Below are 72,089 nucleotides of genomic sequence, written 5' to 3' on the forward strand. Positions count from 1 at the left end.
GTGGACTCTCGTTAGCCTTCGTGGCCGGCTTTTTAATATTTAAGTGGACATTTTCGTTAATATTATGCATGCTTGGTGCACACCGACAAAAAAGGGTCGAGCCAGTGTTGGGCACATGCGCCGACCCAAACGTCGAAGCGGACGTTCGTGTTCGCCTGGCCGACCCAAACGAACAAAAGGCAGACAAAATCGTCGTCCGTTTGGGTCAGCCCGTTGGAGTTGCCCTCACGCTTAAATTTAGATCGGATTTGTGTCCTTGCGAATATGAATCGGACGCGCCCTGCGTCCGCCTTGGATCCACTTGTCAACCGCACAACCACCACTCGCGGTCATATTAAACGCGACCACCAACCTCGGGCCCACCTCGCAGTAGGTGGAAACTACAGGTCGTCGTCCTTTTTAATCCAACCGTGTGACGGGGTCGGTCTCATCGACTTCTCCTTCCCATCCCCATCTGGTCATACTTGCTTCCCCTTCGGTGACCACAAACCCTAACCCTAGCCACCCAGCACCACTGCCATGGGATTTTTCAACAAGGGCAAGGGCAAACTCACCTCGAGAGCTAGCCCGTCCCGGACGCCGGCGCCACTTCCCCGTGGTGCGCCATTGCGGGAGCGGGAGCTCCTGTACATCACAATCCACCACGCTCTGTGGCACTCGCAGTACAACACGCCCTCCCCTACCCCAGATATCAACCTCCCGCGTGGTTGGCATCTAGACACCCACCGCATCCCGTGCCAACGGTGCCTCGGTCTACGCGCAAACGCGGAGGAGGTGCACCGGCGGCGCGAGATGCTCACCCCCCGAGTTGCGGCGGCATCTAGCGTATGCGACCGACTCCCTAAACTGAAAGGATTGGTTCGCCATGGAGCATGAGCACGAGCGTCTCTACGGCGTACAAATTGATCTGGCCATCTCACTGCCGCCCCGTGAGGTGAAGCAAGAGGAGGAGGACGTTGCTTACCAACCCGCCCTCGAGGAGCCAATGGCCTATGCCATCGAGGAGAGCAGGTGTGATGAAGACGTGCTCTGGAAGGGCCTCGAGGAAGCCCTCGTGTTGTCCGCGACGGGCAACGGCGTCCTGCCTCCTACTCCGTCGGCGCCTCCGACGCTTCCCGAGCCTAAGGTCGAGGTGGAGGAGCGCCAGTCGGAGCTCTATCAGTGGAAAGGTTAGCTCCAGGAGTGGGTGTCCACGCCTCCCATCATGCTTGGCACCAGTGAGAGTTTGTGCACGCGAAAAGAGATTAAATCGATAGATCTAGTGATTGCCAATACGATCCCATATGTGATCATCCAAGACATCTTGCAGTTGCATATGAGTGTTCCAATCACGCATGTCATGATGAAATTGGACGAACTGTTCAAAGGTTGTAGGAGGCGGGTGCTCGGGCTCAACATTCTCACTCTCGAAATCAAACCCTTAGTCGTAGCTACTGTCATCACGCTCATCCTAAATGATCATGTTGTGCATGATCACAGAAGCAGTCATCACCTCCCAAAGCTTCTGAGTGCTCTTTGTCAATGCAAAATTTTGAATGATACTCGAGCGACAGTGAAGCACACCAAAAGCACGCTCCACACCTAACACTCTCCAGCGTTTGGGCAAACCTCTATCTCTTCTCTCCTTGCGGATTGGGTATGGTATTCACAAGAGTGGACCAATGGGGATAGATACCATCACCTAGGTAATATCCCTTGTTGTAATGGTGGCCATTGATCTCAAAGTTGACCTTCGAGGAGTGGCCTCTTGCAACACTTGCAAACACTGGAGAATGCTGAAGAACACTAACATCATTGTGAGAACTAGTTGCGCCGAAGAAATAATCTCATATCCACAGATCTTGTCAATCCACGGCTACAAGTATGATAGTGTCACCTTTCGGCATGTAGTGAACGTGCCACACAAATGGACAGTTCTTCCACTTGGAATGCATACAATCGATAGTACCAAGCATGCGCCCGAAAGCCACTCTGTGCATTTATTGTCAACAACCTCTTTGTATCAGCAGCATTTGGCTCTGTGAGGTATTCACGTCAAACACAACCACCACGGTATTGCAGAAACTGTACATTGATTGGAGACGTGTGGAGTCACTCATACGAACATACTCGTCCATAAGATCACTAGGAATTCCATATGCAAGCATGTGAATAGCCACGATGCATTTCTGGTAAGAAGAGAAACCAAGTTTGCCAAGGGCATCCTCTTTGCACTTAAAGCATGGGACATATGCTAATACTCCCTCCCTAATAGGATTGAACACATGTCTCCTCATTCACAAGCGGCAACGAAATTGATGCGATTTGTAGAGAGCCGTATTCTCAAAGTAATCGGAATAGAGGAAGGTGTGCCCTTTCTCCCTATTGTGGTTCAAGCTCGGAGCATGGCCGGGGATTGATCCCCTAAACTGAGGCTGCATCCTACTAATGTAGTCATGGACAACCAATGTTGCCAACACTGTGTCCTCATCATCCGATGAACAAATGAAGTTGTGAAAGGAATACTCATCCCCCTATCCATGGTACCTTACGAGCAAAGCGTCGAACACCTTGCGGCCGTGGTGGAGACGCGGCCGGAAAGGGAAAGTCGAGCCCCTTCGCATGCAGCAAAGCAAGGTGGACGACCACGGGCGGTGGGCGGAGCGAGGACATGGGGCGGAAGAAAAGGGGTTGTGCCACCGACAAGCAAAGAAAGGTGGACGACGTGGGTGGCGTCGACGATGGTGAAGGGCGGAAGACGGAGCGAGGACATGGGATGAAGAAAAGGGGTTGTGCCATCGATGGGCGGGCCGCGGGAGGACAAGCGCATGCGACACGACCGCCCGCGCGTGTCCATTTTGCCGCAAACGCGACCCAAACTTGGGTCGGGAATGGGTCAAAAGCAGACCGAAAATGAACATTTGTCCATTTTGCTCACGCGTGTTGAGGCGTGGTTTGTGTCCTTTTACTCCCAAACGGACGCGGACGGACGATTTGGAGTCGTGCGTTGGACTTGCCATCTAAGGGAAACTCCAAGGCATGACCCCAAATGGACGTCTGTTTTGGTTGAACTTTTTCCTTTTGGGGTGGCAATGGGGCCGTGTTTGTCCGGATTTGTGTTTGCGCCACCCGAGCGCCCAATGCGCGGCCGCATCATCGGCCCCGTCTCCCAAAGGCCAAGTACAACAAAATCAAGCAGAGTAAAAATAGTTCAAATAAAACATAGCAAATAGTTTCATGTCCGAAATAAACTTTTATTACAATTCAATCAAAATTTAAAATAATATAAAATAGTCTTACAAATCCACTCAAAGTTTGTGTGCACGAAAAGAGATTAAATCGATAGATCTACTAATTGCCAATGTGATCCCACATGTTCTCAACTAAGTCATCTTGCAACTACATATGAGTGCTCCGATTGAGCATCTCCCGATGAATTTGGACGAACTTTTGAAAGTTTGAAGGAGGTGGGTGCTCACGGTCAATATTGTCACCGTGAAAATCAAACCCTTGGTCGATGTTGTCATTATGCTCATCCTCAATGCTCATGTTGTGCATGCTCACACAAGCAGTCATCACCTTCCAAAGCTTTTTAGTGCTTCATGTCAATGCATGGTTTCAGACGATACCTCATCGGGATCGAAGCACACCAAATGCACGCTCCACATCTTTCCTAATACTCTCCTGCATTTGAGCAAACCTCTGTCTCTTCTCTCCTTGCGGATTGGGTATGGTCTTCACAAGAGTGGACCACTAGGGATCGATACCATCAACTAGGTAATATCCCTTGTTGTAATGATGGCCATTGATCTCAAAGTTGACCTCCGAGAAGTGGCCTTCAGCAAGCCTTGCAGAATGCTGAAGAATGCTAATATCATTATAAGAACCAGTCATGCCAAAGAAAGAATGTCATATCCATAGATCTTTTGAAACCACAACTTCAAGTATGACAGTGACACCTTTCACATGCCCCTTGTACTGTGCCTGTCAAGCAAATGGACGGTTCTTCCACTTCCAATGCATACAATCGATACTACCAAGCATTTCCGGAAAGCCCCTCTCGACATTGATCGCCAACAACTTGTATGTATTAGTGGCATTTGGCTCCCTGAGGTATCCGGGGCCAAACACAACAACCACGGCCTTGTAGAAACGGTACAATGATTGGAGACACGTGGACTCACTCATACGAATATAATCATTCACAAGATCACTAAGAATTCCATATGCAATCATGCGAATAGCCGTAGTGCATTTTTGGTAAGAAGAGAAGCCAAGCTTGCCAAGGGCATCCTCTTTACACTCAAAGTATGGGTCATATGCAACCACTTCCTGTCGAATACGATTGAACACATGCCTCCTCATTCGAAATCGGCGACGAATTTGATGCAGTTTGTAGAGTGCGGTTCTCTGAAAGTAATTAGAATAGAGGAGGTCGTGCCCTTTCTTCCTATCGCGGTTCAAGGCCGGAGCATGGCCAGGGATTGATCCCGTGAACCGAGGCTGCATCCTAGTGATGTGGTCATGGACGACCAATACCATCATCACTATGTCCTTACTGTCCGAGGACGAATTATCTGATGAACAAATGAATTTGTGAAAGAAATATTCACCCCCGCTATCCATGCTACCTCGCAAGCAAAGCGTCGAACACCTTCCGGTTATGGTGGAGACGTGGACGAAAAAAGACACGTCAAGCCCTTCGCATGCAGCAAGGTGGACGACCGCGGACAGAGGGCGAAGCGATGACACGGGAGGAAAAAAGGTTGTTCCATCGACCGGCAAAGCAAGATGGATGACGTGCGTGGCAGCGACGAGGGCGAGGGCCGAAGGACACAGCGAGGAAAGGAGAGAAAGAAAAAGGGTTGCGTCCCTGACAGGTGGACCAGGGCATGTTTCCCACCCGTCCGCGGGCTGTCTTTTTGACCGCAAACACGATCTAAACTTAAATCAGAAATGGATCAAAAACGAACTGTGTTTGTTCCCGCATACTGGATTGTGGTTTATGTCCGTTTATCTGTAAACAGAAGCGGACGGACAATTCTGGGTGGTGCGTTGTAGTTGCCCTAGGCTGCAGCAGGAAAAGTTGTAGGGTGGCCGGCCGCTATGCCCGTGCGGCGCCTGCTCAGGCCGTGCGGTACGGTAGGTTAGTTTACACGGCAACCACTGCCTTTTCTTTTCAGGAGATGCGTGAAGGACGGGCAGGGAGTCGTAAGCCGATGTCATTCAGAGCCATCGATACCCCTGTGGCTGTGAGGTCCTGTCAAGCCTTTAACTGGTCACAGTCACAGGAGCTTTTGCCGCCGATAAACGCTGGCCGGTGGCCGGCGCCTGCCTCGTAGCATCCTACGGCCGATCTCAACGCCGGTAGGTGCGCAAGTTGCCACCACAACCAAATAAAAAGTACTCTACTACTCCTCCAGTTTCCAGTAGTTGGCGTGAAAAAAAGCTACTGTATGATTTCATACGAGACGGTGGTGGTGCACCTGCATCCACTGCGGCCGGGGATGCAGACGCAGTGACGGAGACGGTCCATACGTCCGGTGTACTACTACGCACGGACCCCCGCGCGCGGAAAACCAAGCTCGGCAACGGCAAGGCATTGGCGGTCAAAAAGGCCAGATTTTCCCGATCCACGTGCACGCCGGCCGGCCCGTCCTTGCCCCCGCCACGGCGACACCACGCCTCGACCTGACCTCCCACGTGCGGCCCCATCGCCTCCCCGATGGATCGACCGTCTCGCTCCCGCCGACGGGCCCCGTCTCCAACAGCCTCCACCTCTGCCTACTCGACACGTCACACGTGTTGGCCGTGCCTGGCTTTGGCTACGCCGCTAGCCCTCGGGCCCCAACTGATGGTGCAGATTCGCCGCTGATGCATGCTAGAGCGATGGAGCCTTTTCTGATCACTGTGTTTTTGGCGTGCGTGGTAGAGGCCTGCCTTTCCCTGTGCCCGTCGATGGCCTCATCCCTGCACGGCGTCTGCGGCAGGCTAGGCGCCGATCGGCGCCGAATACGGCGCAGCTGCATCTTCAAGGCCAAGGCCAAGAAGGAGCAAGTCGTGGGCAGGCAATGCGGTAAATGACATCAGGCGGTGGCAGCAGGCTCACGTGAGGCAGCGGCGGGCGGGCGACCGATCGAGCCGGGGCGGGGCCACGACACCGCGCGCACGGGCCCTGCCTGCCTGCGCTGCGTTTTTCCCTCTCTCGCCATCGCCAGCGGCAGCGCCAGCGGCAGCGTCAGACGGCGGCAGCGGAGCGCCATACGGCATCGCCGAATTATTGCGCCGGCCGGACGGAATCGGGCCGCGCAGCGCAGGCGCCCCCTCTCGTACGTACGTACGTACGTGTGGTGCTCGTCACCGGACAAGACTGGTCAGGGGTCCGTCTTTGGTACAGTACGTACCTAGGTACGCGGCCACGGATGGAAGGAGCGTGGTAGAGTCTCCAAAGTTTTAAGGCTTTTCTGCCGTGGCGTGTGATGATGCCACCAAGCCCAGGCCAGCAGCTGGGCCGGCGTTTTATTCGAATCTCGTGAGATACCCCGTAGAACCATTTGACAGTGCAGTTCATGGTTTCGTCGTGCATGCTGGTAGGAGCGCCAGTAATATTATCCCGCAAAAGAAAAAGGAGCGCCAGCAATATTAGCAGGGAGAACCTTGCTCGACGTGCCGGTACTGTTAACGACATGCCGTACAGTGTCTACTACTAATCAGTGGACTTTCGCTCCTTAGATGCCGCATGTCAAATACGGCGGGACGGAGGCGATGGACGCACGCACGATTGAACGGGGCCACTGTTAGCAGTATGGTACTGGCACGTCGTAGGGCATCCCAGGTGAGGCAAAATCAGAAATGATTATTCCAAGTGAGCGGTGCTGCGAGATTGAAAACCTCGCATCACTCGTCGAATCAGCAATTCATGCGAGCTGCTGGACGGCTCACATCCAATCAGTAGTTACTATGGAGCGTACCGCCACCAGCACGCCTAGAAACGCAGGACCTCCTCCAGCGAGCAGCACCGCGAGGAGTAGTAGGACTACGTCGCTGCGGGCGCCGGTGCCAGCAGTGAAGAAAATTAAACTCTCTCGGCCCATGGCGCGCGCTGGTAATGCTATTCCGGAAATATTTGTATCGGCAGGGAAAAACCCCATCCGCTGCGTGCGTGCGTGCATCAACAGTGCACTGAACGTGTAGCGAGTTGAATGTACGCCTCTTCCCAACGCAGCGCGACAGGGGCAGCGGCAGCGGCCAGAAGGAAAAAAAAAAGGGATGGCCCTCTCGCGCGTTCCCGATGCCTCCTCCATCTCAGTCCTCCCCTGCTGCTGCCGCAGCAGCAGCAGCAGCAGGTCGCCATGCCCGTCCCGAAAACGACTCGCCAAAATGAGCACTGTGGTGGTAGTACCCCACGCCACGGCCGGCCCGAGCCTGCTGCGCAAGCACGAGAAACGAATCAGGCAACGACGTCCGCCCACGCCAACGCCTTGTGCGGCTCGAGCCCAGAACCCTTTTACGGCGCGGCGCCGCGACCCGGGCCCCGCCACCACCACCTGCTGGGCGCCGCACGCATGGACGGGGCCTCCGACCCCCACCATGCAACCGTGTGCTGCCGCCCCGGGGACCAACGACACCACCACGCGGCCGAACCGTGAGATTTTTTTCACTGTTTTAATCCGAGGGAGTAACTCGAACTCGTTTGAAAATAATTTCACGTTTTAAATTTTTTTTAAACGTCATAAACCGTGACGTTGCAGCTCTATAAAGAAACGTCACTCTATTATGGCGTTGCAGCCCTTCTATGAAACGCTTGTGTAATGTGGCGTTTTTGGCCTGAGGTGAAACGTCAGGTACCATGGCGTTTCTTGGCTTTATATTCTGCCACCCCGACCCCTCGTCCACCAACCACCATTTCTCCTCTTCTCTTGTTCTTCCTTTGACGAAAAAGCTCTCCCTTGTCCTCAAGATCCCCCCTTCGATCTCCCTCCTCCTCAACCTTTTAGTTGGTTCTTTGGGGCAAATCAAAGAGGCCGGTAAGCTCCTCCAATCCCTCCAATTAGTTTTTTGCAATGACTTTGTATTTGTGTAGCTTTTCTTTGCACTAGGTCTTCCATTTATGTTGCATTGTATTGGTTGGTTTATTATTATTGATAAGATTTAGTGTTATGGTTAGGGTTATGCCTAATTTGGTTGGACAAGGGTTAGGGTTAGTGCTAGGTTTTGTGTTATGCCTAATTTGGATGGACAAGGGTTAGGGTTAGGGTTTGTGTTAATGCCTAATTTGGATGGACAATGGTTAGGGTAATGTTTTGTTAGTTGTTTTGTTATAATTAGAATTGGTAATTTTATTCCTTTTTTAGATGGACAAGATTGTGAATATGCATTATGTTGACAAAGAGGCATTCATGAATGTTGATATTGTTGACAAATATGAGGAAGTGTTGACATTTTTTGATAGTCCTACTTATGAAGAGGTTGTGGCAAAAATTCGGATAAGATTGAAGTGGGTTGATCCAAGTGACCAAGTAGAATTATTAGGAAGATATGATGTTGGGTCGACACACAAGTGTCCAATGAAGACAATGCCTATCAAGTCCAATTTGCATTGGGTTGCATACAAGGAGGTTGTTGCATCCTTGATAGACAAGTCACTCGAAGTGTTTGCTAGTACGGTGGTCAATGCTCCTCTTTATGTTGACATGAACCAACCCTTAGTAGATGATTTGAGCCCGTATAATGGTGTGGCACCTATTGTTGAGCATAAAGTAGAAGTGCAAGTCAATGAGTATCCCCAAATATGAGTTTGGAGGTAGTGTACCAATCAAAGATGATGGTCATGACTCCGACGAAGAATATGAGAGGCAACACAACATTGTTGGTGACGTACAGGCTCAAGTAAGGCATGATGACATGGATCCTGACGTTGTTTATCAGCGTGCTTGTGTGGATGAGTCGGATGATGATGTGTCACATCCCTAACCTTTAAGCAAGATAGCATTGTGCTCATGTCTTCTTTGCATTTACATCTAAGAAGTTTCAACTAAAACAACAAAGTGGCAAAGGAGAAACCCCAAACCTTAGCCACCATTTCAATTAAAGGAAATCTCAAACTAGTTCAAAATCAATGAACCCAAAATGGCCTCAAGAAATGTTCAAACTTTCTGATAAATCATGAAAGTAAATGAGCATTGGAGAAAACTATTTTCTTGACACTTTAAGCATTTTAAATAAATGCAAAAGCCACTGGTTTCAAATTTAAAAATTGAAATCAGAAACTATAATTTTCCAAAAATGTTGAAAACCTTGGAAATGATTGGGGATATTATAACAAATATTTCAGGAGGTCTAAAATAGTTTTTACTTTTTGTTTGGAGCTGAATTAATTAGCAATACAATAATTAGCAAAACAGAAAAACAAAAACAGAGAAAATGGAAAAAAGCTTACCTGTCGCCCAAGCCTGGCCCGGCCCATCTCCCCGCTCGTCCCCTCCCTCGCGCCAGTAGGCAGCAGGAGGTGGCCGCCGCCTCTTCCGGCGCGGCCACGCACCTGTGCGCCTGCCTGGCCGCCGCCTCGCGCTGGCGACGACGAGGATAAGCTCCCCAGAGCCTCCCCTGTCCATTCCCCGCCTCGGTTCTCCTCCTCCTCCCGGATCCCCTCCTTCTCCTTGCTGCCGCCATTAGAGCCGAGCTCGAGCTCGAGCTGCCCATGCCCCTGGCCATAGGATTCCCTCCCAGAGCACGCCATTAGCTCCGCCTCGTCGCCCTGATCGTCTCTGCAGAAGCCGAAGCTTCCTCGAGCCCTGCAACGCCCGCAACGCTGTCGTCTTCCACCTCCGGCCGCTGGACCTCTTCCGTCGATTCGTCGCCCCCAGGCCTTCCCCGAGCCGTCTAAGCTCTGCTCTGCACTCACCGTGAGCATGCGGTCGTTTCCCCTAAGTTTCCCCCGTCGATCCCCTCCTCTAGCTCTAGTTTCACCGGAGCCCGACGAGGACCGCCGCTGCCGCTCGTCGCCGGTAGCCCTCCGATGATCAGCTCGTCCTTCCGAGGGCACCAGCAGCTCCAGGACGACGCGTAGATGCCGTAGCAGCTAAGAACCGAGCGTAGATCCCCCTGATTCCAAGACCCCGATGACGCCCGAGCTTCGGCCGCCGCTCCGGCTCGTCGCCGACGCCTCTTCCAGCGACCCTAGCCTCCCCAGATGGTCCTGCCAGATCGGCCACTTAGCGAGCATGCTGTAGCTGCAAACCGCGTGCATTTTGGTGCTGTGCAGCGCCGTCTAGGTCGCCTCCGGCGAGCCCTCCACCGCGGGTCTGGTCGCCGGCGACCACCCTCCGGTGGCCGTCGACGTGGCCGACCATTAGGGCGTAATCGCCCTCCCCTCAGTCGCTGCCACAGGGCCCCACGCCTGGTCAAACCCCAATTAGGGGCTGGTCAGCGCGGGATTAGCCCCAGAGAGGCTGACCAGTGGGGCCCCCTGTTAGGTTTGACCTGAACAGGTCGGCTGACCTGCTGACGTCAGCCTGAGGCAGTAAATAGAATTTCCAGTATAAAATTAATTCAGGAAATTGCTAAAATTTGTAAAAATCATAGAAATTAATCTGTAACTCCAATGAAAATAATTTATATATGAAAAAGTATCAGAAAAATTCAAGGATTCTGATTATGCTATTTTCAACTATGTATGAAAAAGTTACAGAACCTTAAATTGTGGAATAAGGAATAATTCAATTCTTTTAATCACTTTATAAATGGAATTTGCAAAAATATTCAAATTTCATTATATATATATAATGATCACACACTGCCCTAATTACAAATCAGTACCATAACATGACATTTCATGCATGTTAACATCAAGTTGATTTGAGCATCAGGTCGAATCAATTAAACCGGTATCCGAGAATACCCCGTTTGAATTGCTATTCGAATGTGGTTCAAATCAACTCTAAACCTATTACATGTTGAAAATAATAATTTATCACCTTGCATTCTCATGCCATGCTCATGCATAATTTTGAGTGCATATGATTGATATTGAATTTAGCCATTCATTTCGGTAGGCTCCGCACCCCCGGATTCCACCGAATATCCGTCTGACGGATATCGTTCCTCCTCTGAGCAACAAGGCAAGCAACCCTTTTGATCATCCCGATAACTCCTATGTTCTTGCTCCTGCACCTATTTATTGCATCAGGATCAAATGCTTCAACTGCTTTTGCCACGATAGTTGTACCCACTTCCTTTGCATGGCTTAACCTTGTCACAGTAAATAGCCGAACCTTGCAACCTAGCATACCTGGTAGTTGCTTGAGCTATGATGTGCCTTATCCTACTATGCATGCTATGCTTAGAGTTGTGTATGGTCTGTCATCTGGGAGATGAACAGAAATGTGGAATGTGTTCGGTAAGCAAAGGTTGTGTGTTGAACTTGATTTGGTAAAGGTACCGGTGAAAGGCTGTGTAGGAGTACATGGCGGGTTGTTTCATTGGAACCGTCCTTAGGAACTGAGTTCCGTGTATGTAATCCAAGACTAGATACTACCACATGCTGGGCCCTGAAATATGACCCCGCTCGGCCTATTAATCGCGTAGTACTCGGTCCAGGAGTTGCAAGTAGTTTCTGGTGTTTATAGTAATGCTGGAGGCCGTGCATGGTGCTGACCTGAGAGGTGGACCGTGATGCGGTAGGCAGTGGCACGGTGTACCGAGTGGCACCCGGATGGTGGGCTTGGGAACCCTGCGCACATCGTTTGAGGCCGTGGCGGAAACCTCGGCCGGACTTCCGTACGGGTTACTCTCAGATAGGCGATAAACCTGGACTAGGTACTAGTGTGGTTAACGGTCGTGGCCGACTCCCTCGCTGGGCTTTCGCTTGAAGGTTGCCGAGGTGCATGACGTGCACATGGCGATAAGTGGCGAGAGCGTGTGTGACGAAGTACACCCCTGCAGGGTTATGATCTATTCGAATAGCCGCGTCCGCGGATATGGACTACTTGGAGACATATGTTGTTCATAGATAACTTCAATGGCTACTCCTAAAATTGTCAAGATAAGCGTGAGTGTCGTGGACTGCATTTCCGTATGGAGACGGAATGATTCCACGATAGTGTATTGTTGTGGTGTTAGTGGACTCGTGTGCGAGAAATCAAGTTGTCAAAACTAATTTAAAAATGCAAGTTGTCTAGCCACGAGTCAAATGCTGGCTTTCCGCATGAAACCCCACAATACTCTTTGATACCTTGCATGAGTAGTTAGATCTCCTAAAGTCTTGCTGAGTACCTTCGTACTCATGTTTGCTTAATAAATGTTGCAGAGGTTGCTAATGACCCTAATGGAGGGTTCTTCGTAGACATCGACGACGACGAGTAGCTGGTGTCCCAGCTACGATCTGGCCCTACGTCGGCTCTGTAGTATAGTCAGGCCATGTGCCTTCTAGTTGCCCTGTCTGTACCCAGACAGTTTATAACTCTTCCGCTGGCTTGTATTTGTATGACTGCTATTACGGGTCATGAGACCCTTGATGTATAATATTATGTGTGTGGCTCTTCCGAGCCTCTTAAATAAAGGTTATATGTTTATGGTTATGTTGTGATGCCATCGATGTATCTATACATATCGGTATGCCATGCGTACGTGTGTCGTATTTGATATGTATGGGGTTCGATCACCTAGTCGTGAACTTTAGTAGCACACCTTACAAGGAAATGCCCCTTTGAGATCCGACGAGCCTTGGTAGTTCGCTACTGCTCCGGACCCATTGGTTGACCGGCATGTGTCCTTCTTAGCTGTTGTGTCTGTCCCCTTTGGGGAAATGTCACGCGATGTAATGGAGTCCTTGTAGCTTGCTACGACTCGTCTACATTCGCTGATGACCGACACCTGCTTTGTTGGGTCATGTATGCCTGTCCTTGTGCGGTACTGCCACTTTGGTTTATGACTAGACATGTCGATCCGGGTTCTTTGACATTGGATTGCTAGCGACACTATCGCATACGTGAGTCAAAAGACGCAAACGGTCCCGGCTAAGGTAAGGCTGCAGCCGTGGAGTTAACCGTGCGTGAGACCACAAAGGGATGCGATGTGCTACAGGCTGGAATCCTATGACTTAGGATCGGGTCCCGACATGAAGGCCCAGTGAATGAGTTGGATGAGAATGGCTTCACTGAGAAAGAAGCAGAGTGGTATACAAAAATCACCGATAGGGATCACAAAGTTCCCTTGTTTTGTGATGTTAGCCTTGCAGATAAGGCTTTAGTCGACGGTGGCATGAGCAAGACAATTGAGGCTAGAATGTTCCCAAGTAGCACACCCAACGCGATTTATACGTCTTACCTAAAGAAATGTTTGATGTTCGAGGACATTCTAGAATTGAAGATGTGGTTGTGTGAGTATGCCGTCAAACACTACAGGCCTTTCAGAGTTGTGCACTCGGACTGCCACAAGCGATACACCGTGAAATGCGAGGTAGAAAAATGCAAATGGAAAGTCAATGCAAGACTCATGAAAGATGGTTTGTGAGTCCATGCTCATCTGCTCCCTCTCAAGAAAAAATCAAAACAAATACTAAATAAATTTTAAAAAAAATCAAATTTCTTTTATGTGCTAGATATTTTTGATGTGTGAGGTTCGCTTCAAATTGTTAGTTGTTTGGACATCTGAGCAACTCTCGGCAAAAAAGATAAGTCGGATCAAAAAAAATCGTGAACAGTACACCTTTTTCACATACCCTAATTTGTTTTTTTTGCCGAGAGATGCTCAGATGTCCAAACAACTAAAAAATTAAACCGGACCTCACGCATTAAAATATCTACCACACAAAAAACAATTCAATTTTTTGAATTTGTTTTATATTTATTTTGAATTTTTTTCGTCGTCGCGGATGCAGATGCACCCGCGAGCCGAAACGCCGCTCTCATATATTACCCTAATCCTCGTCGGATATGTCGACTGTACTCTTGCCCTACTTCGGATACATGGCGGCTAGCTCCTGTGGCTCCTTCGCCCCGGCCTTCGCGTCAAGTTCGATGAAAAATACGTTGGTCGTCGTAGGTTCCTGCTCGTTGGCCTCGAGATAGACATCATTCTAGATGGACTCCAAGATGACATGTTGCTCCGTCATCTTTGGCGCATGGACGACCATGAACTATGAATGGTGTCCTTCATGTCGAAACCCGCAGCGGCACTAAACGAGATGTTGCCCCTCTTTCTCCTCCTTCGACTCGGGCGAGTCCGAAGACAGGTCATTTGCGATGCGGGCGACGCGTCTTGTCTAGATCTACTCCTCAATCTGAAAGCAAAGCTTCGGCTTTAGCATAGCATAGTTGTGTTAAACGTGAGTTTTGTGGTTGTGGCGTACCTCAATGGATGGGCCTTACACATCTATCTATATCCATGAAGGGATAGAATACATATCGATGTCAAGGGATCATATCAACATATCTACGATAGATACAGAGAGGTCACAGTCTTAACTACTTAAACATGATGTACAAGGAATAATACATATTGGTTGTTTAACACGCCCCCTCAACCACAACCGAATATATTGAGATTGTGTCCGAAGAACCGAAGTTGCCGTACACCGACTGATTTTGTTAGGCTATCTCCTAGGTGGTCTTGCATAGGAATGAACCGTATCTCCAAGGCCTTACTTGCCACATGCTCTCATACAAAATTAAAGTCAATCTCAATATGATTAGTCGGTGCATGGAATACTTGATTAGCAGAAAGATACGTGGCTTCAAGATTGCCACACCAAAGAACATGCACACATGCTTGGTAGACTCCAAGTTCGCCGGGCAAAGACTGTAGCGAGATGATCTTTGTCGTAGCATTAGCTAATGCTTGTACTCTGCTTCTGTGATGGATCTTGTCACCGTGGCTTGTTTGTGTGGTCTCCATGAGATGGGATTACTTCCATAGAACACTGCAAAACCACTAGTGCATCGTCTGTGAGAGGAGGAGCCACCCAGTCATGATCTTAGAATCCACTGACTAGGGAGGATGTGGACTTGCGAATACGAAGATCAGTATGCATGGTGTGTTGCACATACCGAAGAATCATATTAACTGTCATACAGTGATCATATGTGGGCTCAAGCGAAAACTGACACGCCTTGTTTACCACAAAAAATAGATGTCACGGCGAGTCAACGTGAGATACTGCAATGCTCCAACCATGCTGTGATACCTGGTGGTATCATCAGCACACAAAGCAACACCACCCTCATGTGAGAGTTTATCTGTAACTGTCATGTGTGAGGTGATTGGACTACACTCGCTCATACTTGCTTTGCCAAGCAAATCAACTACATATGTTCTTTGACTCATGACAAGATCCTCCCCTGATTGATGCACTTCAGTGCCCAGGAAGAAGTGAAGATCACCAAGGTCCTTGAGAGGAAACTCAGTGTCAAGATCTGTGGTTAAACGAGTGACAATTGAAGCACATGAGCTAATATCAATGATATCATCCACATAGACCAGTGCTACTTGTAAACTGCATTGGGTTTCCCACCAAGAGTAGAGGAGATGCCGCACAATAGAGATAAGTATTCCCATCAGTGAGAACCAAGGTTATCGAACCAATAGGAGAATCACGCAAACTCTCGTCATCAGTACCTACACAAAAAAGAGCAAACACTTGCACCCAACGCGGGCAAGAGAGTTGTCAAGCTCCTTGAACTCGTTACTTTCAAGGATTAAATACTAATACATAGATAATATAAATATAAAATGAAATAGAAAAAGATAAATTGCAGCAATATTTTTAGGGTTTTGGTAATATATTTTATGTAGACTCGGGGGCCATGGTTTCTGCTAGTGGCATCTCTCTCGAAGATAACATAGAGTGGACAAATTACTGTTGGGCAATTGACACACTAGCGCATAGTTATGCTATATTTGTTCACAACAATGATCATGTATATAGACATCACGTCTAAAAGCAAGTAGACCGACTCTTGCCTACATCTACTACTATTACTCTACTCATCGACTTCTATCCAACATGCGTCTAGAGTATTAAGTATAAAACGGGTAATGCTTGGAGGAAGGTGACATGATGTAGATAAAGTAAAATCAACTAATATGAATCAACCCCGTCGTTTTACCCTTAATGGCAATGATAAAAATACGTGTCATGCCCCCTTCTATCACTCGGATTGAGCACCACAAAATTGAACCCACCACAACACACCTCTCACACCGAAGATAGATCAGAGAGAAATACGAAGCTATAACAATGATGCATATAAGAATCCAGTAAATACTCAATATATTTTCATGAATAATCTGATCATAAACCCATAATTCATCGGATCCCAACAAACACACCGCAAAGAAGATTGCATCGAATAGATCACTACAAGAATCACGAAGAACTTTATATATATATATATATATATATATATATATATATATAGAGAGAGAGAGAGAGAGAGAGAGAGAGAGAGACATCTAGGTACTAACTATGGACCCGTAGGTCTGTGGTAGACTACTCACACAACATCATGGGAGCAGCAAGGTTGATGTAGAGCCCCTCCGTGATTGGTAACCCCTCCGGTAGGGCACCAGAATAGGGCTCCAGATGGGATCATGGCGGAACAGAGACTTGCGGTGGCAAATAAGGTATTTCGGGTGACTCTCTTGTCTTTTCCCGAATTTAGAGAGTATATTGAGGGGGGGGGGGGTATAACACCGAAGATGCGGTTTTATCCTCATCCTGGCTCGACGGCCTTGATAAGGATAGAAGCGCATATTGTCGTTTCGCAAGAATAGACATCCTTACAAGTACATGTAAAGAGGAGATGATTATATGGAATTAGCTTACGCTCGCGACAAGCTAAACCATGAACACCTCAAATACAACCATCCACAACAAACATCATACATAAAAACAGGGTCCGACAACACACGAAATCAAACGATAATAATGACATCCGTCTTGCTATCCCAGACTGACGTCCTCGAACCCATCCTACGATCGTTGAAGAAGATTAAGAACTCCAAATCAAACAAGCATCGCATACCCGAGCTCATCAATCTCATTTCGAATGGTATCAAGACTAGCAAATCTTACTGGATGAGGTATGGTTAAGCGGTCAGACTGCAACAAGTACTAAGCATTTGATATCTCACTAACTTACGAGTACAAGAATCATAAGAGTGATCTACACAAAAACACACGTGAACTAGTAATGATCAAGAAGTGACCCTGAACACCTACTTGCGAGTCAATCGTAACCCCACCGTGTTCTCTTCTTGGTTCAAACCCCACAAGAAGAGACAGTCACGGTTATGCACATGGTTGGTGTATCGTAATTGATTTTACTTCAAGTTTGATATAAGCGGATGTTAAACAATTTCCAAGTTGCCACATAACCCCGGGCACGACTATAAAAAAGATTCGACCCTACAAGGGTGCTCCAACTCATCCATCACAAACTAGCTGCAAGCTACGTGCAAAACCTCAACCGCGGGATAGCACGTAGTATCCTCGGAGTCCCAGTGCACAAGACGTTCGAGAATGGTAAAACAAATCCAGCAAGACCGCCCGGCGGGTCAGATCTTGATAGGAGATGCGGGTATCTTGTTCTCAGGGCACTACTAGATGGGCTGGACGGGTTGGATGAGAAGAGAGGTAGGTTTGGGGCCCGTCAATGTTTTTGTAAAACCGAAAACATCCGCGATTTAAACTGACTATAGTGTTGTTATATGTTTATCGGTTCGAGTATCAACCGACTCTGAATGCGATGAAATTTAGAAGGTGGTTGATACTTGTATCTGCGTTGGGTTTTCCATGAAGAAGAATAGGCGATGCAACATAGGATAGATAAGTATTTCCCTCACTGAGAACCAAGGTTATCAAACCAATATGAGTAACATGCAACCCCCGTCTACAACAACTACACACAAAGAAACAAACACTTGCACCCAACGCGTGCAAGAGGGTTGTCAATCCCCTTGGACTCGTTATTTGCAAGCAAGTAAAGTGTGTAGATGATAGTTGACAATTGTAGAATAACTAAAAAGTAAATGAAGGCAGCAAGGTAATTGTAGCTTTTGTAAATATATTATCGAATAGACCTCGGGGCCATAGTTTTCCCTAGTGGCATCTCTCATAAAGTAAGCATACAGTGGGTAAACAAATTACGGTTGGGAAATTGATAGAAAAACACATATTTATGTGATATTCATGTCAATGATCATATTTATATAGGCATCACGTCCATAAGCAAATAGGCCAACTCCTTCCTGCACCTATTACTATTATTCCACCCATCGACCACTATCCAGCACGCGTCTAGAGTATTAAGTAAAACAGAGTAATGCTTGGAGAACAATGACATGATGTAGACAAATAGAACTCAATGAATATGAATTAACCCATTGTTTTATCCTGAGCAGCAACAATACAAAGACGTGTCTTGTCCCCTACTATGTCACTAAGATAGAGAGCACCGCTAGATTGAACCCACTACAACACACACCTCCCACTGAAGAAAAAGATCAATTTAATTGGCCAAACTAAAACAATAGTTCACAGAAATTTAGGAAGATATAATAATCATGCAAATAAGAATCAAATATATAATTCAGAGAAGACTCAAATCTTTCATCATAAATAATTTTAACACAAACCCACAATTCATCAGATCCCAATAAACGCACCGCACAAAAGAATTACATCAGATAGATCAAAGCGAAGATGCTATGATCATTGTATTGAAGATCGAGAGAGAGAGAGAGAGAGAGAGAGAGAGAGAGAGATCTAGCCATCTAGGTACTAACTAGCGACCCGTAAGTCGGTGTTGAACTACGCATACATCACCTTGGGAATAACAAGGATGATGTAGAGGCCCTGCATGATCGATCTCCCACACCACAAGGCACTGGAGAGGAGCTCCATATGGGCACACAACAGAAAAGAGACTTGCGATGGGGGGGAAAGTGTTTCGGGATGCTCCTTAGGGTTTTGGGGAGTTATTAGAATTCGTAGGAAAAAGAGGGACTCAAAGGATGTGGATGTCGCCTAGAGGGGGGGTGAATAGGCGCTTTAAAATAATTACGGTTTAGGCTTGAACAAATGCGGAATAAAACTAACGTTTAATTTGTCAAGCACAAAACCTACAACAACTAGGCTCACCTATGTGCACCAACAACTTATGCTAAGCAAGATAAACAACTAAGTGATAGCAAGATATATGATAATAAACAATATGGCTATCACAAAGTAAAGTGCATAAGTAAAGGGTTCGGGTAAGAGATAACCGAGGCACGCGGAAACGATGATGTATCCCGAAGTTCACACCCTTGCGGATGCTAATCTCCGTTGGAGCGGTGTGGAGGCACAATGCTCCCCAAGATGCCACTAAGGCCACCATAATCTCCTCACGCTCTCGCACAATGCAAGATGCCGTGATTCCACTAACGGACCCTTGCGGGCGGTCACCGAACCCGTACAAATGGCAAACCTTGGGGGCGGTCACCGATACCCTTACAAATTGCTCGGGGCAATCTCCACAACCTAATTGGAGACCCCGACGCTTACCCGGATCTTTACACCACAATGATTGAGCTCCAAGACACCACCAAGCTTCTAGGGCGCCAAAGCATCCACGAAGAACAATCTCTAGGGTACTAAGTACCAAAAGGTAATAGGGCTTCTCAAACTTCACTTCCACGAATCACCGTGGAGAACTCAAACCGATGCAACTCATGCAATGGCAAGAACACACAAAGTGGTCAAGTCCCTCACACTCAAATCCCTCCACAACAACAAAAGCTATGGAGAGATATGAGAGGAAGAACAAGGAGCTCACAAAGAACTCCAAGGTCTAGATAAAAGGGGTTCTCCTCACATAGAGGAGAAAGTGATTGGTGGAGATGTGGATCTAGATCTCCTCTCTCTTTTCCCTCAAGAACAAGCAAGAATCATTGGAGGGATTGAGAGTTAGCAAGCTCTAAGAATGTCAACAATGGAGGTAGAAAAAGAGCTCAATGGATGGATCAGTCCAAGGGGGAAGAAGACCCCCTTTATATAGTGGGGGAAGGAATCAGACCGTTACCCCCACTTACAGCCCGAGCCCAACGGTACTACCACTCGCTCCAGCAGTACTACCGCTGGCTGCAGCGGTACTACCGTTGACCCTCGAGCGTACTACCGATGGCTGCAACGGTACTACCGCTGAGCCCATGGTAGCGCAAAGATACTACCGGGCCAACCACCGCCAAGAAAGTCTTCGCAAAAAGTCCGACGCAGTACAACCGCAAAGATGACGGTACTAAAGTCCTCGAGCGGTACTACCGCTGACCAGAGGCGGTACTACCGCTGGGCCAGCGTTACTACCGCCAGCTCTAACGGTACTACCGCTAGGGCCAGCGGTACTACCGACAGCTCTAACGGTACTACCGGTAGGGCCAGCGGTACTACCGCTAGGTCCAGCGGTACTACCGCTCGCCACTGAAACAACCATAACTTTCGCATACGAGCTCCGAATCGAGCAAACCCAAGCTTGTTGGATTCAGGACGACAAGAGCAATCTTAAGACCATGCTGATATGAAAATGCCAATGATCTAGAGATGTGAGACCTCTATGAATTAAGAACCGGCAAAAACTCCAACATCGAAAACATCATAGTAGTTGCATATGGACTCCGTTTTCGATGAACTCGAGCTTGTCATGAAGATGACCATAAGCTCTAAAACTCACAAAGAGAAACACAAAATAAGAACCAAGAAGTATGATGCAAGGATGCAAATGGTTTGAGCTCTCAACGAACGATACGGTCAAGCTAATCACTTGAGAGCCCCCCTTGACAGTACAACATTCTATCCTAAACACAAAACCTATCAAGGGCAAACCTATACCTTGCACCTCGACCTCTTGAGCTAGATGATGATGATCTTGGCTTCCTCAAGATGGACCACCTTTCTTGATTGCGTCGTCTTGATGAAGACTAGTTGATTGTTGCCCCATACTCACTATGGGTGAGCCACTCTTCAACATACCTTCACAAGTCCATTGTCACCACAATGGACGGCAAGCTTCAAGCACGATATATTCGTGTTGATCCTCTTGAACTTGCACACCGCAATCTTGATGACGATCGCCACTTGACATCATCCTTCATGGGTTGTATGAGATCTTCCTTTTGACGCAAGCCCATGGAAACACACCTAACCCACACATAGAACTCTCACGAAGACCATGGGTTAGTACACAAACACGTAATGGACAATGCTTACCATACCATGGGATCACTTGATCCCTCTCGGTACATCTTGTACGCTTTGTGTGTTGATCATCTTGATTTACTCTTTGTCTAAGATCTTGGTCAACCTTGTGTCTCTATGACCATTCTTTGGATAATACCTTGAATACCATCTTGGTCATCATATAAACTCCTTGAACCCAACAGATGGACCTCAAGAAGTGCCTATGGACAAATCCTATAAATATAACTTAAGGCAACCATTAGTCCATAGGAATTATCATCAATTACCAAAACCACATATGGAGATATATGCTCTAACAGGGACATCAATAGGCCCCAGGGGGCCCACCAAACATTAGGGCATGACCCCCACCCTGGACGCGCTTTGGTATGTGGTGGCTCCCCCGTGTGGCCTTCAGTCTCCTCGTTAAGCTTCCAGGTATTCTTTTGGTCCAAAAAAACATCAATAAGTTTTGGGGCAATTAGACTTTGTTTGGTACTGTAACCTGAAAAGCCAAAATTATGTAGAAAACAACAAGTGGCACTGGGCACTTGGTTAATAGGTTAGTGCTCAAAAATAATATTAATCACTAAATAAATACCCAAAAAGTATCCTAGAATGATAATATTATAGCATGGAACAAATAGAAAATTGTAGATATGTTGGAGACGTATCAGCATCCCCTAGCTTAATTCGTGCTCCTCCTCGAATAGTTAAATGATAAAAGCAGAATTTTTGATGTGACATGCTATGGAGCATGTAATCAAATATAGGTATTGTCATTGAGAAATGATGAATCAATAAACATGAGCATAATAATATTCATGAATATAAGCAACATAATCATCAAGTTTCAAAATATACGATTCTTAAATAATGTTCGCCCCCTATTCATTTTATAATATTAACATGGCATGGCTCCGTTTTCATCACATAAATACAAATGTTAAGCACGAGAGTGTCAACTCACACAATTGGATCATACTTTTCAACATGCTTCAACTTTTTATTACTCACGCAATATATGAGCGTTTTGGCTCCACGAGTACTCAAATTCGAGCTATCGACGAGCCGCATCTGAATAGTTGATCAAGCTAGTTCATAATTGTTAACTCCAAATCGGCTTCTAAATAGGACTTTTTGCCCTCCGAACGTCAGGAACAGAGTTTGTCAATATTTTTCAAGTCAGTTCCCGAATTTTTTGAGTCCTCATACGATCTCGGAATCGAGTGATTCTTTTTGCATTCGAAAGCTTGAGTCAGTAGCATTCTTGAGAAAAAAATACCAGAAATTTCACATAATATTTTCAGGAGGGAAGTTCTAGAGATAGTTTTGGTTTATCCTGCTTGGGGTCATTTATCATCACTATCTTTACTGCCATTGTGATCTTCACTTATATCTTCCTATCCAGAGCTACTTCATATCATTCATTGCTACTATTTGTGCTTTGACGTGACTCCATTAGTGTTCTTGGCTCGCGTCTCTAGTACGGTCTAGCCTAAGACCAGCACAGTACCATCATTGAGTGTTTACTCAGCATTGCATATCTGAGTTGATTATTGGTAATCTTTTGCTACCATACATACGTTTACCTTACTAGGTCCACATACTTCTACACCGTGTATAAATACGTTTACGTTGTAATCGCTTTACTCAATCTTCGGAGATATTGACACCGTCGGTTGCCGGTCACCGCCTGCTGCATGGTAAGAATTTGTAAGACATTGATATTTGCTTTACTGTGAGCGTTTTACCACCACATCCTCATAGTTCATAGGAACAATATTCTTGGATTTTTGCTTCTTGTTTCTACTAGTCATGACAGGATCCATAGTTGTTAGTTCATGGGCTTCTTCGATCGTGGGAGACGTGCCACCACAACAACAGTTACGAGAGGTGCAGAGAGATACAAATGCACATAATGAGGTTAATGTTTCTATACCACCATTTAATAGCCGTTTTAGACCTTCTTTATACATTGAATAGGAATTTGAAATAAATGATACATTTGCTTCCCATAATTTTGCTGAACATAAGATTGTTAAGGTCGCGATTGGTTCTTTCACCGGTTATGCTTCAGTTTGGTGGAGCGAATATTGTCGGTTACACCCTGATTATAGACCTACTACTTGGTATGATTTGAAACTTGCCATGAGACACGCATTCGTTCCTACTTATTATACTTGTTGCATGATTAAAAAAGCTACAACATTTAAAACAAGGTAGTGACACCGTAACAAAATATTATGATGATTTACAAACAACCTTGTTGCATTCCTCATTAGAAGAAAGTGAAGAAGATTTTATGGATAGATTTTGGGAGGGTTAAACCATGATATTCAGAAGATACTAATTCATGAAAAGTGTTATCCTATGGATCGTTTGTTTTGTCTTGCTTGCAAAGTTGAACAGGAAATAAAATGACGTATTTCCCACAAGGAGAACGAGCGCAAGGTGCTTATTCCAAGAGTTGATATGGTTGTTCCTTGAACTACTGGGCGTACTATGACAATCACATCAATTGTTGTGAGGGATACATCACCTTCACCATGTGACATGTTACCATCGAGAGTGCCTACATCATCTGAGCTGATCATAAGAGGTAATGAAAAAGGTACCTATCTTCCACCTCCACATGAGTATGATGAATGCCTTGTCAATTGCAATGTACCCTGTGATGAGCCACCTATGCTTTGATCACACCACCTATTTTAGAGAACTACGTTGATGATTTGACTTTGTCGTGTGCTCAAACAACTACAATATCAACAATTTTGAGTGCAACCATTGAATTAACTATTGTTGAGAAAGAACCATGTGAAAAAGGCAATAAATCACATTTGGATCAAATATGTTTGAAAATAATTGTTCCAATGTTTAATCATTTTGATATGACCTCCAATCTTGGTAATAATTCTATGTCAAATGGCATGTTGCATGTTTGCTTAGTTCAACCTGTTGTAGCATGTACATTTGAAACAATTCAATTTTCTTCACCAATGTTGGGATGGTATAGTGATGAGCATTGTCAACCTTTTGAATAAATAAGACCTTCACTTATATGTGCAAACTGACTTGCAATATTTTCATGCTTTCTACTACTTGTGATAATATTTTGGCTTTATATTTCATAACATATGAAAGTTACTCATGTATACATGTGTCATATGTGCAAAAACCAAGGGAAGTAAAAATGTATGACATATACATATACAACATGTACAACTTGTCTCTTTTGTTAGCCAAATTTCAGATTAAGCAGCGCCGAGGACAACTTTATTTTCAAAAAGGAGAGGATGATGAGGAGATGACTACCTTTGATATTATCACAATCATTGCATATGCATATTTATTTGAGGTGATTTCTGATAAAACTCATGCAATAATTTATTTATGTTATCCAGAACAAAAATACTTCACCTGTTTTTATTTTATGCCTAAATGCAGAATGGCCGAACACTTGTATGAATCACGTGTCATGACAAGGTAAGAGGAAATTGTTTGGATGTTATTCAAGAGGTCCTCTCATGTCAAAGGAAATAATTAGTTGTTGTTCAAGAAGTTCTCTCACGTCACTTTTAGTCCAAGAGAAGATAGAGTTCAAGTCTTTCACGTTCTGGACTCAGATTCAGACTGCACAGACATACGTGTATCAAAACGCCTTCAACTTTTTCATCCGTACTCCGAATTGCGTGATTCTTTTTGGGCTGCACAGTAGATTTTCCTGGTTTTCAGGCCCAATTGAAATCATTTTCAAATTCGTACGGAGCATGCAGATATCGACCAAACAAAATGACGTTAAACCAGAATCCGAGTCAAACAACAAGTCCAAAGGTGTTGCACCATGTCCACTTGGGCCCATAGGCCTTGTACGACCTAGGGTTAGTTTTATGCTGCCTTGGGATGTCCTCCCACCTCCTTGGCCGCCACCTCTTGTTCCTATATAAGTAGATCAAGCTAGTAGATTTTTGGTTGGGATTTGTATAGTTAAAAGTTAGCCATTGCAACTTCGTGTACTTCGTTTGTGTCCAACAACCAGACTAAGACCGCTTTCGGATCCCCACCCTTATCAATATTTCATATATATTCCCAATATTCAGATTGCAATATCATATTCTTGCTTGTTCTTCGATTGCTTGTAGGAATAGACCTTCGTGGTCAGATTGATCGTGCTCCGGCGTGGTCAATAACCTCTTAGAGATTGGTTTAGCGATTGCTAAGGTGCGACGTTGTGCATGTTTGTAGTCGGATCGTCAAACTCATCTCCACCAAATTGATAGTTATCATCTCACCGAAAGATCGGGACACCCTCGCCTCTATCAAGTGATATATCATCCTCCTCCTCCTTCTTCTTCTAGTTTTATTCTCCAAAATGACATACTTAGCTAATTATCCTCCAGTATTACATAATTAGCTTATGTAGTTCATTTATGACATAATTACCTTAGTTAGGTCAAAAATAGCACAAGAACTTTGGTTAGCTCATAACTTAGCATATCTTCCTCCAAAATGACATAATAAGCTCAAAACAAGATAAGTAATCATCTTCACCTTCTTCTTCTCCTCCTTCTTATAGTCTCCTCCTCCTCCTCCTTATTATTCTTTGAGTTTTATTATCCAAAATGACATACGTAGCTAATTATCCTCAAAAATGACATGATTAGCTTATTTAGATCACTTATGATATAATTAGCTTAGTTAGGTCAAAATTAGGAGAAGAACCTTGGTTAGCTCATAATTTAGCGTATCTTCCTCCAAAATGAGATAATATGCTCACAACAAGATAAGTAATCATCTTCACCATCTTTTTCTCCTCCTTCTTCTTCTTGTCCTCCTTCTTCTAGTCTTCTCCCTCTCCTTCTTCTTCTTCTAGTTTTATTCTCCAAAATGACATACTTAGATAATTATCCTTCAAAATGACATAATTAGCTTATTTAGCTCACTTATGACATAATTAACTTAGTTAGGTCAAAAATAGCACAAGAACACTGGTTAGCTCATAACTTAGAGTATCTTCCTCCAAAATGACATAATAAGCTCAAAACAAGATAAGTAATCATCTTCACCTTCTTCTCCTCCTCCTCCTCCTTCTTCTTCTTCTCCTCCTTCTTCTAGTCTTATCCTCCTCCTTCTCCTTCTTCTTCTAGTTTTATTCTCCAAAATGACATACTTAGCTAATTATCCTTTAAAATGACATAATTAGCTTATTTAGCTCACTTATGACATAATTAGCTTAGTTAGGTCAAAAATAGCACAAGAACCTTGGTTAGCTCATAACTTAGCGTATCTTCCTCCAAAATGACATAACGAGCTCAAAAAAAGATAAGTAATCATCTTCACCTTCTCATTCTCCTTGTTCTTCTCCTCCTCCTCCTTCTAGTGTTCTCCTCCTCCTCCTCCTTCTAGTTTTATTCTCCAAAATGACATAGCTAATTTTTCTCCAAAACGACATAATTAGCTTATTTAGCTCACTTATGACATAATTAGCTTAGTTATGTAAAAAATAGCACAAGAACCTTGGTTAGCTCATAACTTAGCGTAGCTTCCTCCGAAATGACATAATAAGCTCAAAATAAGATAAGTAATCATCTTCACCTTCTGCTTCTTCTTCATCTTCTTCTTGTTGTTTTGTTCTTCTTCTAACTTTCTTATTTTCATTTTGCAGATTTGATTCACTTCATGGAAGATGACATTCATGGAAGCTAGCATTGATGGAATGCTACTATTTACTTTATGTTTCGAGAAGATAAACAGTGTGAAACTATGTCTATGTATGAAGATAAGTATGTGTATATATGATGATTGAAACTTTGTATGTATTGGAAGCTAGCCTATTTGTTGTTTTGCTCTTATATGATGTTTGATACATGGCCTATTTGCTGCTTATATGATATGTGTATTTTGAAGCTTATGTGGGTGTTAGAAATTATATATATCATATGTGTATTTTTAAAATGCAGGAAAATATCTAAAAGCAAACAAAACAGTGGCAATGTTGGTGTTTTGCCGTCTGCCAGCGGACGACAAAGGTCTTTGTCATCAGCCGGGAGATGGCAAAGGTGTCGCGTGTCACCCACATGTGCAACCTGGGCAACCGGCTGGACCATATGGTAACTTTGCCGTCCGCGGCATACGGCAAAGGGCTAACCAGGCGGATGGCAAAGGAGGCCACCCGGCAGACGGCAAAGGCTGCCACGCCGGCCGGCGGACGACAATGATGGCCACGCTAGCAGACGACAAAGGTTGCCAAGCCGGCAGACGCAAAGGTGCCCAAGCGGGCGAACGACAACGGCGACAGACGGCAAAGATGCCCAAGCCGGCAGACAGCAAATATGGCCATGTCGGCCGACGACAGCCATGGGAGACGGCAAAGTTTTCCATGCCGGCAGACGACAAAGATGGCCATAAAAAGCAGATGATAAACACTCTGTTAGCCACCTAACGGAGTAGGTGCATGTGGCTGTCGTCTAACCTCTTTTGTCGTCTCCTTGCCATCGATGACTCATGGCAAAAGCCTTTGCCGTCCACTGCGTGGAGGCAAACGGCAAAGAAGGCCCTTTATCGATGCAAGCAACCGTAGAAGTTTTGCCGACTACCGGCGAACGGCAAAGGCCTTTGCTATCCGTGGAGTAACCCTTTGCCGTCTGCCACGGATGATGGCAAAGAAGCATATTCTTGTAGTGTTAGTTGGATTTGTTAAGAAAACATACACGTGAAACATTCTTTGGCACAGGAAAGCGTGCTAAACTCTTCTAGTAGATGTGGAACTACCAGAAATACCGGGACATGACAAATGTCGATGAAACATTGCAGAAAAAAAATGCACATAAAAGATTATTACAAATAAGCTCACTCAAATCCCTACAAACAACCAAATCTCAAGCCGTCGTCGATCGTGAGCGTCGTCGAGACGCACACCAAGGGAAGAGGTTGAGAACCAACAAACAAAATCCACGCTAGCGTTGTAGCCTTGTAGGCGTTGTGAGCCAAAGGCCAGCCCTCCGGAACACGCGCTTGACGATGTGGCGTGTCAGCCGAAGATGTTCCCCGCGGATCCAGATCTGACGCATTCCACCGCTGTTGTCGGGGAACAACACCAAATCCACCGCCGTCGGGCCACCAACCTTGTACCCGCACCAATTTGTCCCACTTGCTGGTGCCGCCAAGAGAGGCGGCAACCACGAGACACATGAAACATAGGGCCTATCGATCCTGACGAACGGCAAGCAAACTACAACTGTTCGTCGGAAACTTATATAGATTTTTTCTACCTATTGATGTGCAATTTCACTGTACGTTATTTATTGTTCTTTGTACATGTTACAATTTAGTATTTATGATATATATAAATCTTTTCATATAAAAATAAAATAATTATCAATATGCGACCATTATTCTATTTTTCATTATTGTGTAGTTTGAGGAGGTAAACATGAACTTTTCAAACTATTATGTTGATTTAAACAGTTCAATGTATAGTATCAAATATTGTTAACTTTTTGTATCTTGTTTCACGACCACAAGTACATACAATTATTGTTTATCTTTTTTTGTATTTTTAGAATACATAATTATTGAAAAATCTACAACATTGTATTTTCAAAACTGTTCAGTATGTATTAAAGTCGTTGTGTAATAAAAAAAATCTATCAATGTGCCAAGAATGTTTAAAGTGTTTTTATAGAAAAAATACGTGTTGATTTTTTTTAAATAGATGTTGTCAATATTTTCAATGCATCACGAACACTTTCAAAAACACGTTTTCAGAAACCTGAGGATTTTCCAAAAATATGTTGAACATTTGTTTTGAATGAACTAACACTTTCTTTGAGTTTATGGCAGTTGTAATATTTTCTTACATTTCTTTTTCAAAGAAAAAAACACATGAAAATAATAATAAAATAACTTGTACATGCCCATAAAAGCATTATATATTCAAATAAATAATAAGAGAAATGCTTGAAGAGGTAAAAATAGCAACACGGCATATACAGTTCTACTCAAATATGTTTACTTAGCAGAGCCTCATGTGGTGGTCAGTTTGAGCATGCCATAGAACCCTTGTTCGCGAGGTCCGAGGTTGGAACTCCTCCCCGCAACTTTATGTTTCTCTGCCATGCCAAGCATTAGTTTTGTGTATTTTATAACTTTATAAGCGTCAATGTGATCATGATAGATTAATTAAGACACCCGTAGTGTATTTAACTCTTTTTAAAACATTAAAATGTATTTTGTGAATAATGGTAGCGCTAGCACCTGATATTCTGCTTCGTTTTTGCAAAATAAAAAAAAACTGATATTCTGCCGGGGCGAACGACCGTGCCCGTGCCCAAGCAGGGCCACACGGATAAAAAGGTCTGGTGGCACGTACGTACATTGCCACTGGGCGGCACTCGTACGACGGGACGTAGGTGACACAACGCAACGTGCAGGCCAGGCTCAGGTCTCTTTGCCCGGTCGCGCACGGCAGCGCACAGATGCGGCAGAGGGTCAATGAGCGCGGCTACTACTACTACCGTCAAGAACCTAGTACTACAACCTAGGCCGGCCATAGCCGCGGGCGCAGTACGGCGGGATGGGGCGGACGGGACGGCACGGGGTTGGATGCATGAAGGATGGTGTAGGGCTTGCGTCACGGCCGTGGCAGTGCGCAGGGCGGCAGGGCCCCGCGCAGCGTCAAATCGCGCGGCGGCTGCTGGGGCGGAGGCACCGCACGAGGCGCGGTCAGCGACAGCCCTCCCTCAAACCCCCCGACGCCTACCCCGCGGAGCCCCTATGCCACTCCTGCCACTGTGCCTCCCCACTTCACGAGGCGCGCCATAGCCATAGTAGCCATAGGTTCGGCAGCAAGGGTGGATCCGTGTGGGAGAGCCAGAGCCAGTGGCCAAGCTCAAGCTGCGAGCCAGCCCATCCCGGCCTCCTCTCGCTCCGTATAAGAGCCACCACCGGGCCGTCTGTGTTCTTGACACTCGCACTTGCCAGTAGTAGAAGCAACCAGCTCCGTGAAGCGAGCGAGGCACCATGCAAATGCCGCCGGAGATGAGGGGGCGGCGCGGCAGCAGCTGCGGAGGCGGGGGCGTGGTGCAGAGAGGCGGTGCCGGGGAGGCGGTGGGGCGGTCGCAGGCGCAGGGGCACTACCGCGGGGTCCGGAAGCGGCCGTGGGGCCGGTACGCGGCGGAGATCCGCGACCCGTGGAAGAAGACGCGGGTGTGGCTCGGCACCTACGACACCGCCGTCGACGCCGCGCTCGCCTACGACCGCGCCGCCGTCGCGCTGCGCGGGTCCAAGGCCCGGACCAACTTCGGCAGCGGCCACCTCCCCCCGCACCACCACCACCACCACCAGCACCAGCAGCAGCAGCAGCCGTGCCTGCTTCCGCGGCCGCCGGCACGGCCCTTCGGCGGGCGCCTCGACGTCGCAAACCCGTCCCCCTGGCACTTCGTCTACTTCCCGTCCAGGCTGCAGGAGTTCCTCGCGCAGCCGCTCCCGGCCCACGCCGCGCCGTCGCTGCCGTCCACGGTGCTGGAGCTCCGGACGGGGCCCAGCAGCTGCCCCCAGTTCGACCTCAACGAGCCGCCGTCGCTGCTGTTTGGGTCCTGATCTCTTTCGCCGCGCAAGGGTGTAGAGCTCCAGCTTCCAGGCGTAGGATCATGGTAGGTAGTAGAGTACTACGTACGTAGTGAGTACTGAGTAGAGTAGAGGTAATTTAGTGGGGTGGTGGAGAAGACTCGTCCGTGTCTTGTGTACATATACTGCTGCCCATTTCAGCAAAATTTCACATTGTGTCGCTGTCGCCTTGGCTGGTGTTCGTTTTTGCTCATCTCTTGCACTTCTGGCCTCCTTGCTAGTATCTCTTTGCAACACACTTTAACCCGAGATTTCGTGAAATGATGTAAAAATTGATTTTTTTTTTTTTTTGCCGCTTCTAAACTTAGTTTGTGTTCGTGCGGTCTCCATGGACATGCTTCCCTGAGTTGCATGTGGCCCAGGTGCTCACCCGTGAGCCCAAGCGTACGTGCGGTGGGTGCACGAATGCGTCAGTTTTGGCTGTGCAAAGTTTGTTAACCACTGCGTGGTTGTGTGGTCATTCCGTCAATGTGTTTGTAAATTTTTCCTGGCGCAATGATGTTCCAACAGAATACACGGCGTAAACAGATTATACTCCCTCCGTCTTAAAAATAAGTGTTTTAATTTTATACTAGTTTTATTATAAGTTGTACTATGGCTGAGACATTTATTTTAGAACTGAGGGAGTGTCTCAACTTTATTGTAGCCATAGTACAAATTTATATTGAATTTGAAACATTATGTTGAGACGAAGGAAGTACTCCCTTTGTAAACTTTTATAAGAGCGTTTAGGAATTGCAGTTCAAATTTCGTAACGCTACGAAAATCTTGTTGTTTCCCATTTTGCCCCTCCGTCACCTCACTCGCTCACTCGCGATTCCCCTCACTCCAAAATCCCTAGCTCGCCGGCGCCGCTCTCCCTCTGGCCCGCGCCGCTCTCCTGCGCCGCTTTCCGTCGCTCGCGCGGCTCCCCCTGGCCCGCGCCGCTTCTCCCTCTCGCTCACGCCGCTCCCCCTCACCCGCGCCGCTTCTCCCTTTCGCTCCCTTCTCCTGCTTGAGGTAAAGCTGGGTTTTTTACCGAGGTCGAGGAGGAGCGAGACGAGCGCGAGCAAGACAGCCTTGTCCTGCTCGACCGACGGCGAGGAACGCTGGTGCTTCGCGTCTTCCTCGTCATGCAAGGAGGAGCGCCGATATTGGAGATGTAGTTGTTGTTGTGGAGGAGCGGAGGAGGTCCTGCATATGGGTCTGCATGACGAGGAGCGGAGGAGGTCCTGCAGATGTGGAGTTGGAGATGCTCTGCCGGACGAGGGGGAGTTCAAGCTGCCGGGCGACTTCATCTTCATGTGCAGATCAGGTCAGACTTCATCTTCATGTGCAGATCAGGTCAGACTTCATCTTCGTTCCCTTGTGTGCAGATTGTGTGTTCTGCTTCTGAGATGCTAAGAAAAAACTTGTTTATGCTCTGCTTGTGTGCTCTGCTTCAGACTGTGTGCTCTGCTTGTGTGCTCTGCTTCACACTGTGTGCTCTTATGATTATTTCATTCTGTTGCTGATGATATCACTGTTCAATGATGATCAAGACAGACTTGGGATAGGATCTTCATGCATTGTAGATCACTGCTGATGATGTCACTGCAGATTTTGTGTTTTGCTGCTGCTGATGTATACACAAGGTGAAACTTTAGGAATATGGAGGGAGTAGTAGATGTATACACAAGGTAAAACTTTAGGAATATGGAGGGAGTATACACATTGTTCAAACTTAAGGAATAAAATCCTGCATACAAGAGCAGAGAGACATCATTTTTGTCTTGCAAGCATACACAAGGTTTCATTGTTCAAACTTTAGGAATATGGAGGGAGTATACACATTGTTCAAACTTCAGGAATAAAATCTTGCATACAAGAGGAGAGAGCCATCATTTTTGTCTTGCAAGCATACACAAGGTTTCATTGTTCAAACTTTAGGAATAAAATCCTGCATACAAGATCCTGAGTCATTTTTTGCAAAATACTCCAGCTTCAACAGAGATTCAAAATACTCCAGCAAGCTTCACTAGTTACTCCTACTGGTGGTTCACTATTCAAAAAATCAGGAACTTTCATGTAAAATTCAGAAACTTCCATAAAGTTTAGAAACTTGCATATAATTTCAGACAACACATATGGAATAATCCATTTCATACTTATAAATAATACATATCCACAAACAATACAAGTCTCAATAATGCATTTCCACAAACAAGTTCCATCAGAGCACTACAAGTCTCAACATACTCCACTACTCCATGACATCTTGTTCTAACAACTCCATGGCATTTTCATACACTTCACGAGGAAAATGGATTCTAGGTGGTAGGATTCCTTGCCTTTCCAATCTCTCCTTCCGCAAATGTGGAATTTTATATGAATTTTCTCCTCCATGGTTCATCACTTCGACCATGATGGTCTGAAGTGTTACAAATATTCTATTGAGTTTCCCGACATCATACTCATCAAATTCTTCATGAACACCTTGAATCAATCCTTTGATAGTCGTCGGAGCTCTACAGTCGGTCAAAGACTCAAGGGATCTGAAATATCCAAGATCAAGTGCGTTTAGATCAGGAGAATTTGGAGGCTGGTTTATTATTTTAATGTCCAGACCAGTAGTAGCCACAGCTTCTGCAAACTCTGTATACCAGGAAGAATGTGGGTTTTTGCGTTATCTTGCTGGATCAATATTGCATTAATATCATCTACGGGCCACACTTCCTTTATTCCTGGAACCACTTTTTCTATCATATACCTCCTCATTACCTGCCGGTTCACGTTGACAGACTTGATTTCCATGGTCCCTCGTGCTCTATATTCACTTCTTCTAGCAGCGGGGATCTCTTGCACAAAGGGCCAGACACCAATTTTACCAGAGAATGTGACATTGCCTTCAGTGTCAAATCTGGGTCGAGCAACAGCGGTCAGAAACATCACTTTCCCAATACAGTTCTTGTTTCGAACAGTTCTGACTGGGTCATCTTCCTGGGGGAGGAGGTAGTAGTTTCTATTCATTTTTGTCATATAGAACCACTTTTCGTCAATATGCACAATGTTGTGCATACCGATGAATTTAGGTCTTGGAACTGCTAAGGTTGTCTCGTCAAGCATTGACAAACAAAACTTGATCCTTTCTCTTCTATTCTTTTCTTTCAAGAATGGCTTCAAACGATTGGAGTGCCTCCTAATCTTGCGAAGCTTGAGTTTCTTGTACAGTGTAGTGTGACTGACAGCTAATTGGCAAGCAAGTGACCTAAGAGTTGACCTTCTATTCAATGGAACCGTGGGGATTTTGTTTAGAGCATCATCCTTTCCCTTTCTTCCACATCTTCCTTTCCTTCTGTTGGATACATCCACCTCCTGGCCAAGCGATATTTGTCTTTCTGCTGTCATCCAGATTTTTCGAATGTGTTGGACACCAACTTGAAAAATTTGAGCGACATCCTTCTTGTCATTTCTTTTGAACTTGCCACCCCTGGCCAGATTCAAGGTACGTAGTGCCATGTAGACAGCGTATCTTTGCTCATCTGTCATTGACTTTCTTTGCCTATGTATTTGAACTGTACTTGTTGCTTCTTCTTGGAGCATATTGTCATCTTCTTGGAGCATATTCTCATCTTCTTCTTGGATCATATTGTCATCATCATGTGCTTCTTCTCCTGCAGGTGGTGTGCAATTCAAGTCTGGGAGCACCATGCTGTGCTGCTCCTACTGATTCTCCTATTGCTTCTCCTCTTACTGAAATTTTCCGCAACAAGTTTAATACACATTTAAGTTATATACAGACATGTCATTGTAATATTGAAATGCAGAGTATGATCATTCAACTAATCCATTTGTAAAGTCTGCTACGTGGTCAATCTGTCGAATCTATGCATTTTAATACAGATAAAAGTACTCAATTCTTCTGTAAATTATTGTCAATGATGCAGTAATGGTTTAGACAAGGTGTACTGTGTTGTAGGAGTACAATGGTCTGTATTTTGACAGACAAGTGCAGCATGTGATAGTGAATTTTTCTGTAACTTCTGTAAATAATGAACACATCTCATGTGTGACTGTGCATTTAACTAAATCTATGCTGAATCTAACTTTCAGTCTATTTGAAGAATTTACAGTAAAATTACAGGGAGCAAGATCACATTACTGGTGGAGTAATTTATGTTTGAGCAAGATTTTACTGTAACTACAGCATAAGAACATGGAGTAAATTCTTCTGTAAACTGATGAAGTAATTTATGTTGTTCTGTAAACTGATGAAGACTGTGTGCTCTGTAAACTGATGAAGTAATTTATGTTGTTGTGCAATGGGCCAGGTGAGGAGAACCTGCCTGGAGACCACGTTCTGCGTGCGGCAGCGACGAGCCAGATGGGCTAGGCACGGCGAGGACCAAGCTCACGCACGAGCTCCTGCACGAGGGGGGCAGCACGGGCCGGCACAAAGGGGGCGACACGAGCTCCTGGAGAAGCGGGCGGCATGAGCTCCTGGAGAAGAGGGGCGGCACGAGCTTCTGCAGGAAGGGGGCGACGCGAGTTCCTAGAGGAGTGGGCGGCGCGAGCTTCTGCAGCAGGGGCCGGCGCGAGTTCCTGGGGGAGGTGAGCAGCGCGAGTTCCTGGGGGAGGTGGGCGGCGCGAGCTTCTGCAGGAGGAGCCGGCGCGAGTTCCTGGAGGAAGACGGCGGCGTGAGATCCTGGAGGAAGACGGCGGCGCGAGCTCCTGGAGGATGGGGACGACGTGAGCTCCTGGAGGAGGAAGACGACAGGAGCTCCTGGAGGATGGGGACCGCGTGAGCTCCTGGAGGAGGAAGACGATCCGAAATTTAAATTGAGGGTAGAATGGTCTAATTCACCATTTGTCGGCTGTGTCTTAAAATCCTAAACGCTCTTATAAAAGTTTACAAAGGGAGTATAAGTGAAACTTGCAAGCATTTCAACTTACTATCTTTTGCGCTATGTTTCAACTTTATGTTTTGATATTGTTATTTTTGTTATCGTTTCCGAGCAGTTATAGAAAACTATGATCCCTGCATTCCAATTTCTCTTCAATTTCAATGCACTACGACAGAATTATTACTATAATAAAGAATATAATTCCGACTGCAGATATGCCATTAATGATACGTACAAAGAATTGTCACCTTCAGTTTCAAAAAACAACTTTTCGCCTTCAAGGCTAAAAAAAACGATGCAACTGATTCACCCATAATCAGTTACGAATCTGATATTCAAGCAAGCACAAAACCAAAAGTTTAACATTTCCCAGACACTGAACAGTAGGTTCTGTACATAAACGCTCATCTGACCATACCTCAAACCATTCTGACAGAACATACTCCCTCCGTCACATTTAGAAGGCACAATTAGACTTGCGTGCGTTTTTAAAATAAACAAAGGTTAAGGCACGTTGCATTTACTCCTAGCAGCTAATTAATACTCCGTTGTACTATTTTTATATACATACGTAGTATGAATGCTATTTTTTAACTCATTTTACAGCAAATCAATAACCACCTAGGTCATAGAAAATTTGCATGCAAGCCTTCTAAACCGTGACGGAGGGAGTAATGTTTGTTCTGAAAGACACATAAGGGCATACTGGGAGTGCAGTTTCTTCGTTGAACAATAGGTTCGATTGGGAACTAAGAAAATATTAGTGATTCCCATTCAGTTAGGCCTACATACATCAAGTACCTTAGGTGACCAAATGTTCTAGCCTCGTCATTCTCATTCTTACATGACAAAAAACCATCTTAGCAGTACAATCAAGCTCGATGCCAAAGGAACCTCGGTTCCATGATGGCACAAAAAAAGATCACATTGAGATGGATGAAATTCCACCGTGCAGACCAGGTCACCTTCATGCTCTCGGCGAAGCTTCGAGGAGTTGTTGGTTTCAGCTCTCGGCAAAGCTTCCGGGGTCGATGGTTATACTCTTTGTGCAATTATCAGTCTTGTAGATGCCAACCAGCCTATCAGCTAATTCAAACATGTTGTTTCTCAGACTGCAGAAAGGATGACAGACATAAGTTAATATATACTATATAGGATTGGAGGCCTCACAATCAATTGAGGTTTTCAATTGAAATTGATAATCCAATTTTGACCCAGTCAATAATTTCTCAAACCCTCTCATTTAATTTTTATACAATACACTATGCTTCCTAATTTAAAAAATTTTACAATAGGTTGAGACTTCAATTTAGACTTTGGTCACCCAATTTTCACCGGGTCAACAATTTCTCAAGGAGCCTTCCTATTTAATTATTTAAATTCCCTATGCTCCCTAATTTTAAAGCTTTTTCATTCGATCAAGGTATTCAATTTTGATCGGGCCAACAATGTTTCAAATCAATCAGCAGCAACTGGCCTATAAAAACATATCAACCCCTCGCAGATTCCTATCACCCATAAAAAAGTGTCACCATGTGATACTATAGCACGAATATAGTACATACAACCAACGATGAAACAATATCCCCACATAAATATGGATTTGATTAGTGGATAACATAAAATACACCGTGAAAGACCGAACAAATAATTGCATTATAAATAAACGTAAAACACATTTCATCGTCTCCCTCACCGGATAAACTAAATACTCCATCAATTTTGAAATATAAGGGTTATTAGTCTTTTTGAAAGTCAAATTTCTTTAATTTTGACCAAGTTCAGAACCAAAAATATCAACATCCAGAATATTAAACAAAAAATATGAAAATTCATTTCATGATGAATCAAATAACACCGATTTGATATTATGAATTTTGATACATTTCTCTATAAATTTGATCAAACTTAATGAGGATTAACTTTTCAAAAAAGTAGTACACCATATATTTTTAAATAGAGTGGGTAAAAAAATTAAGAATCCCATCAAATTCAACGGTGCGGCAAAGCATGTACAACCCTTCTAGTAATCTATCAAACGTGAAAGGGACAGCCCAATAACAAAGCATTTACAACCCCTACCAGGATTTTCCAGGTTGAATAAAAGATATATAATCAAAGAGAAAAGGTAAATTTGAAAGAAGTGGGCTGAAATAAGCATACCTAATAATTATGAACTGAGCATCCTTGGTACGATCTTTCACATAATGTCCAACAATGGATACATTTTTAAAATCTGCAAACAGGAGTTTCATTTAGCCCATTTGAAGTGTAAGATTATTAGTTCCAGAAGAAAGTCACAAGACTTACCCAATGCTGCATCTATCTCGTCCATAACATACAATGGAGTTGGTTTATAATGGTGAAGAGCAAACACTAGAGCCAGGGAGCTGAGCGTCTGTACGACAACAAATGTTTCAATAGGTATATATATCCAAAAGAGTAATACTCCCTCCGATCCATATTACTAGTCTTAGATTTGTCTAGATACGGATGTATCAATATGTGACAAGTAATATGGATCGGAGGGAGTATTATCATGAGAAATGTTTGCAGTCAGTGTAACATGTTGATTGCACAACAAAAGAGTACATGTAAGGGATTTATACATTTTATACAATATCAAACACAACTAATCAAGTTGCAAATTTCATGCAATCTGCAAAATATGCAATAGTGGTATCGCTGTGTAACACGAGGCAAATCATAAATGTTAGGAAGTATTAGTATTAGTCTAGGAGTCCTTATTAGTATATATTTACTTTCCTTGCACCTCAATTCATGTGTAATATATATATGCCCCTTGGGCCTTCAATACAGATAAGTTGTTTTCCTAACATGGTATTAGAGCCTAGGTTTAGGTCTCAGGGCGCCGCCCGTCCGCCTCGATCTGCTCCAGCCGCCGTTCCTGTCACTGGATCTCGTCTCTGCCCCCCGTTGGATCCCGTTCCCGTCGCTGGATCTCGTCTCTGCCCCCCGTTGGATCCCGTTCCCGTCGCTGGATCTCGTCTCTGCCCCCCGTTGGATCCAGTTCCCGTCGTTGGATCTCGTCTTTGCCCCCCGCCGGATCCCGTCTCAGCCCCCCGCTGGATCCCGTCTCGCCCTGCTGAATCCATCGCCTCGATTGGATCCCGTCTTCCTGCTCCAGATCGCGGCAGGCTCCTTCCCTGCTGTCGCAACTCCAGATCGAGGCAGGCTCCTTCGGCGTGGACAGTCGTTCCTGCTGCTACGTGGTGGGGCCGACGGTACTGGCGGTGGAGAAGGCCGATTTCTTCCCGGAGCCCTCGTTCCAGAGCTCCGAGGCCTACGCCGCCGCGGGCTTCCCCGCTCTGCTCTCGTCCTTCTGCTACGCGGAGCTTGCCACCGAGATCCCATCTGCCGAGGGCTCCTTCTCATACCTGCGGGTCGAGCTCGGCGACATGGCGGCGTTCCTCGCCGCCGGGAACATACTGCTTGAGGCCGTCGTGGGGGCGGCCGGCCTGGGGCGCTCCTGGACGTCCTACCTCGCCGCGCTCTTTGGACTCGATACGGACGCACTCCGCATCCACTTCCCGGTGCTCGCTGAAGGTTTCAATCTGCTCGATCCCATCGCCGTCGTCGTCCTCATCTGCACCTCCACGCTGGCCATGTCCGACGCGCGCCTCACCTCCACAATCAACTCGCTGGCGTCCGTGATCGGCATCATCACTACAACGCATGGTTACATGCAGCAACTAGCTGCTTACTGCTGCTACGTGGTGCTACTCCTGCTACTACGTGGTGCTCCTCTTGGCCGCCGCTGCCTCTGCTATGTTGGCTGCTGCTGCATGCTTGTCTGCGTGCTGCTCTTTTGCTGTTTGGGCTGCCGCTCATCCGTGCAACTCTCCTGTTGCTATCATGTGTTGCTTGCCTACATGCTTGCTGCTTCGTGTGTTATCTCTTTCTCGTAGCTACTTCCGCTACCATCATCCCTAGTCTAGTTTTTATTTGGGTTTTCCGCTGCGTCCACCAAATCCATTGATATTTTGTGTTTTCTCATGTCATGCGAGTCCACCATACCTTAGTCCGTCAGCCTTTCTCCGGTCCTGATCCTTTCCATGCAACTTTTGTGGCTTATTTGCCATTGTTGTTTTCTATAGGATTTTCTGGACTTCTTTTGCATTGTCAATCTACGTCCATCGTGCCTTATCCGCCGAGCTTCTTTCGCCGACGGTTGTCGTGGACTATGATTTTCTGCACAATGTTTTATTCTCTTGATGTGCCATCTTCTTTTGACAACCCATCTTCTCTTGATATTTATCTTGTATCTTCAAGTGATGCGGTGTCTACCTCTGATGTGCCATCTCTTCGTTATCTCCTTCGGCGACTCGACAAGTTTTGAAGACTCTTCATGCTACGACGACACTCAAGACGCGGATTTGGATTATCATTTTTTTTAGTATTACACTTCTTCAAAATGCAATGCTATTGCATATGGGGGGTGTTAGGAAGTATTAGTATTAGTCTAGGAGTCCTTATTAGTCTATGTTTACTTTCCTTGCACCTCAAGTCATGTGTAATATATATATGCCCCTTGGGCCTTCAATACAGATAAGTTGCTTTCCTAACAATAAACAGGTAAAAGAAAGATAAATGTGCATACTAGCACCTTAGCACTTGACTGAATGGGATACAGTGGGGCTGGGCATATGTTTGGTTCCTGCCAACCTTCCCAGCCAAAGAATTGGCTTAACAAATTTTTTGGCGAAGGAGCACTTCATCCTTTGCTGGCCAAAATTTTGGCACAGTTTGTGAAGGAAACAGCAAGGGTCCAAACTCCAAAGCCAGCGAAATTTTGGAAATACACCAGGCATAAGCCAAAACACGTCACAGCTAATTTTTTACTCTATAATCAAATATATATTTTATGCACTACATTATCTTAAATATGAATGTACAGCCATTTTTACCAGGAAACCAATTCAAATATAAGTGGATAGTGTTATTTTAAAATTTGCATTAAAAATCTCACTGTGCATCTTGAAAAAAGGTTGCGGATTTGATGGAGGCTAACGCAAGTGCCTGGTCTGCTAAATGAGGGCACACAACTTCTCTTAAACATCTTTATATTCCATCTGAAGTGTGAGAGCAAGAAAGTATCTTCAATACCAAATGAGCAATAATGCAGTACGATATTTCTGATATCTTTATGGTGTCCTAAATTTTTCATGTGGTCTCGTTGGTAAAGCCCATCATTAGGTATTAGAAAAGCAATGAACAATATGCACCTATTATTCACTAAAAATGAAAAGTTCTAATAATGACTTTCTGATTGACATCTTTATTCATAAACATAACGATAAAAGAGCTTAACTTTCTAACACTGTAAGTGTGGAAAAAGAAATACCTTCTCGCCACCAGATAGGTTGGCAATGTTCTTCCAGCTTTTCTTGGGAGGTCTTACACTGAAAACAACACCTTCTGAAAATGGATCTAACGAATCAACAAGTTCCAGCTCTGCATCACCTCCAAGAGTAATCATCTAAAACGACAAGATAATATGTTGGAACCATGCAGTATCTTCAGAAATAAGCATCAACGTAGTGAACATATCATTGTTCCAACAATGAGGTCATATACTTAGTCACCAGGCTTTCTTTCTTCTACTCCGCCTTTCAGAATTGTCAATTCACAAGAAATGTGTACTAGGAAAGCACTGATTATAATTGTTACATTTCAGTTCATAGGGGCAATTACAGTCTAATCAAATCAACTCTTGGATTATGAATCACGTTTGTCAAATGGTGATAGAGTGGTTGGACTTGAACAGTGAAAGTTGGAGCGTCAAATTACATGCTTGTTATACATATTCATACCTGGTACATCTCTTTCAGTTTCAGAGAGATTAAGTTGAACCCTGCCATGAAATCATCTAACCTGCAATAATATATAATTGCATGTAAGGTAGCAAATCAGACAATATTATTATTAAAACCGAAATCAAAACTAGTACCTTCTCTTCCTCAGCCCATCATATAGCTTCTTAAGATCATCACGCTCCTGAGTGGTAGCATTTAGCTCATCAACACGTTCGCCATATAAACGAGCCTTCGTGCGATACCTGATTCGACCAAAGATAAGCAATGAATACATTGATGCGAAAAGGTTTTGTCAATAGGTATAGAGAGTTAGTCCATACTCTGCTATTGAATCCAGATTTGGACTCGAGTCTTTAATCTGCGCTTCCAGCAATGCCACCATCTCCATGGCTTTTTTAAGGTCACACATTTCATTGAGATGCTCATCACTTAGTGTTTCTTTAAGTTTCTCAGGATCAATTGCATCCTTCTGGAGTCTGATGATGAAAAACACATATTATCATTTGAAAATAGCAAAGAAAGCATGCGTGATTCATAAAGTAACTGAAAAATAGCACTTGCACATACTGATCCATGTGTTTGGCAAGATTCGTCTGAATGTCAGCTAGCCTTTTCTTATATGCCTTCACCTTCATTTCCCACTCCTTGGCAAGTTTTTTTGTATCTTGCAGTTTGTACTCTGCATCAACCTGTTTTTACACATAAACAGTTCATGTTTTCTTGCATTAAGAAAAGTTCTGTTCATTAAAACTTACAAGAGTCATCATGACCAAGTTCATGAAAGTATAATAGGATCTAAATTAATAAAAGAGACCTCAGTGGCTCTTAGTTCATCCACCACTTTCTTTGTTTTATTATAGTCTTCCTTTGTCTTGTCAAGCTCCTCTTTATGGGTGTCAATCATCTACAAGTCAAAACAGGATTAACATTATCCTTCTGAATATGCAACCCAGTCAAGGTCCAGGCCGTAGAGCAACATAACTAAACTACCTCCTGGGTCTTCTTATAATCTTCTTGAACAAGAAAAGCTTTCTTCTCAATCTCTTTAAAAACAGACATCAACTTCTCCTTTTGAGCAAGAAGATTTTCCGTTTCTTTTTTGGCCTCCTCAACGGCCTTGGCTAACTTTTTCATCATTTTTTCACATGTGGCTATTTTAACTTTGTGGCGATTGATGTCTGAGCTTGTTTTGTCAAGTTCCTGATATTTGAAGCACGAAATCATAAACGTCAGAGTAAGAGAAACACACACGCACACCCCAGATAAAAGAAATAAACATGCAAGAATGTACTTACAGATTGGATTTTTTCTACTTTTGCCTTCTGGTCCTTGAGCACCTGCCCCCCTGCATTTTCAATTTTCTGCTGAAGTTCTGAAGCCTGTTGTAAATTCAAGCGAACTCAAGTTACAGTTATGTAATAGAGACTCTATTTGTAACAAAAATGCTACAACAAATTGGAACAAAGCATTCAACTGGGAGGGGCCTAAATTTAACGAGCGTTTGCATTTTTTTTGTAAAATGAGACTTCAAGGTTTGTATAAGCACTTGCCTGATCTTTGAGCTTGCTGGAACTCTTCTCAAGCTTTTTTAGGGCAACTTGTTCAGTAGAAATAATTTCATCCAACTCTTTCATTCTGCCGATCTCGTCATCTTTGGGATTTGATGCGGCCTCCAATGAAGCTAGTCGCTTCTCATTGTAAATGTATTGGGCATTCAAACTCTCAACCTTTAACAGTAGGAATAAAGGTAAGGTGATCTCAACATAACAGAAAACTTGAAGAATAAGAACATTGTAGTTTATACCTCCTTTTTCGCTTTTGCCAGTTCCATCTCAAGTCGAGATTTAGCATCTTCCAGGGACCGGTAGCGTTTTTTAGCATCATTAATATTTCCATGCAGCCTACTGAGTTGGTCAATAAGTTTGTTGAGATCATTTTCAGCATTCATAACAGCCTCGTCTGAAACACTTTCTCTGATGGATGTGCCCATCTTGCCACCTCGTGGTTTGCCACCACCACCACTCATGGTCCCAGACTTCTCAAAAAGTGCACCGTCGAGGGTAACTACCCGGCGAAATTCATTAGCAGCAGTATATGCAATTCGAGTAGCCTGAAAACAAAAAACAGATGCTTGCTGTTACTGCCTAAATGCAAGCAGCAGAAGGACTGGTATTGCTTGGTAACAGAATATGGTATGTTCCTGAATAAAGTAATTTTCAGAATGGCAGTTCCACGAAAATGCTAGGGAGAAAAGTGAGAAACAAACAAATAAGGTACATAATAACTGCAAGCAGCTAAGACATACACAAATAAACTAAGTGGAACAGACAAACTTAAAGATTTACCTGATCAAGATCCTTTGCAACAACAGTATTGCCCAAGGTAGCAAAGAAACCTAACTTCAGCTTCTCATCTTTAACCTTTACCAGATCAAAGAGGCGTGGAACTCCTTCAGGGGTTTTTACTTTCTCTTGTAGCTTACGAAGATGGTGTGCTTGCTTTTCCTGTAATGGTAAAATAACAAAATCATGCCTATCGCAGTAAAACAAACAAGTTAAAAGTTTGAATACAAGTACACACAAAAACAAAAAGGAAACAAACTAGAGCATTACCAGTATCATAAAAGTAGCAATCCCAAGATTTCTTCTGCGTAATAGTTCAACACAAGCTTGGGCGGAATTTGTTGTTTCAACAACAATATAATCAAGCCCATGGCATGCTGTCGATATGGCAACATCATATTTTGCTGCAACACAATAGTTTATAAATTAAATCATATTTAATTGAATAAATGTTTCCACCAAGATATTGTGTAAAATAAATGCCCCCTCAGATTATAAACCATAGAAATTTCATAATTATTTGATGACCAGTGAGTTGACCAACTCAGTACCTACAATATCAGATTTGAATGTAAAGAACAGCACCAAAACACAGCATGCTGGAGAACCACAAAAACTAATACCAATCAGTAAAATCAGAGGGTTCCCAAACTTGGCACGTTTGTGGGCTTTGCATACTGGTACCAAGGGATAAATACTGGCTGGAGAAACCTTAACCTAACAGGATAATACAAGCAAACAGGATTTTATAATGGTGTATCATTTATAAAGCACTAACCCGATAAATATTACTCCCTCCGTCACAGTTTAGAAGGCATGCACGTGTACCTAGATCGTCAATTTGACTTATACAAAATATATTGTTTAACATAAAAATTATATCAATAGAAAATAGAACATCTAAAGTTTCTAATGATATATTTTTTGTTATATACGCCTCTCATTAAGTTGGTCAAATTGACGACCTAGGTACATGTGCCGGACTTGTAAACTGAGACGGAGGGAGTAGTCATCTTAATCAAAACTTCTGGTAAGAGTAAATGCACTCCCCATAGTCAGGAGTACCAAACATTACAACTAGATTTCATTAAATCATGCCATTACAACACATTTTAGAAAGAAGGTGCAAGTGAGAAACGAAAAAAACCTCATGTTAAATTAACTCGTCAAGTTCATTTGTTCCATCAGATAACATTGGTCAAAGGCTCAAAGCTATAATATCAGATTCATTGGTCGTAGTGGAAGTGTGGGGGCAGCGTCCCCATCACCTTGTTCATGTTCAAGCAAATGAGAATTTGTTTCCTGAGCAAAAAAGAAACGAGAGGTGTTCCCAAGCACTAAAAGGGCAACTCTCCAGCACCCAAATGTAGAAAATCAGCATAGTCCAGAAAAGGTTGGAATAGTTTAACTGCATTCATTTAAAAGTCATTCTTCTATGGCTATGGTTTATATCTTACCATCAATTGCACCAAGATCACCTAGCCTTCCATAAATGCCATCTATTTCCTTTGATTCTTTAGCTTGTAGAATTGCTTTCAAAACAGTGCCATGATTCTTCTCAGAATCCCTTGTCGATTTAATCTCCACAACTTTCTGCCTAGCTGCTTTTTCAAGAGGAATTAGGGATTCCTCTTGTTTTAGGCATTCCTGTTACCGATTCCAAGTTAGAGATCCAGGATCCTCAACCACATAAGGCTGCTGAAGTTAATGGTTGAAGGGAGAAGAAATGACTCAGAACTGATATGAAGTGATTAACCTGTTCAACTTTACGAGCTTCAGATGCTTCACTCTGATGTTTCTCTATTTTTCCTTGGAGCTCCGTAATAAATGTGTCCTTTGTTTTTATTTTTTCCTTAATGACTTCCATCTGGTTTTGAGCATCAGTTAATTCTGCTCGAGCTCCATCATGCTGAAAAACGTAACAAGGTTCATGTGAATTATCAAAGGTCAGAATATTATATATTACCATTTCTTTGCTAAAAAACAAAAAACAGGCACAAAAAAGTCTGACTCCTGCAATGTGATGCTGAATAGTGAATACTTGCGTTCCCTAAAAACAGATCCACTTTGTGATGGCAAAACTGAAAACTGTGTCATATTGGAAATAGGATTTCTTGCCCTCAATGAAAGACATGTCCAAAGTGGCAGCCAGGTGATATTATCATGTCTTCGCTGTTTAAAATGCTACAAGGTAAGGATGGCTAACCTTCTGTTTCATTATTTGTTTCTCCCCAGATGCCACATCCAGCCTCCCTTTATGCTCGATAATTTGATTTTCCCATGGTTCAAGCTCAGTCCTTACTTGGGCAAGTTCAGCAAGTAGTTTTTCAGCTTCTTCTGTGATTACCAAAAATAGGTATCAGACAAAACAGTTCACTGAAGAGAGAGGGAGGGGGGGGCAAATACTGAGAGAGGAAAATATGACCTCGAGAGCTTTGTTTAATTTGCTCCAGCACTTTCTCTTCTTGGTTTAATCGTTCTTGCAGTTTTGGTATCTTTTCTTCAAGCTGTGGAATGAGATTGGATGATTCTTCAATCTCTTTTGCTGATCCTTCAATTTTTGAGGTATCCTGGATCAAGGTGAAACTTTAGACCCTGTTGCTTGACTTACAACTGAAATCATTTTAAAATACCTTTTCAGCTTTGTCCTCCAGCTTCTTAATCTTCTGCTTGAGATGCTTTAAATCTTCCCTGTGTTTTACATCTTTCCTCTCAAACTCCTTAAATTGATCCTTGCAGGCTTTCATGTTATTCTCAAGTTCCTGCGCATATAAAGAGAGCAAACATTAAAGACAGGCATTTAATTAGACCAAAAGTTAAACTAGCAGATCAATCACTTAAATATGTAAGAAAATTCAACTTCGAATTCACAGCAATAGAGGTTCCAGAAAATGTAATTTAAGACCATACCTCTTGCTTTTTGACACGTTTGTTGTAAGCTTTCTCCATTTCTTTCAGCTCCTGGGAGTTCTGTTTAATTTTTTCCCTGGATTATAACCAAAACAATTAGTACTGAACTCATGACTAATGTTCATGTACAAGCTTGGCAATAAATCACCTCTCGGAGGTAAGGTTCTTTGCTAGGTCCGTAACATTCTCTTCTAGCTGAGTAACATGTGAGGTGGCATCATCAGAAGCCATTGTTGTTGCCTTTTCTTGCCATTTCAAAAGCAAAAGTTCCTTCAGCATGTATGCTTCAGCTTCATTTTTTGCATTCTACAGGAAGAAAGCTCCATCAGTAGTGTTAAACTGTTGATCAACCAAAAGAATCAATTTATGACATCTGATCAGCACCTCTAAACTGTCCCTTTCCTTCTCAGCCAATTTCAGCATCTGCACTGACGCTGTTCTCTTTTCATTGAGCACTTCCAATCTAGAGGGGTTAGAACATAAGAATGATTACATAACACTACATGGACAACACGCATTCATCATGACAACAGGCATTGAAAATTTTGATAACTTACTGTTTGTTAGCTTCTTCGATTTTCTCAACATATTGGTTTGTCCCAATAATGTCTTCTAGATATTCTAGAAAACCCTCGTCATGTGGACTTTGAGCTTTGGGTTTCATCAGGGAGATTTGCTCAACCTCGCCCTATACAGTGACCAGCTCAGAAGTCATGTAGTTGTAATACGACAAAATACAGTTGGAAAAGCACCTTATGACTGCCTAGCAATTCCATGTAGACTTAAACCAAGAAATATGCAAAGGGTGAAAAATTTATGAAGGTAATCAAATGTAAGATGTTATCTAACAAAACATTAAGTATCCGTATAATGGCAACACAAACTGAGGAAAGTGCACAAAACCTGAAGGATCAGAAAGCGATTATTATCAAGGTCCACTCCTTTGCCCTTCAACACTTTAGTTACTTCGGTAAAATTGCTTCCACGGTTATTTATGTAATATCTAGAAGTGTTGTCACGGAACGCAACTCTTGTTATGGAAAAATCACTGCCCTCAACAACCTTGTAGTTTCCACCATCCTGCATATGGCAACAGAGAAAAAAGAAACAGGGAATTATGGCCCAATGAAGCAAGAAACAGTAAGGACATGGCTCAAGCAATACCAGATCAATGATTTCTTGAAAATGGACAGAAACACCAGCACTGTCTAGGTTCTGGTGATTGGAAGAGTTGTGTATGAGCTCTGAGACCTTGTTTAGGCGCATCTGCAGTTAGGAGAGAACTAATCAGAAACAGTATACGTAATGCAAAACAACCAATAAATAAATTTTTCCAAGTCAAAATAACATCTACTGAATGTGAGGTCATCTTTCATGAGCTTGAGATAAGAAATTCACATTGTTAATCAAAACACCCAAGAAAACCTTTAAAACTGTGCACGAAATGGCCCATAGAAAATGGGAGGACAATACTTCATAAAGACAGGGTCAGGCCAAGCCAACTATTGAGCACATACCACTTAGCCACCACAAAATTAGTACCCCCGCCATCCCATAATATAAGAGCATCTTTTACACTAAACTAGTGTCAGAAACATTCTTATATTATGGGACGGAGGGAGTACCATCAAAGTACCAATATGATACATCATACCTTTAAGCAAAGATGTGTTTACTTCGTCTGTTATACAAAACAAGTATCTCAGTAGGTTGTTAAACTCAACCTTTGGAATAACTCAGTAACTTGCTGACAGGGATTGCCAGCCTTTAACCCTTGGATAGGGCAAAATAAATAAGATGTGATATGTACATACTAGATACTACCAAGATTCAAACAAATATCCTGATGAAATAAAAGCATCTAAAATATGGAGCATTGATATCCACCTGTTTTGCACGCTTCCCAAACACGAAGAGCATTGCATCAATGACGTTGCTCTTCCCACTGCCATTTGGCCCAACAACAGCCGAAAAGCTCTGCAACCAAGAAAAAACATTATCATAATTTGTTTTGCCTCTAGGAATCGTAACTTGGCATGCACCTAGACAAAAAGCATGCAATCAAGAAAAATCTATTGTGCATGAATCATATCTGTAGCACGGAAATTCTGTGTCGCACAAAACTAGAAGGCTGGAACTCTAATTTACTTTGAGGGATCTCTGCTTATAAGATTATATTTGACTAGTGTTGTGGCTGTATAAATTATGATACAGGTGTTCTGCATCCTCAGAATATTCCAGTGCTTCAGCGATTAAATGGTGTTCATGATATTATTTCAGTCAACTGCACTCGCATCTGCCTTGTCTTCGCGAATTACAGCCTCTGAACGAAAATATCCAAAACAGATAACCAACTAAACCATACAATCAAGGCATGTCGTTCAAAACTACCCTGTGTTCATTAATACTTTTAACAAAATGATACAAGTATACTTCAGCGATTAAATGATGCTCATGGTATTAGTTCAGTCAACAGCACTTGCATCTCTCTTGTCTTTGCAAATTACAGCTTCTGCACGAAAATATTCACAAGATGCAATCAACTAAACCCTACAAATCAAGGCATAAGGCTTCAGAACCACCCTGTAAACACTATTTTGAGCATTTAGTGTGTGCTGAATGTATCAGAATCTAAGCATGAGTCTGTGCTTCATGGTGCCGATTGTGCAACAAAAACATTTTGAACAACAAAAATGCTGCAAGTATGTAAGAGCTACTCCAGGGTTTCAGAATCACCATGCGCAAGTAGTTGGATACGAAATTTCCAGTTCATATTTTATGGGATCACAACTAACGAGCCAGAACAAGGCACTGAAGCCGAAGGAACAACAGATAGTGCAGCTAATTTAGAATTCTGTAGGTATATGGGGGAGACCAGAGATGTATATTTAGAACAAAACCATACAAAACTTCTCTCGAGACGCTTTTTTTTTAGAAAAGGAGGATATACCCCCGGCCTCTGCATCTAGACGATGCATACAGCCATTTTATTAATTATTCACAGAGACCATACAAAGTAATACATCAGTCAGCCTGAAGCCACCATCTAGAGAACACATGTTGCTACTCCTATTCCTTGATGAAGGTGTGCTGAATATCCGGGCCAAATACCAAACAGATATCGCACCAAATCCTAACATCTATAGTCTGATGCTCCATCCTAGCCACCACTGAAACTGGATCCCAAACTGGTCCGGCACAGAGGCCGCCTCCACCATCTACCACCGTATCCTCTCCAGAGCTAGAACAAACGCATCATCCTTGCGAGGTCTGCCGTCGACGCCACCACGGTGCCAGACAGCGCCACCATCCTGCACGTATCCGCCTACACGTGCATGTCGACGAACCACCGCAGCGCCATGCCGCCGGGCTACACCGTATGGCTCACGGTAGACCAAACACCGCTCCTCCTCTTGTCCCGTCCACCCAGCACGTACTCCAAAACGATGCCCTCAGGAGGGAAATGACATCGAAGATGCCATCATCGTCCGACCGGTAGATCCAGATCTAAGGTTTCCCTCGGAGCATCACGAGTGTGGTGCCACGACCTGCAACAACGATGCCATGGGCTGGTAACGACGTCCTAGACGCCGCCATCGTCCGCCATGACCAAGGTCGGCGCGGTTTTCACCGGAAGTCGTGACCCCCCGATCTCGTGGCTGGATGGAACCAAGGGAGGCATGTCATGTAGACGAAGACCGCTGTCGGCATGCCGGCAGGGGCCTCGCCGCCCCCACACCGATCCTCCTCGCGCCACCGGCCGAAGAAGTCCAAGCCGTGACGGATCTGGGCAGGAAACGCCAAATCCGCAGCCCTCGATGACAGCCCTTGCGCGCAGCCACTGCCCTCGCCGGATGGAGCGCCTTCGCCGCCATCCAACCTGACCACGGCCGGCCATGGGGCCACGAACGCCGCCGCACATCAGGTCCGCCGCCCTGACCGCCGCCCCCGTCTTCCCCGCGCGCGACGGCCCCTCCGCCTCGCTGGGGCTCGCGGCACCATCCGCCCTGGCTCGAAGGCGCAGGGCCCGCCGCCACCGCAGCCCTTGCCAGCGGCAGCGGCGGCCGGGGAAGGAGGGGACCGCTCTGGCGGCTAGGGCTTCGGGAGCCCCTAGCGTCGCCCGAGGGGAGGCGACGCGAGGGGGTACGGACGCGAGAGAGAATCTCTCGAGACGCTAAAACCTAAGTAAAACTAACTGTTGGCCAGTTGACATTTCTAGGGTTTTACGGAATTATAGATCAAGTGGAAAATGCAACTCTATCATGCAAAATTATGTGCCTATGACCTCGAATCGGCTGCCAAAACGGGCGAAAAGGGGGGAACGGAAGAGGGGGAACACAATGTGTGCGACCAACGGCCGCCCTAGCTCCGTTCACCTGGGCCGAGAAGACGAGCACATCGAAGTAGAAATTAGCTAGGGCTCGCATCTGCGCGAGAGAGGGAGATACCTTGTGGAACGGACCGATGCGCTGCTCCCCGGCGTAGGACTTAAAGTTGCGGAGAACCATCTCCCGTATGAACAGACGCGGCTTCGCCGGCCTGCCCGGCGAGCTAGCCGGCGAAGGCGACGGCGGTGGCGAGGCCTCCATGTAAGAGAGGGTTACTGAGATGCCTCGGTATTTCAAAATGGAGTCGCGGGAGAGCGGAGCACGAGCGCCACTGCAGCGGTATTACCCGGCCAGCCGACGGCGCTGACCCGACACGAGATCTCCGCCGCCGCCGCTGCTTCCCCTGGGCGAGGTGTGCAGACTCTGCAGAGGAACGAGTTGGTGGTGGGGAAATTTTGGGGAAAGTCGAAGTGGCTGGGAGGGAGATGCGGATTTGGGGACTTGGGGGGAGTTTTGGGAGGGAAAACTGAAAGGTTGGGACTTGGGAGGGTTTCCGTCCGTCGTGCGACCAAAATGAATTGGAAATCTGTGGACCATCTGTTGTGGGTCTGAAGTTGTTGTGTTGGGCTATATAAATAAGCCAGGCCCATATGTTACCTTGGTGTTGTTACTTTTTCAGAAATGAAAAATTTCGGAATCACACCAAACTTGATGGATACTCTTTCGTCCTAAAATAAGTGTCTCAAGCTTAGTACAACTTTATACTAGAGCTATTACAAAGTTGAGACGCTTATTTTGAAACGAAAGGAGTATTGTATATATAAAAATAAAAAATACGGAATCAAACAATTACCCGAGGGGGGGTTACCACCTACCCACAAGGCAGGGGCACGCCCTAGTGCCTTGTGGGGCCCTCCAATCTTTCTGTGATCTAATTCCAACTTCATATATACCATTTTCTCAGAAAAAATAGAGAGTTCATCGCGGTTTATGATAGGAAGGAGCCGTTATCTCGTTTTTTTGTCGAGAGGCCTGATCTGGAGTCCATTCGGGCCCTGGTAGAGGGTAAATCGTCGCCATCATCAACAACAACCTCATGGACCTCACCACCGGGAGTGAGTGATCTCACCGTAAGCACACTGGAGGTAGATACAAATGTATGAAATTCGTCATGTAATTGAGTCAATTTTGTTAGGGCTTGATTCATAGCATACACTATGTTCTAAAATTGATGTTGGTATGACTTTGTTATATTTAATGTTTGTCACTAGGGGTTGAGTGTCATGATTTTGAATCCGAACCTATTATGGTTTCATGGATATAGGTGAGTTTTAGATCTTATCTCGCTAGTTGTATGCACTTATTACTTGTTATGATCCATATACCCCAAGGTGGCAATAATTGAGATACTCTTCGGGGATGACCGTGATTTGAGAAATTCATGTATTCACTTTGTTTCGGTTCTCTACTAAAAAAAGGCCTTAATATCTCTTAGATTTCCTTATGGATCGTGTTGTCATGGGAGGGTAGGACAAAAGATGGCATGCAAGTTCTTACTATAAGCACGTATGACTATATACTGAATACATGCCTACATATGAATAATGAATTAGAGCTAGTTCGTTGTCACTCTAGGTTGTGAATGTTACATTATGGATTTCATCCAAATATACATTGCTACTCCATGCCTACGCTTTCTCATAACATTGTCTTGCTCGAATCACTATTGTTGATACTCCTACTGTTACTATTGTTAGTGCTGCTATCAGAACTATCATATCACTTTGTTATTAATAAATTGATGCCAGAAGTTTGCTTTCCGTGTGTAGTTGAATTGACAACTCAACTACTAAGGCTTACTAATAGAATCCGGTAAAAACCTTTTTTATTTTCTCTGTTAATTAGGTTACTAGGTTAGTTAGGTTAGTTAGGATAGAAAAAAGGAAAAAGGAAAAGAAGAAGAAGAACAACAACAAGAACAAGAACAAGAACAACAAGAAGAAGAAGAACAAAGAGGAGGAGGAGAAGAAGGAGAAGGAGAAGGAGAAGGAGGAGGAGGAGTGGGAGAAGGAGAAGGAGGAGTAGGAGAATGAGAAGGGGGAATTGACAAACTTGATTAACTGATGAATATATATATATATGCTGAATTATGTATGTATTTCTTGTGTGTTTAGTAGCTAGGCAAGATGAGTGATCATGCATGGATGTACACTGGTCACGCTAGTCAGAAAGAGATGACCAAAGAATGGTTAACAAAACCAAGGGGTTTGTGAAAGCCGCATTTGCGAATGGCCACATAAAAACCAGGTGCCCCTGTCATCGGTGTGACAACTTTAAACAGATGACATAGGATGAAATGGGTAAATACCTGCAGAAGAGGGGTTTTATGTCTGATTATGCAGTGTGCACATTGCATGGTGAGTGTGCCCAATGTACCAGAGCTGAGGTGGTTCATCGTCGCACCGACGAGCATGGTACTGGGATCGAAGACATGGTGCAATACTTTGATGATGCTCGGGATTCGGACGATGAGATGGAGTAATCTTCAAAGGCCTTTTATGAAAAAATGGAGTCTTCAAAATGTCCTCTCCAAGAGCACATTGAGCTTTGTCAGCTGGATGCCATCGCACAAGTAATGGCTCTGAAGGCTCAATTCAACTTGGGCAGAGAATGCTACGACACGATCATGACATTGTTTGGACGCTTTCTACCCAAAGGCCATGTCATGTCTGCAAACCTGTACCAGTCGAACAAAATACTCCGTGTATTTAAGATACCCTATGAGAAGATAGATGCATGTGAGAAAGGATGTGTCTTGTTTAGGATTGAGTATGCGGACTTGAACTATTATCCCATTTGCAAGTATTCCACGTATGTTGTGCTAGACAACAATATGGGTGAGAAGAGGCACACCAAAATCCCCGTTAATGTTCTTGGTATATGCAAATCATACCTAGACTTCAACATCTTTTCATGGTCGAAGAGATGGCCAGACAGATGACCTGGCACAAATTGGGCAAAAGAACTGAACTAGATGTGGATGGAAATACGATGTTGGTACACACATCGGATGCTTTTGTGTGGAAGCACTTCGATGCATTACATCCGGTGTAGGATCAAATGTACGTCTAGAGGGGGTGATTAGACTACTTGACAAGATATTTTTTTTTGCCTTTTCCCAATTTTAGTTGAGAGGCACTATGGCAGTTATAGCAAGTCAAGTACAGCCTACACATGCAGTTCTAAGAGTGTAGCAGCGGAAAGTAAAACATGAAAGTGTAACATAAAGGAGTAAGGTAGGGAGATCAAACACATGAGGTTGACACGGTGATTGTTGGCATGGTTTCGATAGGTGGCGCTATCGTACATCCATGTTAGTGGAGACTTCAACCCACGGAAGGTAATAGTTGCGAGAGTCCACGGAGGGCTCCACCCACGGAGGGTCCACAAAGAAACGACCTTGTCTATTCCACCACGACTTCCGTCCACGGAGGACTAGCGTTACTCACGATAGATCTTCACGAAGTAGGCGATCTCCTTGCCCTTACAAACATCTTGGTTCAACTCCACGACACGAAATAGGAGGCTCCCAAGCGACACCTAACCAATCTAGGAGGCACCACCCTCCAAAAGGTAATAGATGTGGTAGATCAATGAACTCCTTGCTCTTGTGCTTGTAAAGATAGTCTCCTCAACACAAAATCACTCTCTCACAGAATATGGATGGGTAGGAGAGGTTGCTTTGGTGGAAAGCAGTTTAGGGAGGCTAGAGATCAAGATTCAAATGAATTGAGTGGAATATCTTGGTCTCAACACATGAGTCAGTGGTTCTCTCTCAGAAAATGGATCTGGCTATGAAGTGTGTGTTCTGAGTGCTTCTCCCACGAATGAGAGGTGGGTGAAGGGGTATATATAGGCAGCAACCAAAATCCAACCGGTAAACACAAAGTGGCAAACTCGATGACACCGAAGTTGAAAACTCGGTGGTACCGATTAGCACAAAGGTGTGAACTTTTGAATCTATATGAAACTCGGTGGTACCGAAAAAGTAGCTAACGGTCAGACGGCTAATTTCGACTTTGCGTATCGAGGCACTCGAAATTTGGTCACCCAAACTCGGTAGCACCGATTTGGTGGCAGTGGCTAGGGCTTCTGTCTGAGGTCAAACTCGGTGGATCCGAAATATGAAAGTTGGTGACACCGAATTTGTGTATGTGGAATTTGGCAGAATTGTTATGTGTGAAAATGACTGAATATTCTGGTGGCTAACTTAGAGCACTTTGAGCAATCAGTTCATTTTACTACCTCACCCCCTTTTAATAGTATTGGCTTTCCTATGGACTCAATGTGAATTCTCATAAAATAGAAAATGAAGAGTATTATAGCTTGAAGCTTGAGCCAATATTATTCCTTTCTTGCAACAAAGGGCATCTCCACATAAACCTTTAGCCATAGCATGTTTTGAACTTTTATGAAATATACTTGGAAAACATATTAGTCCAATGATGCATATGTTGTGATTGATTATCAAAACCACCCTAGGGAACAATTGTGCTTTCAATCTCCCCCTTTTTGGTAATTGATCACAACACATAGATCAAAGCTTAGACAAAAGATATAATCAATGATTAGCATCAGCGCTTTGAGAAGTATGTGAAAAGCAAGAGCTCCCCTAAATTTGTGCATTATTTAAAATTTGCGTTTGAATGCAAATGCACAATCAATTAGGATCATGGGTCACTCTTCCATGTCACATACATCTAGGTGGTGTGTAAACAAGATAAGAACGAATAGTAAGCACATGACACCAACAAGATAAATCAATGATCATCACAAGGATAGCTAAAAAATAGTAGCATCACACAAGATAAAGTGTATGATCACACACAAGATAAAGTCATCCAACAGATCAAAGTTTTAAAACCAAATGAGAGAAAATAAAGTCAAAAGCTCTCTCACACAAAGTCTATGATCTATACATTTCTCCCCCTTTGGCAACAAGTTACCAAAAAGTTCAAAAGGTATAGAACTACTTGTCTCTTTGGGCAGCTGATGATGGGGTTGACAAAAGAGCGTGCGTGAAGTCTTCTGCGGATTGTCCTGGAGCTGGAGGAGTGGATACTGGAGGTGCCTTAGTTGATGCTGGAGGTGGAGCCGAAGGTGTAGATGCTTGAGCTGATGAAGTCTGTCGTGTCTCCGGAGCAGGTACAACAACAAATTTAGGCTTGGTGCTGAACTGAGTGGTAGTGCGAGGAGGTGAATCTTCGTCATCATCATCACTGTCATCATCATTGACATCATCATCTGAGCGAGGAATTTTCTGAGAGTCAACTTCATGTTGAAGTTGTTTGACTGTAGTGTTCAATTCCGTGACCTTCACATCCATGTCATGAAATTTTGTCTCCACAACCCTCTCAAGGCTCTTCTGGTTGTGCAGAATCTCCTGGATGTTCTTCTCCATGCCTTGGACAGTGCTAACTAGAAATTCCATTTGCTCAGCTTGAGTCCTGAGCTGTGGAACTAGTGGTGGCCTATTTCTAGCAGCCTCAGCTTCTGCTGCCTCTGCCGCCATCGTGGTTGCAGCAGAACTAGGATCATTCTCATCCATCACCACTTCATTATCTTCAAACTCTGTTTGAATAGGTAGATGGGGACAATCAAGTAGATATACATGCTTGCCTAGCTTGGCCTTGATAAGAATCTAAATGTATGGGGCATATCCACATGGTCTCTTTTGATCAGCACCAGTCCTTCAGATAGTCTCTACTATCAAATCCATCACTCTTAATCTAGTGTGAGTGTCCAAGTGGTGTAGTAAGTTGATGGAGTGTCCTCTGATCATCTTCTCATCACCTGATTTAGGCACCAAGGTGTATCTCAGAACAGTGTTTGTTGTGGCTATTCCTGCTTGCAAGAAATAAACTAAGCCCATCTTGTGACTAGCCAAATAATCATAAAGAATTGGCTTGTACATATTGACCATGCAGTTGTGACTCTTCTTCGCTTCAAAATACACATCAACATCACTCTCCTTTTGCTTAGGGGCACCAATGATAATGGCCCACTCATCAATTGAAGCTTCGTACTTGTGACCATCAGTCATCCAGACCAAAGAACCATCTCCATATAAATGAACAGTTGCATAAAATTGCATGATCAGCTCATCATTCCATGGGGCCATCTCATTTCCAACAAACTTCTCAATCTCCACTAGACTGAAGTTTTCTTGGACATGGGGAAAGAAATTATCATTCTCCTTGATATATGCCTAGTCAACACACCACATATCATTGACAGCTAGACTCTTGTCATACAAGACAGTCTCATAGAATTCTTGTTGTTCCTTGGTGAGAAACCTTGGATCAATAGCAGTTCTTCTTTTGACAGCATATGGGTCAACATCTCTCCACTTCCTTAGACCTGCATCATTTCTCTTCTTCATGTCTTCAGCTATAGGATGAGCATCATTATGAATTGGCAGATGTGGTCTGAGCTTCTTGAGAATGGTTGCATCCTCATCATCCTCTTCCTCTGCAACATGGGCACTAGAAGCAGGGCCTTTCTTCTTAGCAGTTGCAGGAATGTCCTTTGTAGTCTTCCAGTGAGCTACAAACTTCTTGTCTTTAGAAGGCTTTGGAGCAGACTTCATAGCATCAGCCATGAGCTCCTCCTTGGGAGGAGCTAGAATCTCATCTTCTTCTAAAGTAGCTTCTTAACGGTCCTCGAACATGGAGGTTTGTCTTCCAACAACACGAACTGCCCTATTCCTTGCTCTCTTAGTACCAGCCTTCTTAGGGGCATCATCAGTGGAAGGTGTTGTGTTTTTCTTCACATAGTCACGTGCTCTCGTATTAGCAGCACTGGCAGATATCTTCGTGTCAACTTTCCTTGGAGGAGCTGAAGATTCTTCTAGCACAAAATTTGAGTCCTCTTCGTCAGAGTTAAGTTTCTTCCTCTGCCTGGTGGCTGCCTTGGGCAAGCCATGGGAGCTGTAGGATCCAGGGTCAGAGTCAGACTTCTCTGGACTAGTGCCTGAATTCAACTAAACATTGGGTTCCCTGAAATCATTCTGACTATCATCTGAACCAGACATTTCTGACAAGCAAGCAGAACCTCAGCAGCAAGAGGGAAATCATGTGAAGAATATATAGGAAAGACAAAAGGATTGAGCATCACAAAATTCATATGTTTTCAAAACATTGAACAAAGAAATCCTTAGTTTTAACTTTCTATAGAACACATTTTGGTGGCACTGAGTTTGAACTTTCGGAGTCTCCGAGACATATGATCTCATTAACAGAAACTTGGTCATCATTTTTGGTGGCACCAAAAATGACAACTCGGTTTCACCGAGATAATTCTCAGGAACCCTAGGTCCAAAATCGGTAGCATCGAGTTTTGCAACTCGGAGGCACCGAGATGGGGTTTGCGGATAGCTAACCCTAAAAACTTCCTCGTCCGCTAATCTACGGGATTTTCTGGTGGATGGGGAGGTTTGCACATGGTGGAACATAGATAAATATTTCCAATGCGTGGGAATTAGATGGACGAACGCAGAGGAGGATCCGAACCATACCCTAACTCGGTGATGGTCTGGCTATGGCGGCGACGGCGGTGAAGAACCCGACATCGGCGGTGAATCCCAACAGCGGAGGCGCACGGGAGGTCAAGGGCGACGACCAAGGGTCCAGAGGCAGCGTAGGGTTTTGGGACAGAATGACTTTGACGGTTGGAAATCAAAGATTCTGTTCGCTGGAGTTTATACCCTTGCGCTGTCGGTGTCACCGAGATTACGAAGTCGGTGTCACCGAGTTCCTCTACTGTTAGTTGACAGGGAAACTCGTGTAACCGAGTTTGCGATTCCGGTGGTACCGAGAGGAAAGCCTAGATCAACTCTGGGAATCGATGGAACCGAGTTTGTGAAGTTGGTTTCACCGAGTTCATTTTCAGAGAGGTTTTGGAGGTCGGCCATTGACGATACGGAACTCCGAGTGCTCCTTCACATAGAGGGATCAACAAGTGCTTGTTCAAGTTTTGTGATGAAGCATGAATAGAACTTGAGATGAGATAACATAGATAGCTAGAGAAGCATCACAGTCATTCTTGTCCATCCAATTGGCAAAAGATAAATCAAAAGCCAAATAACAACAATTGGATGTCCTCAAATGAGCAAGCACATGCAGACCAACATGCTCACACAATAAGAATGATAGAGAAAATATGGTGGACATGCACAAACATCCTAGTAGCTATCAAGCACACGGGCAATTACAAAGTCATCTATATATGAGTATATTGACTTAGGAGCCAAGTAAGAATACTTGATCATAGGTCATACTCATCGTTAAGCACAAGTGGGGTTACCCCTTTTACATAAGCATTAACGTGTTCATATCCTTAGGATATGCTACTACTCAAGATTTAGAGTAAAGCTCCCCCTTGATATGACACCCCCCTTAAGAGGGACAAACTAACCTTGGGTTTTGTCGTAGAAGACTTTAAGTAGGTGAAATAGTAGTGGATGCTCATTGTTGATGAAGATCATCTTGAGTTGGGAGAAATCCTTGTTGTTTCTTACTCTTCTGACCTACATGGGTTAGTCCCAAAGCAAAAGGAACATATGCAGGAATATATATGGACATGGAGTGAAACACAAATGGGATGATGTCCAAAGATGCATTAATTACCTTGTCCTTTGCTTACCTTTGAGGGAATGTGTGACTCCTTGAACTAATGCATATGGTTGAGGTTGATTGCATATAGTTCTTGCCATAATGAATAAGAGTGAATTTCATTGGCAGAGTCACCCCTTAAGAACTCTCTGGTTCTTCCTCTTGGGAATCCACATCAACTTGATGGGGATCCTTGGAGTTGCGGTAGCACTAGATGAAGCAGTGCTAGAAGTGTCTTTGGGAATCCACTTGACCTTGACCCGGGGTTCTTCTTCCTAAAGGTCAATGTCCTCTTGAAGCTTTTCCTTGCCCTTGTGGTCTTGTGGTGGAGGGTCATCTTGTGAGCTTGTTCCCTTGGGAGGAGTAGGATCATACTTCTCCTCTCGAGGAACAAATTTAGGAATGGGACATGGACCTTCTTCCCTATCATCTCCATTGACGTTGAAGTTGTTGGATATATGAGCGATTTACCAAGTGATTTTACTAGCAGAAATAATAGATAAATCATGACTACCATAGCAATCATAAGATAAGCCATGCGATTATAGAGAGAGTATGCAAGTAGCATCTGAAATGATGAGCACGAACAGAACATATGTAGAAAAGAAACTACAACAAGAAGTTACGACAGGAACTCAAACAAGAAGCACACGAGCACGTACTGAGTTGCAGCAGCAGCAGTGGGGTTGGTGTTGGCGTTGTTGTTGGCCATGTTGCCAAAGAGGTGGTCGACATCGGGGAAGAAGTCGTCGTCTGGGAACTGGTCGTTGGTGTCCGTGATATAAAGCCAGTAGTCGCGCTGAGCGCTCCCAAAAAAACTTATTGCCCTTCTCCCATACATGACTCAAAGAGACGGGGTTTCGGAGGCCTACTGTCCCGACCTACGGTGCATGTCGCAAGCCGGGATGGGGACGAACATAGCAGCAATCAAGAGATTGGAAGGGAACGAGAGAGACAAAACGAACAGACAACAACTGAAGGGTGCAGCTTTTGTATTCAATGTCCACTACAACAAAACTTTCAGCTTCAGAGTAACCTTTTGTATACCAGTCGCGTGTGGAAAAAATTTAGTTCGGCTCGGCTCATTCGCACAATCCGTAATGCGTCACGACGAGGCGGGCGACGAAGGAGGAGGAGCGCGTGTGTATGTCTCTCATGTTCTCATGCTCATACATGTGTGGAAACATCCTCCCTTATAAGGAGGTCCAACTCCCACTAAACTAGCAACGTGGGACTAAACTTTTCCACCTCTTTCCTTGCACGAATGGGCTGCGTGGGCCTATAGGATTTATTAGGAATTTCTGAAATTGTTATTGGGCTGGCCCAAAATAGACAAAAATTCCAGCAATCCCCCACCAGATCCCAGAGGCACACAAAATTTGCCTTTGGTTCCAACACACTGTTTTATATACCAGTACTGCAGTGGAGACTATTAAATTGAACTCCCACCTATAACTCTATGCTACACTAGTAAGCAACTTGAACAGTGGACTAGGCCTTGAACTGCAAGTTTTCTGCCAATCTAGCTTCACACAAAGCCTTGACCGCTACTAGGCTACCGTGGGACTTCCCCGCGGGTGGAGCTTATGCGTCATACTTCGAGACCTTTCATGAGTTTACTAGAGAGCACCCTACTCTCATAGATTGCAACGTTAACAATCAAACTCATATAGGTGCATTCTTCAAAAGATGTTCTGTAGGACAACATCTCCGCTTCAATCAACCACTTAGAACATATTAAGATGTATATCAACCTGCCATGCAGTTTAGGAAAGTATTGCATCTTCATGGAGTGGTATTATCAATGGTAAGGATACTTTCCTCTCAGTTGACCAACATCTTGTCTTCCACATCTAATTCACGAGATCTCCGATCACATAGAATAGGCTACCACTGTGAACAACTCATATTGTGGGTCTCATACCCATCTCCTTCGACGCATTATCTATCGCATTACGTGATAGACCCTTAGTAAAAGGATCTGCCAGATTTTTAGATGTTTGGATATAATCCAATGCAATAACTCCGGAGTTTCTCATTTTCCTGTCTGATTTTAACCTTGTTTGAACGTGTCTTGACGACTTCATGTTATCCTTTGAGATGCTCACTTTCGTAATCACAGTTTGATTGTCGCAGTTCATAAGGATACCCGGTACATGTTTCTTAACAACCGACAAGTCATTCAAGAGCTGGCAAAGCCAATCTACTTCGATCATAGCTGTATCTAGTGCTCTGAGTTCTGCTTCCATTATTGACCTCGTTAAGATGGTGTGCTTGCAAGACTTCCAAGAAACAGCGCCACCTCCATGAGTGAATACATATCCGCCCGTGGCCTTTATCTCATCAGCATGAGAGATCCAGTTTGAGTCACTATACCCTTCAAGCACCTTTGGGTGTCTAGTGTAATGAATTCCATAATTCACAGCGCTTTTCAAATAAAGCAAAAAATCTCTCTAGAGCTTTCCAATGCACATCTCCTGGTTTTGAGACAAACCGACTTAGTTTGCTAACAACAAAAGAGATGTCAGGTCTTGTAGCACTCGCTAAGTACATAAGCGAGCCAATAATCTGAGAATATTTCAATTGATCTCTAGCAATTCTTTGATTCTTTCGAAGCAGCACGCTGGCATCATATGGTATTGGAGAGGGCTTGCAGTCACTATATCCAAAGCGACTCAAGATCTTTTCCACATAGTGAGATTGAAGCAATGTAATCCCACCATCATCGTCTCTCAACAACTTGATGTTCAGAATGACATGGGCCACTCCTAAATCCTTCATCTCAAAACAGTGAGATAGGAAATCCTTGACCTCCTTAATAACATCCAGATTTGTTCCGAAAATCAGTATGTCATGAACATACAAGCAAAGGATAAGTCCCTCGCCCCCACCATGGTGATAGTACACACATTTATCAGCTTCGTTTGCAACAAAGCCTGCAACTATTAAAGTTCTTTCAAACTTCTCATGCCACTGCTTGGGTGCTTGCTTAAGTCCATACAAAGACTTCAGCAACTTGCACACTTTTCCTTCCTGACCATCTACTACAAACCCATCTGGTTGTTCCATGTAAATTTCCTCATCCAACTCTCCATTTAGGAAAGCAGTCTTAACATCCATTTGATGAACGAGAAGACCATGTGAGGTAGCTAGTGAAAGTAGTACTCGAATAGTGGTCAGTCGAGCCACACGTGAGTAAGTATCAAAGAAGTCCTCACCTTCCTTTTGGGTATAACCCTTAGCCACGAGTCATGCCTTGTACTTCTCGATAGTACTATCAGGCCTAAGCTTCTTCTTGAATACCCATTTACATCCCATATATTTGCACCCATAAGGACGATCAGTGATTTCCCAAGTTTCATTTGCCAAGATGGAATCCATCTCACTACGGACCGCTTCCTTCCAGTAGTTAGCATCTTCAGATACATAGGCCTCCGAAATTGAACTGGGAGTGTCATCTATGAGATACACAAGAAAATCACCACCAAAGGACTTTGGAGTCCTCTGTGTCTTGCTCCTGGCAGGAACTTCATTGTTCTCCTCCATAGAGTTTTCAAAGTGTTCCATCAAAATGGTAGGTCCAGTAATCGTAACTAATTCATGATTTGATGAACTAGGCATCTCGTGATTACATGAGGTAACCATATCCTTCATGGGAAAGATATCTTCGAAGAAAGTCGCATCATTTGACTACATGATTGTACGGACATGCATGTCAGATACCTCATATTTTCCAACCAAGAATCTATAGCCAATGTTATGAAAAGCATATCCCAAGGAAACACAATCCACAGTTTTTGGTCCCAGCTTGCGCTTCTTCAGAATTGGTACATCAACTTTCGCCAAACAACCACAGGTTCGTAGATAAGAGAGTTTTAATCTTTTCTTCTCCCATTCCTCGAATGGAGTTATCTCTTTGTTCTTTGTGGGAACTCGATTTAGGACATGACATGCAGTCAATATCGCCTCCCCCACCATGCCTTGGAGAGACCCGATGTGTCTAACATGGCATTAACCAAATCAATTAGAGTACGGTTCTTTCTTTCGGCTACCCCATTTGACTAAGGTGAATAGGGAGGCGTCCTCTCGTGGATTATACCATGTTTCGCACAGAAGGAATAAAATTCATTTGAAAAATACTCTCCACCACGATCGGACCTGAGCCTCTTGATCTTTAGATCAAGTTGGTTTTCAGCTTCAGCTTTATAGATCTTGAAATAGTTCAAAGCCTCATCCTTAGATTTTAGAAGATACACATGGCAATATCTAGTGGAGTCATCAATTAACGCCATGAAATATTTATTTCCGCCTTTTGTCAAAATACCATTCATTTCACATAGATTTGAATGTATGAGCTCTAGTGGTGCAAGATTTGTCATTTTCATAGTGGTGTGAGACTTTCAAGGTTGCTTAGCTTGCACACAAACTTGACACTTAGATGCCTTGACAGTGGTGAAACTAGGGATTAAGTTCAATTTGGCTAGTCGCGACATGCAACCAAAATTAACGTGACAGAGACGCGAATGCCACACAATTGATTCACTATTGTTGCAAACATGATTAACAACTTTATTACAAACATCTGAGAAGGATAAACGGAGCAGGCCTCGTGACTCATAGCCTTTATCAACAAAAGTTCCATACTTGGATATTACAAATTTATTCGATTCAAAGACAAGCTTGTAGCCATCTCTACACATAAGAGATCCGCTAATAAGATTTTTATTGACGGAGGGGACATAATGCACGTTCTTCAGCCGCATGATCTTCCCCGAAGTAAACTTCAGACCGACCATGCCAACACCACGAACAGAAGCACTTGAACCGTTGCCCATCAGCATGGTGGAAGTTCGTGCAGTCTGATAAGACAAAACATGGAAATATCATCGCATACATGCACATTAGCACCCGTGCCAATGAACCAATCGGGAGAATGACATACTAAAAGAATAGTGGGAAATATACCATACCCATCATCCTTCATGTCAGTGTCACCAATGACAACATTAGCGGTCTTGCCGCCTTTCACAAGATGACGCTTGTCATGACGATTAGGGCAACTAGGAGCCCAATGGCCAGGATCTCCGCATACATGACAAACACCTTTCTTCTTGTCATTCTTCTTCTTGAAGTTGGTGTGTTGTACATCCTTGTTCTTCCCATCAAACTTTGCTTTACCATCAAACGTGCCCTTGTTCTTGAACTTGTGGGTCTGGAAGTTTTTCTTCTGTACCAGATTGGCACTAGATCCCCCCTCAATACCTCGAGCACGTGTGTCTTTTGCTCTCGCCTTTTCTTCCACATAAAGAGTACAAATGAGATCCGGAACGGAAAACCCCTACCTCTTATGCTTCAGTAAGGTAGCAAAGTTCCTCCACGAAGGAGGAAGCTTAGTGATGATGCCTCTTGCAACAAACTTGTCCGATAGCATACAATTGAAGTGCTCAAGTTCTCTAGCAAATGACTATATCTCGTGAGCTTGCTCAACCATGGAGCGCTCTTCAGTCATCCATAGTCATAGAATTGTTCCATGATGTACGGCTTAGTGCGAGCATCCGAGACCCCAAACTTGGCCTCGAGTGCATCCCACATATCTTTTCCATTATCAATTGACGCATAAGCATCAACTATGTTCTCACCAAGAACACTCAAGAGAGCAGCCTTAAACAGTGTATCCATTTTCTGAAAAGCTTGTTCCTCTTGAGCATCATAATCTCCTTTAGGTTTGCTAAGCGTGGCGTCATAGCAGCTCATGGTTTGAAACCATATAACGGCTCTCATGCGCCACCTCTTATAGTGCACACCCTCAGATATAGGAGGCCTCATGGAAGGAGCAAAACCACTCGGGGTAAATTGCCTAAAATGAGGTTTTTGGATTGTTGGACATATGAGCGATTTACCAAGTGATTTTACTAGCAGAAACAATAGATAAATCACGACTACCATAACAAAAATCATGACTACCATAGCAATTATAAGATTAGCCATGCGATTATAGAGAGAGTATGCAAGTAGCATCTGAAATGATGAGCATGAATGGAACATATGTAGAAGAGAAACTACAACAAGAATTTGCGGCACAGACTCAATGTGACAGCCCGAGACCGACTCTAGAAGATTCCCCTTTTATTTCGTTGCCGCTGTGCGATTAGATTGGTTGTCGCATTCATCATCGCATCATGCGCATTGCATCGACACTCTGTTGCCGCTAGTTTTCAAAACCCGCATCCCTTATTAGTTGCCGGATCTCTTTGTTCTTGTCGTAGACCGTTTTGAGACCAACCAAACATGCACGCGCCCGCGGCATTGATAAAATATTGTTTCTAAAAGTGTGTATAAAATATTTTTAGATTGGATTGAAACTTGGCGTGTGGTCTTGTTTTAGTGTAGGCAGGTCGCGTGCCAAATTTTGTCGCAATCGGAGTCCGTTTGATACCCGAACGGTCGACCCTAGCAGCACCGTCATCGGTTTATCGTCGGATGTTTTCGGTGTTTAAAACTGCGACAGTCCGAGACCGACGCTCCAGAAGATTTCCCTTTTATTCCATTTTTTTCGTGTGATTATTTTTATTTGTTGCTTCATTCGCATCATACGTATTGCATCGGCACTCAGTTGCCGCCAGTTTTCAAAGAACCTGCATCTGTTAGTAGTTGTCGGTTCTCTCCGTGTTCGTCATTGACCGTTTTGAGACCAATCACACACGCACATGGCCGCGACGTCGTTAAAAGTTGTCGTCGGGTTGCAGTTTTCCCTCTCATCCCTGCCTAGCCCCTCTGCACAATGCAGTGACCTGCGCGCAACCTATCTCGAAACTCCCCTCGGACCCGAAAGTACGGTCGTGACCGTTGGGTCAGGATCAACCCCGCTTTACCGCAAATCTTCATTTGTTTTTTTTTCAATAGGACCCCTAGTATATTTTTACGCAACGTTCGATTTAGATCGGAGGGACGATTAAACCATCTTGGTAATAGTGTTTTTTTAAATACAATCCGGATCAAGCCACCCTTATCCTAGCCCAGTCGGCCCAAGGCCCACCTACCCCCTAGCCCTAGGCAGACAACCCTCCTTGTTTTCCTCCCCGCGCCGCCAACCGTGTCTCCAATTCCATCCCCGATCCAACCCACCTCTCTTCTCCAGCCAACCAATTAGTGCCCCAGCCGATCCCCTGCACCAACCGGATGTGTCCGACGCGCACAACAGCGTGCGTCCGGTGACAGACGAGCCGGAGCCCCGCGTCGCCGCAGCCTCGCAGCCGTGGCCCCGTCGCTGTGCCCGCAGCCCCGCGTCCGGCTGGCCGGAGAGCCACCAAAGCCGGACAGGACAAAGCTGCCTCACCCCTCTTCTCCTTCATCCTCTTTCCCCTGCTCTCTCTCTCTCAAGCAACTCTCTCTGTGTGTGTGATGTGCAGGAACTGCCCTGCCATGGGTAGGGCGTGCCTTACTAGAGCCTGCAGGTCATCGCCGAAGCTCCAAGGCGGTCGTGTGACGCCGGGAATCGGTCCCTGCCGCACGGACCCGACGTGCCCCGCCGTTCTCGTGCTGTGTGACCTCTCTCCTTCCCATGTCCTCTCTCCTTTCTTTTCCTCCCCTCGTTTCTTAACTCTCTGTGAACTTGTTTTTCTCTCTGTCCAGGAGCCAGCCATGTCGCCCGATCTCGCGTCTGCGGGAGATCTCTGCCAAGGAACGGGTCCAGCGACCCAGATCCAGTCGGTTCCCGCCGTTCCCAGCCGGTTCTGGACACGAGAGCCTCATCCCCGACCTCTAGCGCTGCCGCGAGCACAACAATGGCCGACCAGTTTTAGCGAGGTTCAGTTCAGCCCCGTTTCAGTTTCAGTTATGCTTAGGTTCAGGTTCAACATGTGTGTATAATCATCTAGGAAGAGACCCATTTTTTCCACTAGCATGTCTTAGCCCAGCTGGCCACTACGTCGCACCTCCACCTAGGAGTCCAGGGATCAAATCCCAATTGGCCCCTATTTTGGGTTTTTGTTTTGAGTTATTTCTATTTAGCGCGAGCATGGGTTACATTTTGTGTTATATCCATCTTGCTCAAGGGCCCTCGGCTAGCCCAGCTGGTTAGCCTATAGGCTTGCAACCATGGGGACCTCGTTTCGATCCCAGCTCATCCCTTATTTTTTTAGTCGTGTGAATTTATTAATTTTAAGAAAATGCATATCTTTCAAACGCCCGTAATTTTTATTCTGTGCGTCGAATTGCATCAAGTTAAATATGTAACTTGGCTAGAATTTCGTGTAGAATAATATTTTCCAACTCATGTATATTTAAAACCGTTTAGCTTGCTGTTTGTTTTGGTTTGCGTGTCAACCTATTGAAAACGGTTTAGGTCGTAGTTAATTAACCGTGGCTCCGTTGAAGATGATCTATATATGTAAATTGAGTAGAACCACGTGTAGAATCTCATGCTCCACTTTGTTTCGTTGTTTAACAAACATAAAATGTGATTACGACAAATCTGGATAGAATTAGAATTTAACGCGTGGGGTCATTTCGGAGATGCTATAAGTTGTTTCCGGCCTCATTTAAAATGCCTAGATAGGTAGATTAATTTGTACTTCACCCCTTGCCATGTTAACGATATTTTAATATTGCCATGTTCCTAAACTGGAGTGAACTAAACAATTAAACGTGGAGTTTCGTCTGTATGCAACTCGTTGCATATCGAGCTTCATTTAATGTGTAGCGTTTGCGTGATGTGTATTGCCATGCCATTCCTTGCATATTTCAGCTGTTCATGCATCATACGTGTTGTGCATCATGTGGTGAATATCTTGTGTTGATTCTTGTTTCCGGTTTCCTCCGTCTCGATAGAGTTCTGCAAGCGTGTCGAATTGTGAGGACCCGTTCGACTACATCGGTTCGTCTGCTTCACGGAGTCATTCTTCTTCCAAGCGGGATCTCAGGGAAGATGACCATTTCTCCAGATACCATTACTATCATTGCCATGCTAGTTTTATCGCTTCTATTGTTTATGTCTCGTTGCCTACCACATGTTAAACATCAGCCTCTCAACAATGCCATGAAACCTTCAACCTGTTCACCACCTAGCAAACCACTGAATGGCTATGTTACCGCTTGCTTAACCCTGTGTTAGCGTTGCTAGTTGCAGGTGCATTGCTTCCATGTGAAAACATGGGTTCCTTGTTATATCACCATATTAAATGCTATTTATTTTAATGCACCTATATTCTTGGTAAAAGGTGGAAGGCTTGGCCTTTCTAGCCTGGTGTTTTGTTCCACCTTTGCCCCCTTAGTTTCGGCTACCGGTGTTATGTTCCATAATTGAGCGCTCCTAATACGATCGGGGTTGTTATGGGGACCCCCTTGATAATTCGTTTTAGATTAAAGCTGGTCTGGCAAGGCCCAAAATTGGTACTACATTTGCCCAACATAATAATTTTGTTAATACTGAAAGCATAGAGCGTCATGAACCCGAGGAGTAATTTACATAATACAGGGAGGGCCAGTGCTGATGGTGCTGGTCCAAAACAGAGCACTGTGCGGGGCCAACCTAGGGCAACTTGGGAGATTTCTATCAGGCCACCGTACGCGTCGCTCATCCGTCGTGTCCTGAGAACGAGATACGCGGCTCCTATCGGGATCGTCGACACGCCGGGTGGCCTTGCTGGATTAGTTTTACCTTTGACGAGATATCTTGTGCATCGGGATTCCGGTGATGCTTTGGGTAATCTCAGAGTTGAGATTTTCCACTAAGGAATCCAATGAGATCGCGAGTGTCATGATCGAGGATTAGTTGGAGCACCCCTGCAGGGTTAAATCTTTTCGGAAAGTCGTGCCCGCGGTTATGTGGCAACGTGGAAACTTTGTTTAACACTGGTTCTAGATAACTTGAAGTTAACTTATTTAAAACATACCAACCGTGTGCGTAACCGTGACTGTCTCTTTCGTGAGTTCCTTCTCCGATTGAGGACACGGTGGGGTTATGTCTGACGTAGCTAGGGGTTCAGGATCATTCATTTGATCATGAGTAGTTCACGTCCGTTAAGCGTAGATCATCCCCCTCTTTATTCTTGTACTCGTAAGTTAGCCTCCTCATATAATGCTTAGTCGCTTGCAACAGCCTCACCACTTAACCATACCTCACCTAATAAGCTTTGCTAGTCTTGATACCTTTGGAAATGAGATTGCTGAGTCCCCTGTGGCTCACAGATTACTACAACACCAGTTGCAGGTACATGTAAAGGTTATTTGACGCGAGCGCGTTGATTGTTCATTTGGAGTTGCTTCTTCTTCTTCTTCTTCTTCATCGATCTAGGATGGGTTTCAGGCCGGCAGCCTGGGATAGCAAGGTTGGACGTCGTTCTTCTTTTCTCGTTTGTTTTCATTCGTAGTCGGACCTCGCTCTTCTTCGTGATGTTTATATACTGTACTGATGTGACTCTGATGTAGCTTGGGCGAGTGTAAGCCAATTCTATATATCTCATCTTTTCAATACATGTACTTGTAACGATATCCATTCTTGCGAAACGACGAGATGCGCTTCTATCCCTGACGAGGCCCTCGTGCCAAATTGAGGATAGGATCTCATCTTGGGCGTGAAAAAAACTCTCGTTGCAGGGTCGCAAACCCCCTCTCTTCCCCACCTAGCCTACTCTACACAACCCACCTAGCCTGAAGTCGCAACCGGAGTCGTCCTATTGCGATTATGCGGTCCGAATTCGAACGAAACGTGCTAACCCTAGCCCCGTGTCTATATATAGACAACCATACGTGCCTAATTCGGACCCAAACCCTAATCTCCACCTCAGGATCCGTGCCAAACCAGCCACCACCCAGCTCCTCTCCTCCCACCTCCACCCGACCAGGGCCCACCGAGCCCATCTGGATCCCGCCCTTGGCCCGAACCAGGCCGCGCCACGAGCTACAACCGCCAGCCCCGCCCCTCCCCGTGCTCCTCCCGAGCTGCACCATCGGCCACCGCCCTCTGCGCCCCATGCCGCCGCCGGAGCACCCTTGCTGCCGGAGTTGGCCGCTGCCGGAGCAGCGCCACCCGGAGCCATAGCTCCGCTGGCCAGCGCCTTCGCCGGAGCCCGAGCCAGCTCCTCCCGGCTCCTCCCGCGCACCCGGAGCAACCGAAGGACACCAGCCCGCGCTGTGCCGCCGCCTCCCGCCGTGATGTGCCACCGCCGACTGATCCCGAGCTGCCGAAGCCCCAGCCACCGCCGCTGGAGGCCCTCCCCGCCGGCGCCTTTCGCCGCCGCCGCCGGTGGATCCGATCCAGATCGATCGAGCCCGTGCAGTGCCTTGCTTGTGCCCCGTTGACCATAGATCTGCCGGCTCGCTCCGCCGCGCCAACCAACCGCCAGCCCGCTTCGCCGCCATGCCGGCCCAAGGTGGCCACTGCCTCGCAAGCCCCGCCGGGCCAAGTGGCCACACACGTGAGACCCCCAATTTACGCCTATTCCTCGCCCACGCGTAGGATAGCTATCTTGCGCCCATGGTCAGATTCGACATGTAGTAGATTTTGGCCCGTTTAGTTTTTTTAGGTTTGCGAATTTATTAATTTTAAAAAAACATGCATATTTTCAAACACCCATAGTTTTTAAACCGTGTGTCGGATCGCAGCAAGTTATATATGTAGATCGTGTAGAGTTTCGCGTAGATTAATATTTTCCAACTCTCATGCATTTTTAAAACTGTTAGTTGTGTTGTTTGCATTGGTTTGTGTGTCAACGTGTTAGAAATGTTTAGTTTGTAGTTATTTAACCGTAGCTCTGTTGGAGATGATCCATGTATGTAAATGGACTAGAATGATGAGTAGAATCACGTGAACCACTTTGTTTTTCCGTTTAACAAAGATAAAATGCGGTTAGGATAGACCTGAACAGATTACAGAGTTAACGGGTGGGGTCGTTTCGGAGATACTATATGTCATTTCCGGCCTCATTTAAAATGCCTATATAGGTAGTTTATTTATGCTTCACCCCCTTGACATGTTTAACAACATTTAATATTGTCCTGTAAATAAACGGGAGTGAACTAAATAATTAAATGTGGAGTTCTGTCATTATGCAACTCGTTGAATATTAAGCTTCACTTAATGCGTAGTGTTTGATTGTGTGAATTGCCATGTGATGTCTACTACGCAACCTTATCCTTGTAAACGTTGTTGGGCCTCCAAGTGCAGGGGGTTGTATGACAGTAGAAATTTCCCCTCAAGTGGGTGACCTAAGGTTTATCAATCCGCGAGAGGCGTAGGATGAAGATGGTCTCTCTCAAGCAACCCTGCAATCAAATAACAAAGAGTCTCTTGTGTCCCCAACACACCTAATACAATGG

General features: G+C 44.7%; 2 protein-coding genes across 2 annotated transcripts; one reads left to right on the forward strand and one right to left on the reverse strand.

The window, feature by feature from the left end:
* Positions 1-29,960: 29,960 nt before the first annotated feature.
* Positions 29,961-30,989, forward strand: LOC123413419 (ethylene-responsive transcription factor 3-like). The gene has a single exon (XM_045106353.1). It carries the CDS (start codon positions 30,215-30,217, stop codon positions 30,791-30,793), a length of 579 nt encoding a protein of 192 aa, XP_044962288.1. The 5' UTR covers positions 29,961-30,214; the 3' UTR covers positions 30,794-30,989.
* A 5,396-nt stretch (positions 30,990-36,385) lies between these two features.
* Positions 36,386-51,612, reverse strand: LOC123443704 (structural maintenance of chromosomes protein 4). The gene is made up of 28 exons (XM_045120205.1): positions 51,220-51,612; positions 48,659-48,748; positions 47,936-48,037; positions 47,675-47,851; positions 47,329-47,459; positions 47,156-47,234; positions 46,920-47,077; positions 46,772-46,847; positions 46,495-46,623; positions 46,287-46,431; positions 46,068-46,198; positions 45,618-45,770; positions 45,319-45,508; positions 44,132-44,265; positions 43,865-44,023; positions 43,324-43,629; positions 43,070-43,246; positions 42,815-42,898; positions 42,510-42,719; positions 42,334-42,423; positions 42,087-42,208; positions 41,840-41,995; positions 41,654-41,761; positions 41,517-41,577; positions 41,048-41,182; positions 37,993-38,080; positions 37,846-37,918; positions 36,386-36,794 (listed from the first exon to the last, which is right to left on the reverse strand). Exons 1-28 carry the CDS (start codon positions 51,358-51,360, stop codon positions 36,686-36,688), a joined length of 3,714 nt encoding a protein of 1,237 aa, XP_044976140.1. The 5' UTR covers positions 51,361-51,612; the 3' UTR covers positions 36,386-36,685.
* Between the last annotated feature and the right edge of the window lie 20,477 nt (positions 51,613-72,089).

This window comes from Hordeum vulgare, chromosome 1H (assembly GCF_904849725.1).
Source record: "Hordeum vulgare subsp. vulgare chromosome 1H, MorexV3_pseudomolecules_assembly, whole genome shotgun sequence".
NCBI classification, from domain to species: domain Eukaryota; kingdom Viridiplantae; phylum Streptophyta; class Magnoliopsida; order Poales; family Poaceae; genus Hordeum; species Hordeum vulgare.

Coding starts and splice junctions, on each gene's coding strand:
- LOC123413419 (XM_045106353.1), top strand. CDS start 30,215: ATGCAAATGCCGCCGGAGATGAGGGGGCGGCGCGGCAGCAGCTGCGGA.
- LOC123443704 (XM_045120205.1), bottom strand. CDS start 51,360: ATGGAGGCCTCGCCACCGCCGTCGCCTTCGCCGGCTAGCTCGCCGGGC. Junction 46,848..46,919: donor AAGAACCTTACCTCCGAGAG/GTGATTTATTGC, acceptor GTTATAATCCAG/GGAAAAAATTAAACAGAACT. Junction 42,899..43,069: donor CCAGCAAGCTCAAAGATCAG/GCAAGTGCTTAT, acceptor AATTTACAACAG/GCTTCAGAACTTCAGCAGAA.